The 72,089-nt window shown below is 43.7% G+C and overlaps 2 protein-coding genes across 2 annotated transcripts; both read left to right on the top strand.

Moving 5' to 3' along the window:
* The first annotated feature begins 17,382 nt into the window (after window positions 1–17,382).
* ambra1b (autophagy/beclin-1 regulator 1b) lies at window positions 17,383–63,040 on the top strand. The gene is made up of 18 exons (XM_039017177.1): window positions 17,383–17,632; window positions 20,207–20,459; window positions 20,858–20,916; window positions 21,039–21,222; window positions 21,587–21,759; window positions 31,986–32,052; window positions 32,205–33,877; window positions 35,686–35,772; window positions 37,151–37,336; window positions 41,192–41,373; window positions 41,707–41,817; window positions 42,079–42,267; window positions 42,674–42,828; window positions 43,367–43,506; window positions 51,629–51,736; window positions 51,991–52,184; window positions 55,141–55,272; window positions 61,067–63,040. The coding sequence occupies exons 2-18, from the start codon at window positions 20,325–20,327 to the stop codon at window positions 61,672–61,674; spliced, it is 4,383 nt and encodes a 1,460-aa protein (XP_038873105.1). The 5' UTR covers window positions 17,383–17,632; window positions 20,207–20,324; the 3' UTR covers window positions 61,675–63,040.
* Window positions 63,041–69,586: 6,546 nt separating this feature from the next.
* chrm4b (cholinergic receptor, muscarinic 4b) lies at window positions 69,587–71,777 on the top strand. Its single transcript, XM_039018033.1, has 2 exons — window positions 69,587–69,777; window positions 70,247–71,777. Exon 2 carries the CDS (start codon window positions 70,261–70,263, stop codon window positions 71,644–71,646), a length of 1,386 nt encoding a protein of 461 aa, XP_038873961.1. The 5' UTR covers window positions 69,587–69,777; window positions 70,247–70,260; the 3' UTR covers window positions 71,647–71,777.
* The last annotated feature ends 312 nt before the right edge of the window (window positions 71,778–72,089 follow it).

Raw genomic sequence — 72,089 nt, 5'->3', positions numbered from 1 at the left:
GTAAGAACTCAAGCAATGTTTTCCAACAGCAAGGCTCATAACATGGCAGTGTTGTCACTGTTTGTATGAAAAAAATCTTTATAATATCGACATAAACATGCCTCCAACCCCCATATCACACACTCACAAACTGAAATAAAATGTGTGTACGTTGTACAATCAATTAATGAGTATCAAATATCACATTAATTTGTATATACAACTTACAGTTTATTAGGTACACCACCCAATTCAGGAAAATGGATTGCTCCTACAGACAGTGAGTCACGTGGCCATGGCTTGCTATATAAAGCAGGCAGACAGGCATCAAGGGATTCAGTTACTGTTGAATTGTTGGAAATGTTAGAATGGGCAAACCGATTGACCTAAGCGACTTTGAGGGTGGTATGATCGTCACTGCCAGGTGCGCCAGATCCAGTATCTCAGAAATAGCCGCCCTCCTTGGCTTTTCACGCACATCGCTGTCTAGGGTTTACTGAGAATTGTGCGACAAACAAAAAACATCCAGTCAGCGGCAGTCCTGTGGGCGAAAACAGCTCGTTGATGAGAGTGGTCAAAGGAGAATGGCTAGAATCGTGCAAACTAACAGACGGGCCACAAACAGGCAAATAACGGCACAGTACAACAGTGGTGTGCAGAACGGCATCTCAGAACGCACAACTCGCCGGTCCTTGTCATTGATGGGCTATTGCAGCAAATAACCACACCGGGTTCCACTCCTATTAGCTAAAAACAAGTGGGCAAGTGATCACCAATACTGGAGTGGAAAAAACAAATCCCGGTTCCTGTTGTGGCATGCTGACAGCAGAGTCAGGATTTGGCGTAAGCAGCATGAATCCATGGACCCATCCAGCCTGGTGGCGGTGGTGTACCGTCGTCCAATCTGCAGCAACTGCGTGATGCCATCATGTCAGCATGGACCAACATCCCAGTGGAACGTTTCCGATTTGTATAATCCATGACCCAAATAATTCAGGGTGTTCTGGGGGCAGGGGGGGGGGTACTAGATGGGTGTACCTAATAAACTGGCCGGCTAAATAGCAGTGTTTCCCAAACATTTTGAACTGTGGCAAACGTTGATGGGATATACAATTAATCTGATCCATACAGCAAACCATCTACTGTATTTTCTTTGACAAACGCTTTTTATAGATTAGGGCTTATTTGAAATATGTTCATAGTTTTGATAGCTTCTCACGCACGTGATGGTTAATTTGTGTGTACCACTTTAAGAGAGTCCCGGAATCTGGAAAGAAGATGTATACTGAACAAAAATATAAGCACAACATGTAAAGTGTTGGTCCCATGTTTCATAAACTAAAAAAAAAATCCAAAACCTTTTCCAATCAAACAGAAAGCTTATTTCTCTGAAATCTTGTGCATAAATTTGTTTACATCCCTGTTAGTGAGCGTTTTCTCCTTCGCCAACATAATCCATCCACCTGACAGGTGTGGCACATGCTGATTAAACAGCATGATCATTCCACATTGAGCTGGGGACAATAAAAGGCCACTCTAAAATGTGTAGTTTTGTCACACAACACAATGTAACAGATGTCTCAAGTTTTGAGGGAGTGTGCAATTGGCATGCTAACTGCAGGAATGTCCACCAGAGCTGATGCCAGAGAATTTAATGTTAATTTTTCTACTATGAGTCACCTCCAATGTCGTTTTAGAGAATTTGGCAGTACGTCCAACCGGCCTCACAACCGCAGACCAAGTGTAACCACGCCAGCCCACGACCTCCATATCCGGCTTCATCACCTGCGGGATCGTCTGAGACCAGCCACCCGCACGCACAGCTGATGAAACTTTGGGTTAGCACAACCAAATAATTTCTGCAATGTCATCTGCGTGATCATCAAGCTCATCTGCGTGATCATCATCATCACCAGGGTCTTGACCTGACTGCAGTTCAGCATCGTAACCGACTTCTGAGGGCAAATACTCACCTTCAATGGCCACTGGCAAAGTGTGCTCTTCACGGATGATTCACAGTTTCAACTGTGCCGGGCAGATGGCAGACAGTATGGCGTTGCGTGGGCGAGCGGTTTGCTGATATCAACAATGTGAACAGAGTGCCCCATGGTGGAGGTGGCGTAAATGTATGGGCAGGCATAAGCTACGGACAACGAACACAATTGCATTTTATCGATGGCAATTTGAATGCACAGAGATTCCGTGATGAGATCCTAAGGCCCATTGTCGTGCCATTCATCTGCCACCATCACAAGGATCTGTACACAATTCCTGGAAGCTGAAAATGTCCCCGTTTTTCCATGGCCTGTATACTCACCAGACATGTCACCCATTGAGCATGTTTGGGATGCTCTGGGTCGACATGTACAACAGCGTGTCCAAGTTCCCAACAATATCCAGCAACTTCGCACAGCCATTGAAGAGGAGTGGGACAATATTCCACAGGCCACAATCAACAGCCTGATCAACTCTGATCAATCAACAGCCTGATCAAATGCAAAGGAAATGTTGCACTGCACAAGGCAAATTGTGTTCACACCAGATACTGACTGGTTTTCTGATACACAAATCTACTTTAAGGTATCTGTGACCAACAGATGCATATCTGTATTACCAGTCATGTGAAATCTATAGATTAGGGCCTAATTTATTTATTTAAATTGGCTGATTTCCTTATATTGAACTTTAACTCAGTAAAATCTTTTAAATTGTTGCATGTTGCGTTTATATTTTTGTTCAGTGTAGGTAGCTCTGGTAAAATAGGTCTTTAGTTTTGAATGGTTTTGGCTACAGTCAAGCGGTTTTCTGCAACGTAAAAGGTGCAACCATTGGCACAAAGCCATGCTCCGTTTGTTTCTATGGGAATTTGTACAATATGTTAAGAATTTGCAATAGATATGTTATGTTATGAATTCCAATTTGTTGTGGCTAACGTTAGCTAGGTGGCTAACCTTAGCTGGGCTAGGTGTCAGGGGTTAGATTTAAGGTTAGGAGTTAGGTTAAAGGGTTAAAGCTAGGGGAAAGGTTAGCTAACATGCTAAGTAGTTGCAAAGTAGCTAAAAAGTAGTAAGTAGATGCAAAGTTGCTAATTAGCTAAGATGCTAAAGTTGTCCGTGATGACATTCGACTACGCTAACATTAGCTAGGTGGCTAACGTTAGCTAGGCTAGGGGTTAGGGATTAAAGTTAGGGTTAAGGTTAGGTTAAAGGATTAGGGGAAGGGTTAGCTAATATGCTACTTAGTTGCAAAGTAGCTAAAAAGTAATAAGTAGTTGCAAAGTTGCTAATTAGCTAATACGCTAAAGTTGTCCATGATGAGATTCAAACACGCAACCTTTGGGTTGCTAGGCGTTTACATTATAAGGTCGCGCATCCACCCCGACCAACCACCCTCCTTCATTTTTGCCTCATACCAAACGTAACATAATATGCTACTTTGAGTGTCTCGGATTTTTGTTTACTATGCTGCGTCTAGTCCAGTGGTTCCCAAACTGTGGGGCACGCCAACCACCCCACACCACCAAAAGAAAAACAACCCCCCCAAAATAATATATTTTTTTAGGAACTCAGTACAGCTTTCAACTTACTCCTGAAAGTTGTAATAGTAGATTGTACAAGGTGGAATTTCGAAATTGGGTAGTGCATCATCAGTTTTCCTCTTGTCATGTCAGTCATTGCATACCTTAGAGAGCTATTTATAACTTGTCAGAAATGTCAGATCAACTTGCCCATGTCAGCTAACGTTTTTTAGCTAGGTTCTTTACCCCATTGATTTTGTTGTAATGTTTGAGTCACTCAAATATCACATGAACACAAATAAGACATGGGAAAATGTGTATAATTGTAGGAAATTAGTTTTAAAATTGCAACATTGTCTCTGCACCCCACAACAAAACGTGTAAAATTTCTGAAAATGTGCTTTTAAATTACAAAACAAAATCTCCACCATAATGTATAGAAATACAGTAAGCGCGGGATATTCCACAATGCTGGAAGGGGGGACTGAGTGAAAAGGTTTGTCTATGAGACCAGCCTTACCAACACGGCAGTGTTAACATGTTTCTAAAAGTTTCTTTATTAATGTCTAAATAAACGTTTATATACCTGTGGTGGTTAATTTCTATCAAATGAGGAGAGAAACTTATCACACAAGTCAGAGTTACACTTAAACTAAATCTTTATTCACTTATTAATAAGGGAGCAGGTCAATACAACACACACATATAAAGTGAATCGATTGAGTGCTCTACATTAATGATGGCTGGTCGACGAATCACCCTTAGATGATTCGTTGAGAGACCGAGACAAAAGTACAAAGGTCTTTTATAGCCAAGATACACACCCTTCAGGCTACATGACAAACAGATGTATGGAATGGGTCAGTCACAAGGTTAAGATTAGTATGAAAGATACTTATAAATCACAGCAGACAGTATCTGCTGTAAAAAATGTTCTCATTGTGTAGAGACCAGGGTCTGGCCCTGGAGTCATCTCTCCCTGGTACCTTATAGAACAGAAACATTAACTCATGCTATGGAATGTTGTCTCTTTAGGTTTTATCACCCAAAAGACATCGTAAATCTTCTGTCAGTGTTTAATCTACCAGAGGCCCTTCCTCAGTAGAACACACACAGATGAGTGTTCTAACAACCCCTTATTCTGTTGCATAAAACAACCATTTGATGCAATAACAGAATTATAACATCATCTTGTCATTTCTATTCTGACATACCCCCATATCACACACTGACAAACTGAAAACATAGTAACTTGTGTACAATTAATTGGTTAGAGAGAGAGTTCTCAGATATCACTCTAATTTATCCCCTGTAGCTTTAGACTCAAAATCTGCCCAATTTGTGATGCTCGTCTGATGAAGAAGGAGTGGACCAAAGCGCAGCGTGGTACGTGTTCATGATATTTATTTAAAACTGAACACTAGAACAAAAATAACAAAGCGAGAAACGAACAGTTCTGTAAGGTAACTAAAACTATACAGAAAACAACTACCCACAAACCCAGGTGGGAAAAGGCTACCTAAGTATGATTCTCAATCAGAGACAACGATAGACAGCTGCCTCTGATTGAGAACCACACCCGGCCAAACACAAAGAAATAGAAAACATAGAAATAAAGAAACTAGAATGCCCACCCTAGTCACACCCTGGCCTAACCAAAATAGAGAATAAATCCTCTCTATGGCCAAGGCGTGACAGTACCCCACCCCCCAAAGGTGCGGACATCGGCCGCAAAACCTGACTCTAAAGGGGAGGGTCCGGGTGGGCTTCCTTAACGGCGGCGGCTCTGGTGCGGGACGTAGACCCCCCTCCGCCTCTGGCTCCCCCCACTTTGGTGGCGCCTCGCCGCCGACCCCGGACTGGGGACCCTCGTAGCGGGCCCGGACTGGGGACTCTCGTAGCGGGCCCCAGACTGGGGACTCTCGTAGCGGGCCCCGGACTGGGGAGCCTCGTTGCGTGCCCCGGACTGGGCACCCTCGTTGCAGGCCCCGGACTGGGCACCCTCGTTGCGGGCCCCGGACTGGCAACCCTCGCTGGAGGCCCCGGACAGGAGACCGTTGCTGAAGGCTCCGGACTGGAGACCGTCACTGGAGGCTCCGGACTGGAGACTGTCGCTGGAGGCTCCGGACTGGAGAACGTCGTTGGAGGCTCCGGACTGGAGAACGTCGCTGGAGGCTCCGGACTGGGGACCGTCGCTGGAGACCTGGTCCTTGGAGGAGGCACTGGATGGACCAGGCTGGGGAGACCTACTGGAGGCCTGGTCCTTGGAGGAGGCACTGGATGGACCGGGCTGTGGGGGAGCACTGGAGATCTGGTATAGGACGCACTGAGCAGTCACAGCGCACCGGAGACATAGTGCGCAGAGCCGGCGCAGGATACCCTGGGCCGAAACGGCGCACCGGAGACCAGGGTGCGCTCGGAGCCAGCTCTCCGTAAGTACCACGCTAGAATGGGCATCCAGCCATGGCAGGCTGTTGGAGTCGTGCCTGGCCATGCAGTCGTGGGTGAACAGGGAGTACAGGAGGGGACTGAGCACGCACCCCTGGGGAGCTCCAGTGTTGAGGATCAGCGTGGCAGATGTGTTGCTACCTACCCTCACCTGCGGCCTGTCAGGAAGTCCAGGATCCAGGTGCAGAGGGAGGTGTTTAGTCCCAGGTTCCTTAGCTTGGTGATGAGCTTTGAGGGTACTATGGTGTTGAACGCTGAGCTGTAGTCAATGAACAGCATTCTCACATAGGTGTTCCTTTTGTCCAGGTGGGAAAGGGCAGTGTGGAGTGCAATAGAGATTGCATCATCTGTGGATCTGTTTGGGCGGTATGCAAATTGGAGTGGGTCTAGGGTTTCTGGGATAATGGTGTTGATGTGAGCCATTACCAGCCTTTCAAAGCACTTCATGGCTACAGACGTGAGTGCTACGGGTCTGTAGTCATTTAGGCAGGTTGCCTTTGTGTTCTTGGGCACAGGGACTATGGTGGTCTGCTTGAAGCATGTTGGTATTACAGACTCAATCAGGGACATGTTTAAAATGTCAGTGAAGACACCTGCCAGTTGGTCAGCACATGCCCGGAGCACACGTCCTGGTAATCCGTCTGGCCCCGCAGCCTTGTGTATGTTGACCTGTTTAAAGGTCTTAGTCACGTCAGCTACGGAGAGCGTGATCACACAGTCGTCCGGAACAGCTGATGCTCTCATGCATGCTTCAGTGTTGCTTGCCTCGAAGCGAGCATAGAAGTGATTTAGCTCGTCTGGTAGGCTCGTGTCACTGGGCAGCTCGCGGCTGTGCTTCCCTTTGTAGTCTGTAATAGTTTGCAAGCCCTGACACATCCGACGAGCGTCGGAGCCGGTGTAGTATGACGGTGTAGTATGATTCAATCTTAACCCTGTATTGATGCTTTGCCTGTTTGATGGTTCGTCGCAGGGCATAGCGGGATTTCTTGTAAGCTTCCTGGTTAGAGTCCCGCACCTTGAAAGCGGCAGCTCTACCCTTTAGCTCAGTGCGAATGTTGCCTGTAATCCATGGCTTCTGGTTGGGATATGTACGTACAGTCACTGTGGGGACGACGTCCTCAATGCACTTATTGATAAAGCCAGTGACTGATGTGGTGTATTCCTCAATGTCATCGGAAGAATCCCGGAACATGTTCCAGTCTGTGATAGCAAAGCAGTCCTGTAGTTTAGCATCTGCTTCATCTGACAATTTTTTTAATAGACCGAGTCACTGGTGCTTCCTGCTTTAGTTTTTGCTTGTAAGCAGGAATCAGGAGGATAGAGTTGTGGTCGGATTTACCAAATGGAGGGCGAGGGAGAACTTTGTACGCGTCTCTGTGTGTGAAGTAGAGGTGATCTAGAATTTTTTTCCCTCTGGTTGCACATTTAACATGTTGATAGAGATTTGGTAGAACTGATTTAAGTTTCCCTGCATTAAAGTCTCCGGCCTTTAGGAGCGCCGCCTCTGGGTGAGTGGTTTCCTGTTTGCTTATTTCCTTATACAGCTGACTAAGTGCGGTCTTAGTGCCCGCATCTGATTGTGGTGGTAAATAAACAGCCACAAAAAGTATAGCTGAGAACTCTCTAGGCAAGTAGTGTGGCCTGCAATTTATCACAATATACTCTACTTCAGGCGAGCAAAATCTAGAGGCTTCCTTAGATTTCGTGCACCAGCTGTTGTTTACAAATATGTACTGACCGCCCCCCCTCGTCTTACCGGAGTGTGCTGTTCTATCCTGCCGGTGCAGCGTGTATCCCGCTAGCTGAATATCCATGTCGTCATTCAGCCACGATTCCGTGAAGCATAGGATATTACAGTTTTTGATGTCCCGTTGGTAGGATATTCGCGATCGTACCTCGTCTAGTTTATTGTCCAATGATTACACGTTGGCGAGTAATATTGACGGTAACGGCAGCTTTCCTAGTTGACTTCTGCGGGTCCGGACGAGGCATCCGGCTCTTCGTCCTCTGCGTCGCTTCCTTATGCGAATAATTGGGATGTCTGCCCTGCGGGGTGTTTGGAGAATAATTGGGATGTCTGCCCTGCGGAGTGTTTGGAGAATAATTGGGATGTCTGCCCTGTGGGGTGTTTGGAGAATAATTGGGATGTCTGCCCTGTGGGGTGTTTGGAGAATATTTGGGATGTCTGCCCTGTGGGGTGTTTGGAGAATATTTGGGATGTCTGCCCTGTGGGGTGTTTGGAGAATAATTGGGATGTCTGCCCTGTGGGGTGTTTGGAGAATAATTGGGATGTCTGCCCTGTGGGGTGTTTGGAGAATAATTGGGATGTCTGCCCTGTGGGGTGTTTGGAGAATATTTGGGATGTCTGCCCTGTGGGGTGTTTGGAGAATATTTGGGATGTCTGCCCTGTGGGGTGTTTGGAGAATAATTGGGATGTCTGCCCTGTGGGGTGTTTGGAGAATAATTGGGATGTCTGCCCTGTGGGGTGTTTGGAGAATAATTGGGATGTCTGCCCTGCGGGGTGTTTGGAGAATAATTGGGATGTCTGCCCTGTGGGGTGTTTGGAGAATAATTGGGATGTCTGCCCTGTGGGGTGTTTGGAGAATAATTGGGATGTCTGCCCTGTGGGGTGTTTGGTGAATAATTGGGATGTCTGCCCTGTGGGGTGTTTGGAGAATAATTGGGATGTCTGCCCTGTGGGGTGTTTGGAGAATAATTGGGATGTCTGCCCTGTGGGGTGTTTGGAGAATAATTGGGATGTCTGCCCTGTGGGGTGTTTGGAGAATAATTGGGATGTCTGCCCTGTGGGGTGTTTGGTGAATAATTGGGATGTCTGCCCTGTGGGGTGTTTGGAGAATAATTGGGATGTCTGCCCTGTGGGGTGTTTGGAGAATAATTGGGATGTCTGCCCTGTGGGGTGTTTGGAGAATAATTGGTATGTCTGCCCTGCGGGGTGTTTGGAGAATAATTGGGATGTCTGCCCTGTGGGGTGTTTGGAGAATAATTGGGATGTCTGCCCTGTGGGGTGTTTGGAGAATAATTGGGATGTCTGCCCTGTGGGGTGTTTGGAGAATAATTGGGATGTCTGCCCTGTGGGGTGTTTGGAGAATAATTGGGATGTCTGCCCTGTGGGGTGTTTGGAGAATAATTGGGATGTCTGCCCTGTGGGGTGTTTGGAGAATAATTGGGATGTCTGCCCTGCGGGGTGTTTGGAGAATAATTGGGATGTCTGCCCTGTGGGGTGTTTGGAGAATAATTGGGATGTCTGCCCTGTGGGGTGTTTGGAGAATAATTGGGATGTCTGCCCTGTGGGGTGTTTGGAGAATAATTGGGATGTCTGCCCTGTGGGGTGTTTGGAGAATATTTGGGATGTCTGCCCTGTGGGGTGTTTGGAGAATAATTGGGATGTCTGCCCTGTGGGGTGTTTGGAGAATAATTGGGATGTCTGCCCTGTGGGGTGTTTGGAGAATATTTGGGATGTCTGCCCTGCGGGGTGTTTGGAGAATAATTGGGATGTCTGCCCTGTGGGGTGTTTGGAGAATAATTGGGATGTCTGCCCTGTGGGGTGTTTGGAGAATAATTGGGATGTCTGCCCTGTGGGGTGTTTGGAGAATATTTGGGATGTCTGCCCTGCGGGGTGTTTGGAGAATAATTGGGATGTCTGCCCTGTGGGGTGTTTGGAGAATATTTGGGATGTCTGCCCTGCGGGGTGTTTGGAGAATAACTGGGATGTCTGCCCTGTGGGGTGTTTGGAGAATAACTGGGATGTCTGCCCTGTGGGGTGTTTGGAGAATAACTGGGATGTCTGCCCTGTGGGGTGTTTGGAGAATAACTGGGATGTCTGCCCTGTGGGGTGTTTGGAGAATAACTGGGATGTCTGCCCTGTGGGGTGTTTGGAGAATAACTGGGATGTCTGCCCTGTGGGGTGTTTGGAGAATAATTGGGATGTCTGCCCTGTGGGGTGTTTGGAGAATAATTGGGATGTCTGCCCTGTGGGGTGTTTGGAGAATAATTGGGATGTCTGCCCTGTGGGGTGTTTGGAGAATAATTGGGATGTCTGCCCTGTGGGGTGTTTGGAGAATAATTGGGATGTCTGCCCTGTGGGGTGTTTGGAGAATATCCTGTGAGTCCTGCTTGTTGTTGTTGAAGAAATCTTCTTCTAATCCGAGGTGAGTGATCGCTGTCCTGATATCCAGAAGCTCTCAGTCTAATCCGAGGTGAGTGATCGCTGTCCTGATATCCAGAAGCTCTCAGTCTAATCCGAGGTGAGTGATCGCTGTCCTGATATCCAGAAGCTCTCAGTCTAATCCGAGGTGAGTGATCGCTGTCCTGATATCCAGAAGCTCTTTTCTTCCGTAAGATATGGTTGCAGAAACATTATGTACAAAATCATTTACAAATAACGTGAAAAAAACCACATAATAGCACAATTGGTTGGGAGACCGTAAAACGGCGGCCATCTCCTCCAGCGCCATTGGATTCTCTTTCCATACACCCACTTCTTTTGACACGCCCACTTTCAGATGTATGCAGTTACCCATGACTCTTAAGCCGTGTTCACATTGGCAATTTGAAGTAACTGAAATCCTATCTATTTGCATATATACAGCCAAAAAGCACATGGAATCAGATATTTCAAGCGACATTTGAAGTCAGATTCAAATCTGATTCCTGGCCATGTGACTTGTCTGAATGTTCAAATCTGCCCTCAAGTGGTTTTTAGACTGTTATTTGGCATATCTTGTTGCTTGCTAGCTACTCTGTTGACAGTTTGACAAGAACATGTGGTAGCTAGCTAGCTTGTTAATTGTTTACAAACAAATTAGTGAATATGTTAGAACGCTAAACAGCCATCTAGCTAGCTAGTTGACTGCTGTGGCTAGCCAAAAAAAGGACTCGTTTTGAAAGTTGGATCATCTTATCAATTGAGGCTTTTTAAGTCTTCTTACCCTATGATTTAAAACATTCCAAGCAACTGGGAAACCTCCATGGCAGGCATTGTTGTCACCTTAGCTTGCTACAAAACATCTGAGCATAGGAAGCACAACCGCCAATCAGCCTACACCACTGCACACACCCGTCATTACTATGACACTAGCATAGCCTTGTCAGCAAATGATTGCTGTGTGATCACACACAAATCCAATTTGGTCACTTGCTGTTTGTACAGTTAGTAGTCCAAAACGGATTTGAGCATTAAGGCCTGCATTGTGAACAAGGCTTTAGAATCGTGGCAAAGTTGGTTTCTGTTTCTTCTTCAAGTGGTTTTCCAGCAGACTATGTTGCGTCTTGCTGCCTTTTACACTTCGGAAAGTGCATTGCACATTTGTTTGGTTGCTGTTTCAGACACATATTTGGCCATGTTAGCGTGGGTCAAACAAAAACACCCAAATAATGCCTCCCACAATGCAGGGATGGCTGCATGGTGCAGTTGGTGAAAACAGAGTAAAGCGAGAGGGATAACTGGGCCCAAAATCTGTCTTCTCCAGCAGGTGGCGTTTTATATATTTTTCACTCACCTAGCAAGGAGTTCTTGTATGGAGGTCAATGAGTGTCGCATTTGGTTTATTTGATCAAATAGAAGTTTCGTCATGATCAGGTAGTTACGAGTGTACTGATATGAGTAGGACACGTGACATCACGGCACGTGACATCCCTAGTGCCTGGTCCTGGGTGATACATAAGTATCTGCCCTCTCATTGACTTGAATGGTCCAACCTGATCTTGCCTCTTCCCGACTGCCTTCCATTTTTTAAGAAATGTATTTTCATTGTTAGAGCGGTCACTAGAGTATGTGGTCAATATAATGGATAATCTGTGTTGAAAAGCAACTTCGGCCACTTGAAGGCGACTTCATCAAAAACTGAATGACCTTTGATCACATGATTTTTGTAAATGTCATACAGACGACATGTAGTCAAAGACAGAAGAGAAAGCGAGACATCTCCACTCCCTCATTTTTTGTATGTTTCAATAGAAGTCAATTTCCTAAGTAGACCAGACCCAGCTGCTATTGCATTTTGTGTCTATGGGAGAGACTTTTAAAAGATTAGGACCAACGGTGACCAACGATGGTCAATGTCTTGACAAAAGTGATCTGTTCGAACGCGCCCATAGGATAGAAAGGAGCACACCTCTCCCACACCTCTCAGCAAAAGCTGTTTACCAAGTGTAATTTATATAAATAAGAGTGTAGTAAAGAAATATTCGGTTTCTTTTCATTTAGAAAGTCAGATTATTGACTGCTGTCAAGTCATAATAATGCTGAAATGAATAGTGGCACTGGCGCACCCACATACAAATTATATTCCTGGTGCCAAAAGCCCTGGTCTCCCATAAAAAGCCTATGTAAATTATGATCTCCAGTACTGCCAAACATTTTTTTTAGACAGATGTTTTGGGCTCTTAAATGTGTTTATTATGATCAAGTTTGATCCCCACATGAACTATTTTAAGATTGCTACAAATCAAGATATTTCATTAAATAGTGATCTATTCTGACTACTACATTTGTCATCACACAGGACCACATGCTGACACAGACCAAGCACGGGGCTCTCTCATGTAGGATGAAAATGACTACATCGACCAATATCCTTTGCTAGTTACAGTCACTTTCACCATCACCCTTTGCAATTTTTTTGGTGCCTTTCAGCCCCATTCAGCATGGCGCGCTTCAAATTAAAATACTTACAGCTTCATGCTCCATATTGAGTTTTCCATAGGAATTTGTGGATGACGTTAGCGCTATCACCATCTACTGGTTTTATGCTAGTCGGAATTAATAATAATACTTTTAAGATCAATTGGATAAAACAATTCCTAAGAAGACCCACTTCTATCTGGAATTTTATTCCTCATCATGTCTTCTCTACTTTTGGTGGCCTTAACTTCATGTTGTTTTGCAATTATAATATTGACAAAATTCCAGTGAAACTTTTTGCTTTTCATCGGCAGGTTTTCTTGTCATGGTCCTTAATTTATTACACAATTTTTCTCCACACAGATATTATATATGGAATAATCGGAATATATTGTATAAAAATACTACTTTGTTTTTAGAATATTGGTTCCGAAATAATATCCTATTGGTGAGCCAACTGGTAAATGCAGAGGGTCTTTTACTCATTTATAAGGAATTCTTATCACTTTACAAGGTCCCTGTAACACCTAAAGATTTTGCAATTGTTTTAGACGCCATTCCCTCAGGTGTTGCTCTGTTATTCAGGAACGTGTCAAGACCTGACCCTCAGAGCCTACCTTCTATTGACCCTGTTGACTCATCAGTAGGAAAGATTTGTTTCTCCTTTGGTCCATTCAACAACAGAGCGATACGGACCTTGTTTTAGCAGGATGTTGTATCTATATACCTTATGTCATGCCTTATTGGAATAGATTTATTGATAATATCTGTTGGGAAAAAGTTTGGATGTTGCCACACACATACCTACTTGTTAACAAAATTAAGGAAGTTTTCTTTAAAATTATTCATAAATATTATCCTGCCAACCACTATATGAAGAAGTTTAAGGAAAATATAAACTCAAATTGCTCCTTTTGTAATGACCAACCAGAAACAGTGTTGCATCTTTTTTGGCATTGTATTCATGTAAGAAAACTGTGGCAAGACATCAGTAGTTTTATAATTGAACACATTTATGAAGATTTTACACTATTGTGGAGAGATGTACTGCTTGGATTCTTTACATACGATAGAAATAAGCTGAAACATTTTTATGTAATTAATTTCATTATTCTTTTGGCCAAATTTCATACACACAAATGTAAATTTACAAACAAAAAAACAAATTTTCTTACCCTACAAAAAGAAATTGAACTGTATTTTAAGACAGTTAAATACTCTACCAACAAAAAAGCTGTTAGAATTGTAAGTGTATGTATATCCCTTAAGGTCCTTGTGTAATTGTCCATTGTATATAATTTATATATACTTGTGTTCCCCCATGTACTTTCTGTATTGATTTGTTGTTAATTAAAAAAATAAAAATAAAAATATCCTAGTCGGAATTAGGAAACTGAAATTTCCGACTTGCTAACTGGTTGTAGTTATACACGTGCCATGTTCAACGAATCAGCAAGTCTGAAATTGCAGAGTTTCCTAGTTCCGACTATTATGTAAATTGTGCACACAGGGAGCAGCGCTAGCAGCGACCACGTCATCACGTTATCCAAAAACATGGCAGACATTGGATATATATAAAATGTTAATATCTTCGGCTGACCCTTGCTGGGTCATGGCTGAAAGGGATCCAGCTTTTGTCAAATTAACGTTATTTAAAAAAAGATTTTAGCTAACCCTAGTCATGACTATTTTCCTAACCTTAGCTTAATTACCCTAACCTGCTGCGTAAATCCCCCTAACCTGCTAAGAAAAGTCAAATTTGATGTTACTTTTACAAAAGCTGGATCCCTTCTAGCCATGACCCCCTTTTTTTGCTGCGGAGTCCGCAGACGCGTCGAATCCCCAACAACCGGGTGTAAAGGTTTTCAGGAGAAATGTTAAGAGAGCCTGTGACACTACTTCTGCTTTTGGACTTTAATTAACAAGGCGATTTAACTCCTCCACATTTACTGGGTTGTTTGAACAGTGCAGAAGAGAACCTCCCCCGACAGTTTTTTCCCTTCTCAAGTATGTAGGGGATCTAGTTTCAGGCGTTTCTTTTACGGCACCTACTACGTTAGGTTACTGTTTTGGGGTTAGGGCTTTGCTGTAATTGCCTTTTCCTACATAATGTTCCTTATACATTTTCCTTTTCTGGAACGCACCAGTGTGTCGTGAACAACATTAGAGTGAGCAACAATAGTGAAATCGGTGGTTCAGCTTCAAAATACAAGTCCGTGATGCAAACGGATAAAAATAGTGGAATCGTGCCACAATTGGACTAGAAAATGCCCCCAAAAATTGGAATGTTATATAAATTCAACAGAAGACAATACTTAGTACATTTGACGGGGCTATACATTTGTGTGAGATTTTTTTCTCTCCTGAGTAGCCTTGTTTCACTGCCAAAAATAAAATTTAACCATCTGTGTTGTTATTTCACTGAACACTAATGTCAAATACAGGTAGCCTAGTCAAATAATTAACATCCAATCACATTAACTGTTACTATCTCGCAGGAATTCCACTAACGGTCCGTATGTAGCCAAACGTAGCTGCTGCTCATTTTGGTATCTGTACTGATGGCGCAAATCCATGACAGGGAGACATAGTGGAGTGGTAATGTGCATGCAAGTAGTTTCTCCCGACGCCTCTTGGGTACGTACACTGCAGCATCCACTGAGAGGCTAATGCTGCCAAGGGAATGCCTGACTGCTTGAAATAATTTTTGGACACTACAGTGAAAATTGTAAACTTTTTATAAAGCAAGGGCCCTGAACTTTTATGTACTTTCTGCATTATGCAATGATATGGGCAGCGACCATGTAACGCTTTTACAACATACAGATGTGCGCTGGTTAACAAGGGGCAAAGTATTGACAAGTTTTTTTTAAATTGAGAGGCGAGCTTCAAGTTTTCTTTACTGACCATAATTTTCACTTATCTGACCACTTGCATGACGACGAGTTTCTCACACGACTGCCCTAGCTGGGTGATGTTTTTTCTTGCCTGAATCATCTGAATCTAGGATTACAGGGACTCTCCGCAACTATATTGAGGCTATGATTAAGAAGTTGAAGCTCTTCCCAATACAATACTCTCTCCAATACAACTCAACATTGCAGAGTTATGTGCATCCTTTCAAGCACACCCTTCTCAGTAACCTGTGGTGAGTTATTTACAATTTTCGATGAACAAATAAGGTTTTATATGTAAGATGGTTAAATAAAGAGCAAAATTATTGATTATTATTTGTGCCCTGGTCCTATAAGTGCTCTTTGTCACTTCCCACGAGCCAGGTAGTGACAAAAACTCACACTCATTCTTGTGTTTAATAAATGTATTGTATAGTGTGTGTGGCAGGCTTACAATGATGGCAAAAAACAACATTTGAGAGTGTGCTGACTCTGGTGCTAGAGAGGGTACACAGCTGGAGGTTGAATGTTTGAAGGGGTAAGGGACTATAAAAAGTGTGGGAACCACTGTTCTAGGGCAACATATAAGCCTAATGACAGAAGAGAAGCTGCATGTATCTAATTAAGGACAAGTTGACTAACAAATAGCTTACCAAAATGTTGGAAATTATAAAGCAGAAACATATCTAAATCAGGAAATCTGGCCTACACCGCATTTCTATGTTTGCAGGGTTAGGTTCAGGTGTGGGCCTCAGATTGTCAATCACATATGGGCCTAGTCTGGCAGTTACGGGTGGGTTATTAACAATTGTGGGCAGATGCGGGTGAACAATCAGCTGTTTCATGAGATTAAATAAAAGATCCCAGAAATGTCCCATATGCACAAAAAGCTTATTTCTCTGAAATTGTGTCCACAAATGTGTTTACATCCCTTTTAGTGAGCATTTCTCCTTTACCAAGATCATCCATCCACCTGAAAAGTGTGGCATATTAAGAAGCTGATTAAACAGCATGATCATTACACAGGTACACCTTGTGCTGGGGACAATCAACCACCACTCAAATGTGCAGTTTTGTCACACAACACAATGCCACAGATGTCTCAAGTTTGAGGGAGTGTGCAATTGGCATTCTGACTGCAGGAATGTCCACCAGAGCTGTTGCCAGAGAATTGAATGCTCATTTCTCTACCATAAGCCGCCTCCAACGTCATTTTTGAGAATTTGGCAGTATGCCCAACCAGCCTCACAACTGCCGACCATGTGTAACCACACCAGCCCAGGATCTCCACATCCAGCTTCTTCACCTGCGGGATCGTCTGAAACCAGCCACCCGGACAACTGATGAAACTGAGGAGTATTTCTGTCAGTAATTAAAGCCCTTTTAGAAAAACTAATTCCTATTGGCTGGGCCTGGCTTTCCAGTGGGTGGGCCTGGCTCCCAATTGGATGGGCCTATGCCCAGTCATGTGAAATCCATAGATTAAGGCCTAAAAAATGTATTTCAATTGACTGATTTCCTTATATGAACTGTAACTCAGTAAAATCATTGAAATTGTTGCGTTTATATTTTTGACCAGTATAGTTTATATTCAACAGATCATTATTTAGTCTAGGGCTCTCCTGTTTATGGAGAGCTCCAACCCTAATCTAGAGCACCCGATTGTTATAGTTAGCTGGTTGATGAGCTGAATCAGGTTAGTTAGGGATGGAGGGAAAACCTACTGGATGGTAGCTCCCCATGAACAGGGCTGGAAAGCTCTGATTAATCTAGTACAACTGTGGCATGATTCCTCTGTTATTTTTATCAGTTTCAATGGGGGACTTTTATATTGAAGGCGAACCGCCGATGCCACTATTGTTGCTCACGCTAAAAATGTTGTTCACGACACACATCTCTGGGAAGCTAGCTACGCAGTAGACGGATAGCTAGCACAATGAATTTGCTCTATGCCAGGATAATATGATGAAATAGATTTATCAGAGGATGTGAATAATCGCAATTATCATAGATTGATATTGGTCAATTCATTAATGTGTCAAGGCTAAGACAAGTGGTGCAAGCTAGTACTTGCCGTACATTTTTGCTTGCTACGCTAACGGTTAGCTACGCCTATGATGACACATTTCAACAAGAATACAAGAAAGAAAGGTAGGCAATGGCCTCTTGACTCAGTCGTTAGCTGATTCTGCAGAATATAAGCAGTTTGTTTCTGTTATGTCTCATATCTAACGTTGTATCGCTGGATTTGTTCTTTACAGTAGCTAGTTAACTCGCTAGTTATGCTAATACAGTATCCGGGACTGGCAGCAAGGATTAGCTATTAGCCAACTTAATAGCAAGTTTTTTTTTCTATTGGCTAGTTACCAAGTTTAGCGGGTTAACCTAGCTAGCTATCGGGGTTCGTTGGGTAGCTACACTGACAAATTAGCCAACGTTACTATAGCTATGAAAACATTTGCCGGTACCATTAGCTGGGTTTCTGGTTGGTTGTTTGCCTACCGAATGTTAACGTTAGCTACTTAGCTTTCTAGATAGCTCACATTTGCTAGTAACGTTAGTAGCTAATGTTGGCTACATGTTTATTTGGCTAACGTTAGATGGTTAACTAGCTTGCCAATTTGCTAATGTTAATTAGCTGGTTAGTCGTAGCTGTTTCAGACGCATTTTCTTGGGTTGGCTATCAAGCTAACGTTCTTGTTAAGGCAGTGGTTTTAGCTAACTAGCTATATTAATCAGTTTGCCAAAATTCTATTTCTTATGTTAAGTTATCGTAGCTAGGTAACAGTACATGGTAAACTCAAGCTGTTTGTCAGCCACCTAGTATGACTTATTTTAAAATGTATTTCAGCAGTCTATGAATATGGACACACACTGTGTACAAAACATGAGGAACACCTTTGCCCTCAGAACAGCCGCAATTCGTTGTAGAGTCCATGCCCCAATGTGTCGAAAGCGTTCCACAGGAATGTTGACTCCAATGCTTCCCACAGTTGTCAAGTTGGCTGGATGTCCTTTGGGTGGCGGACCATTCTTGATACACACGGGGAAACTGTTAAGCATGACAAATCCAGCAGCGTTGCAGTTCTTGACACACAAATCGGTGCGCCTGGCAGATACTACCATACCCCGTTCAAAGGCATTTAAATATTTTGTCTTGTCTATTCACCCTCTGAATGGTACACATATACACTCTTTTAACCAGTCTCCTCTCCTTCATCTACACTGATTGAAGTGGATTTAACAGGTGACATCAATAAGGGATCACGGCGTTCACCTGGTCAGTCTGTCATGGAAAGAGCAGGTGTTCCTAATGCTTTGTGCACTCAGTGTTAACCTAATAAACGTTTCCCAAACTTGTTCTTGGGGACCCCAAGAGGTGCACGTTTGTTTTTTGCCCTAGCACTACACAACTATTTCAATAAATAGTTCTCTGCATATGACATGGTTGTTATCACTTAGCATTCTTAGAATAACAGCATTGGAGTTGCAATAACATAGTTGCATAATAATATGCTTGTTGTGTATTTGGTTACTTTTTGACCACATACAGGCTTTTCAGAGTCTCTTTGTGACTGCACCATAGACTCGCACTCAGTTTCTTCTTAGATTGTAATGTAGAGCTAAGTCAAGCCACAGGGATAGCTTATGAAACATCACTCATTGGGGTTCTGGAAAGCGACTTGATGAAAATTGCATACCGCAGTGATGATCCATGTTTGGATCCGGTTTGGACGTCTGTCTTACTTAGAATTGCAATTAGACCCACCCGTCATGGTTTAAAATAATGTGGCACCGCCTGCCAAGGATTGTGTTTTCCTAATATGACTCTTGTTGGTCATCTTTGTTTACTGGAAAATCTCCAGTGTTGGAGAAATTTTCCCCTCGTTTAAAATGCCTTTGGTTATCCAAGCCCAAGTTAAACAAGGCTTGTTAAGAGGGTGCAAAGCAGTGCTGTTTTGCATTGCCTGTGGTGTTTTGCCAATTTGTGACCAAAATATGACACCATTTTAAGAGTGCAACATTTTGGCAGCCTTCCAGATGTGAGATCTTGACTTTGGCTGCACATGTAGGCCAGCCAGAGAGCTGCAAGCTTGGATGTTCTTATTTAAGGACACAGGATATTTTAGTACCGATCCCCTAAATGTACTTAACAAAAATATAAACACAACATGCAACAACTTCAAAGATTTTAATGAGTTTTAGTTCATATAAGGAAGTCGGTCAATTTAAATATATTCATTAGGCACTAATCTATGGATTTCACGACTAGGCAAGGGTGCAGCCATGGGTGGGCCTGGGAGGGCATGCCTGCCCACTTGGCAGCCAGGCCCACCCACTGGGGAGCCAGGCCCAGCCAATCAGATTCAGTTTTTCCCCATAAAAGGGCTTTATTACAAACAAAAATACTCCTCGGTTTCATCAGTTGTCTGAGCGGCTGGTTTCAGACGATCCCGCAGTTGAAGAAGCTGGCTGTGCAGGTCCTGCATTTTATATTTTTGTTCAGTGTAGTTCTATAGCACTCACTGGTAGTGCTGCTTCTAGCTGTCAGATTATATAATGTCTAGGCCAACACAGCACACCCTCATGATCTTCAATGTAGTCTGTCAAACTAATTTTTCAATCATCAACTACTTCCATGTGCAAAACCTATGCCAACCAAAACTAAACTACTATCTTCTGTTCTTGGCCCTCTCTTCCCATTTTCTCTTTTCTCCTCCCCAGCCTAGACTCTGCATGGCGAGCGAGTGGCGGCAGCAGAAGTGACTGTCCCTAGAGCAGCCAGAGAGGCCAGTGGCAGAGTGGTGGTGTGGCCCCGGCCCCATACGGGAGGAGAACCACCATGGCCTCTCGTCATCAGAGGAACTCTGTGCGGATCCTGTCCAGCCGGGAGCGTGGCTCACAGGCCTTTGGCTCCAAGCGCCTCCTGCAGCAGCTGGTGGAGGAGAAGGTCCGCTGGATGAAATGGCAGAGTCAGGTAAAAGCCAAAGAAGCACACTATCCCAGTCAAAGGATTAGTCAAAACTGCTTTGGTTTCAACAGATATGGAGTAGTAGGAGGCTATCAATCTCTCACTACTTTCACTGCCCACCTGCTGCAGTAGTCATTTTGATCTGGAACAACATACTATTGCCTTTAACTCGTCACCATGGAAACAATGCCCTGTGCTTATCTTTACCATCTATAGTCTATTTTGGGAGTTGTTCTTCAAAATCCCTAATAATATGCAGTTGATGGATCACAATTTCACTCAAGTGTTAAGATAAAAAAAACTGTCTGTTTGAATATATGTAATTATACTATGATTTGTGCATTTAATAATGCGTGTGCTACCTCCATGTAAGGCGTTAAGCAATGTTTGTTGCCCTTACACAGAAAGTGGAGCTGCCAGACAGCCCTCGCTCGACGTTCCTGTTGGCTTTCAGCCCAGACCGGTAAGGAACTCAACTGACCCGGCCGCACGAATGGATTCATGAGAGCATTTGAGGCAGGGCTTCCTTAAGCGGCATAGCAGCTGTAACATTTACTCTACCCCCCCTTATCTCCAATTTGATAGGACCCTCATGGCTTCCACTCATGTCAATCACAACATCTACATCACAGAGGTGAAGACTGGAAAGTGCTTGCATTCGCTGGTAGGCCACCGCCGCACGCCCTGGTGCGTGACCTTTCACCCTACCATCACAGGTCTGGTGGCCTCCGGGTGCCTTGACGGAGAGGTCCGCATCTGGGACCTGCATGTAAGTAGTGCCTTCTCTTAAACACAGACAGACCCCTATTAAAATAAAATAGGACACAAGTTTCAGGTCTCCGCTTGCCAAGTTGCATAGGTATATTCTTTTACTATGTTAGATTGTAAGACTTGCATACACAGCACAGTCTTCGCCAGAAGTAAATGTTGAGTTGTCCCCCAGGGCACTGTCCAACTCCAGACATCATAAGGAAACTTGTCTATCTTCATTGTGTTGCTATTGGTAGTCTAGTTGATAAACCCCTTTGACAGGAATCTGCATTCCATAAAGATCATGCAAGCGTTTGTATCCACTGTTGCCGTATCCTACTTGTTTCTTTCTGTATTAAATCCCCTTGTGTTTGTTTCTGCAGGGTGGCAGTGAGAGCTGGTTCACGGAAAGCAACGTGGCCATTGCCTCGCTAGCCTTCCACCCCACTGCCCAGCTCCTCCTCATCGCCACCAATAACGAGCTCCACTTCTGGGACTGGAGCCGGCCCGAGCCCTTTGCCGTGGTCAAAACCGGCAGCGAGACTGAAAGAGTCAGGTGAGAGACCATAGAGATTGATGGAGGGCTGGATATATACTACATACTTTCACGCTCTCTCTCTGGGTTTCCGTTAGCCCGTCGTAGCTGGCTTTTGGGTGATTTTAAAAACGAATAAAAAGGCAATAAATAAAATTGCTGCCGGCCAATTGTCCTGGAGAATAACAAAAGCCCATTGCAATATAATGCTTTTTAGCCTATTAATTGATAGAAATACCAGTTAGTCGATGTAAATGCATTTGATTGGTCATGCTTTTCTGTTCTATAGGTTAATTTGCGTTTCTACTATTGGGGATACTAGATTGACAGGGTAGTGGTTTTGCTGTTTTATTAATCTCTTGTTGGCTGAGAAGGTAAACGTGGAAAGTTAATGTAACATCTTCAAACTGCGCATCAGAATTTCGGTTAGATGTTGCATGTGCTGTTAAGATGAATTACCATCATCTATATGTTTGCTGTCATTCTGAGTACCGTGGGTGGACGCCCTAATCGGGTTACTCACCCAATGCATATGGGTCCAGTAAATTAACATGCTGCAGGTCAAATGTCTGGCGCCACATTTTCCTAACGGAAAGACTGATACAGTTGAAGTCGGAAGTTTACATACACCTTGGCCAAATACATTTAAACTCCAGTATTTCACAATTTCTGACATTTTAATCCTAGTAATAACTCCCTGTTTTAGGAATGTGAAATGTCAGAATAATTTATTTCAGCTTTTATTTCTTTCATCACATTCCCAGTGGGTCAGAAGTTTACATACACTCAATTAGTATTTGGTAGCATTGCCTTTAAATTGTTTAACTTGAGTCAAACGTTTCGGGTAGCCTTCCACAAGCTCCCCACAATAAGTTGGGTGAATTTTGGCCCATTCCTCCTGACAGAGCTGGTGTAACTGAGTCAGGTTTGTAGGCCTCCTTGCTCGCACACGCTTTTTCAGTTCTGCCCACACATTTTCTATAGGATTGAGGCCAGGGCTTTTTGATGGCCACTCCAATACCTTAACTTTGTTGTCCTTAAGCCATAACTTTGGAAGTATGCTTGGGGTCATTGTCCATTTGGAAGACCCATTTGCGACCAAGCTTTAACTTCCTGACTGATGTCTTGAGATGTTGCTTCAATATATCCACATCATTTTCCTACCTCATGATGCCATCTATTTTGTGGTAGTGCACCAGCCCCTCCTGCAGCAAAGCACCCCCACAACATGATGCTGCCACCCCCATGCTTCACGGTTGGGATTGTGTTCTTCGGCTTGCAAGCCTCCCCCTTTTTCCTCCAAACATAACGATGGTCATTATGGCCAAACAGTTCTATTTTTGTTTCATCAGATCAGAGGGCATTTCTCCAAAAAGTACGATCTTTGTCCCCATGTGCAGTTGCAAACCGTAGTCTGTTTTTTTAATGGCGGTTTTGGAGCAGTGGCTTCTTCCTGAGCGGCCTTTCAGGTTATGTCAATATAGGACTCGTTTTACTGTTTATATAGATACTTTTGTACCTGTTTCCTCCAGCATCTTCACAAGGTCCTTTGCTGTTGTTCTGGGATTGATTTGCACTTTTCGCACCAAAGTACGTTCATCTCTAGGAGACAGAACGCGTCTCCTTCCTGAGCGGTATGGCGGCTGCGTGGTCCCATGGTGTTTATACTTGCGTACTACTGTTTGTACAGATGAACGTGGTACCTTCAGGCATTTGGAAATTGCTCCCAAGGATGAACCAGATTTGTGGAGGTCTACAATTTTTTTTCTGAGGGCTTGGCTGATTTCTTTTGATTTTCCCATGATGTCAAGTAAAGAGAAACTGAGTTTGAAGGTAGGCCTTGAAATACATCCACAGGTACACCTCCAATTGACTCAAATGATGTCAGTTAGCCTATCAGAAGCTTCTAAAGCCATGACATAATTTTCTGGAATTTTCCAAGCTGTTTAAAGGCACAGTCAACCTAGTGTATGTACACTTCTGACCCACTGGAATTGTGATACAGTGAAATAATCTGTCTAAACAATTACTGTGAACAATTACGTGTCATGCACAAAGTAGATGTCCTAACCGACTTGCCCAAACTATAGTTTGTTAACAAGAATTTTGTGGAGTGGTTGAAAAACGAGTTTTAATGACTCCAACCTAAGTGTATGTAAACTTCCGACTTCAACTGTATGTACATACAGTCTCAATGTCCTTGAGTGGCCCAGCCAGAGCCTGGACTTGAACCCGATCTAACATCTCTGGAGACCTGAAAATAGCTGTGCAGCGATGCTTCCCATCCAATCTGACTGAGCTTGAGAAGAATGGGAGAAACTACCCAAATACTGGTGTGCCAAGCTTGTAGTGTCATACCTAAAAAAAACTCCAGGCTGTAATCGCTGTCAAAGGTGCTTCAACAATGTACTGAGTGAAAGATCTGAATACTTGCGTAAATATGATGATTTTAAAAAAATTAAAAAAAATGTTAGTGTATAGATTGACAGGAACATTAAAAAAAATACAAAAAAATAAACGTTTTAGAGTAAGGCTGTAACATAATGTCGGAATACTTTCTTTTTTTTTCAATTTAAAGTTTTATTAAGTTTTCAATCAACCAACCAAACACATTCCACATTCACAGATGTGACAGACTTAAAAAAAAAAATAATAATAATAAAAAAATTGTTATATATATACATATATACATATATACATACATACATATACATACATACATACACACACACAAATAATAATTATAACAAAATTTAAAATATAGAACTTGCAGCAGCACTATCAAGGTTCTTATTTGCTATTTCCAGCCTTAGCTGAGATGACGAGCCAATGATTAGTTTTTAGATTTTACAGCACCTTACACAACACGCATCTGCTCACCTCCCCGATCCCCCCATTCACTCTGTCCAATTTGAGATATAGTGGAGTAGTGGAGACCAGAGTCTATCAAACTTGGGCTGTCTCTTGTGGAGGTCATAAGTGAGCTTTTCAAGAGGGAGAAAGTCAACAATCTGGTCAATCCACATTTTAAATGTAGGAGAGGTACTAGAGGCCCACAATAGAAGGATACATTTCTTAGCAAAGTATGTAATGGTCATGAGCAAATTTTCTCTGTCAGGATCAAGAACAAAGTCCTGCTGGGCATTAAGAAGATAGAGACACGGGGTCATATCAAACTGTACATCTAGTATTTTCTGTGCAGCAGTATGTATAGATTGCCAAAATCTGGCAATCTCTCTACAGCTCCAAAATACATGCATATAGGTTCCACTTTCAGAGGTACATCTTTTACAGTTAGGAGAAATGTCTGTTTTCATTTTATGGAGTCTCAAGGGAGTGTAATAAAATTTGTACAAAAATTTGTAATTAGATTCTTTCATTTTTACATTAGTAGAGAAGCAGTATACCCTGTCGCAAACCTCCGCCCATAACTCATCACTGATAGTCAGACCAAGGTCCTTTTCCCAGATTATTTTCAAAGGAGTAAAGGAGGAGCCTCCTTTCTCAGAAAGGAGTCTATAGATATAGGATATTTTGCCTTTAATGGATTGTGCTGTGACAAGAAGGGTTTCAACTTCATTCAACTGAGTTCTAAACCTCCTCTTGGAAGTAAATGAGGAGATGACATGTCTAATTTGAAGATATTTTAAAAAATGGGATCTTGGCACATTGAATTCACTGCAGAGCTCTTGAAAGGATTTCAGTGTAGTGGTCTTCTGATGAAATAGGTCTGAAAAGGTCCTGATTCCTAGAGTATGCCAAAGATTAAAGTTGGCATCCCTCAGGGCTTTTGGCAAGTCTGGGTTGCCTACTATAGGCGAGTGAGAGCATATTTGGGAGGAGATGCCCAGGTATTTCTTACAGTCCCTCCACGCTAGTAGGGTGCTGTAAATCAAATGTTTTGGCTATGTTGCCCACTTCACTAAAGTTATTAATGAATATGGTTGAGCTTAGTGGCAATGAACCACAGGATTGGGCTTCTATCTGGATCCACGTTGACTCTTGTCTGTTTGTGATCCATGTTAGCATGTTGCGGATTTGGGCAGACCAGTAGTACAATTGAAGGGAGGGAAGGGCAAGACCGCCCTTAGATTCAGGTTTCGATAGAGTGGAGAGCTTGATCCTAGGTTTTTTATTGCCCCATATAAATTTGGTGATGCTTTGGTTAATTGTTTTGAAAAAGGAAGCTGGGAGATAGCATGGGAGCATCTGAAATAAATAGTTCAGTCTAGGGAGGATGTTCATACGGATTACATTAATTCTTCCTACTAAGCTAATTGGGAGGGAGATCCAGGTTTGGAGGTTGTTCTTGATTCGATCCAGGAGTGGAAGATAATTCTCCTTGAAAAGCCTATTCAGATCTGGTGTTATGAATATCCCAAGGTATTGAAACCCCTGTGTCTTCCATTGGAATGGGCATAGTGTCTTCATAGAACTGGTGAGTGTAATATTGAGAGGGCAGACAGTGGATTTGTTAAAATTAATCTTATAACCTGAAAACGTGCCATACTGAGCAATTGTGTCTAAAATGGGAGGAAGGGATTTCTCAGGGTTGGATATGTAGAGCAAGACATCATCCGCGTAAAGCGAAATCTTGTGCTGCAGGCCGCCTGCAGGAACACCTGTAATACTTGGATTGCTCCTTATCAACTCTGCCAGAGGCTCCGCCCCCAACAAGTAGAGCAGGGGGGATAGCGAGCACCCTTGTCTTGTGCCCCGTCCCAAAGGGAATCTGTCAGAGTTCAGTCCGTTAGTAGTCACCATGGCATTTGGATGAGAGTATAGTGATTTGATCCATTTAATAAAGTTTGGGCCCATATTGAACTTTTCTAAGACTGAGAACAGAAAGCTCCACTCCATCCTGTCGAACGCCTTCTCAGCATCCAGTGAAGCCAGCAGGACAGGGGTCTTCTGTGCGTTTACTTGATCAATAATATCAAAAAGACGGCGAATGTTATCAGAAGAGTATCTGTCTCTAATAAATCCAGTTTGGTCCGCTTTTATTATTTTGGGAAGAAGAGTGTTTAGTCTTTTGGCCAGCAATTTGGTAATTATTTTGTAGTCGAAATCCAACAAGCTTATGGGCCGGAAGGAGGAGCAGGATAGGGGGTCCTTGTCTTTTTTGAGCAACACTGTAATGCGAGCTGTGTGCATTGAGTCTGGGAGAACTCCGTTTTTGCAAAAATCCTCCAGCATTGGCATGAAAATAGGGCTAAGCTGGGGCCAAAAAGCTTTGTAGAACTCTCTGGGGAATCCATCTGGGCCTGGGGACTTGTTAGGTGGCATGGAGGTAATTGCCTCCAGGATCTCCTCAGGAGTGAAGGGGGAGTTGAGATCTTCTTGGTCGGTCTCTGATAGTTTAGGTAGCGAGATTCCCTCTAGGAAGGAGTGGAGTTCTGCCTCCGTGTGTTTTCTCTCAGAGGTATATAGTTTGCAGTAAAAATCATGAAAAGTTAAATTGATCTTTTTTGGGTCATATGTGACCTCGTCCTCTGCTGTTCGGATAGCCATAATTGTACGCTCTGACTGCTCTTTTTTTAATTGATAAGCAAGCAATCTACTAGGCCTATTGCTATACTCATGGTATTTCTGTTTAGTAAAGAAAACTTTTTTTTTAATCTCCCGAGTATAGTCCAAATTCAGTTTGGCTTTGGCTGCTTTAAGTTGACTCCAGGAGGTGCTGTCTGGGGATTGTTTATGTACTTTTTCACAGCGTTCCAGCTCCCTCTCCAGATCTAGCCTGTGTGCTTCCATTGCTTTTTTCTTAGAGGAAGCATATGCAATTAGATGACCTCTTAGTGTGGCTTTAGCAGCGTCCCACATTGTGGCCGGAGAAACAGGAGAATCTTTGTTGTCTTGTGTGTAGTTGTCTATCCATGTAGTTACCAATGTATGGAATGCTTCGTTTGATAGCATGGAGGTGTTGAATTTCCAGCTCTTTGACCTCGGGATGTTTTTGCAGAGGTCAAAGCGGAGGTGGACAAAGGCGTGATCCGAAAGCGCTATGGGTCCGATTGTACACGTGGCTGAATTTATGAAACTCTTTGGGATAAAAATGTAATCTATACGGGAGTAGGTGTTATGGACATTAGAGTAGTATGTATAGTCCATAGATGAGCTATTAGTCTCTCTCCAGATATCTATCAGTCCCATCTCTTTAGTAAGAGAGTTCAACATCTTTGCAGATCTAGGATTTGTGGTGGGGACTTGAGATGATTTGTCTAGGGTTGGGTTCAGGGTACAATTAAAATCTCCGGCCAACACTCCAAAGGAAACACAATGCTCATTGAACAGGGTTATCATTTTCGACATAAAAGCAGGAGTATCTGTGTTAGGGGCGTATATGTTTAAGATAGTAATTGGTTGCCCATACAGTGACCCAGTTATCAAAATAAATCTCCCCTCCGGATCAGATATGTTTTTGTCAATTATGAATGGAACATTCTTATGGATAAGTATGGCTGTACCTCTACTGTTGGATTTGAAAGATGAGAAATACACCTGTCCCACCCAAGCTCTGCGGAGTTTGGCATGTTCAGCATCACAGAGGTGTGTCTCTTGCAATAGCGCGATGTCTGCTTTTTCCTTTTTTAGACCACATAGTATCTTTTTCCGTTTTATTGCATGACCTAGACCATGGCAGTTCCATGTCAATAGATTTAAGGTACTAGTCATCGTCATCGAACAGTAATCGAACTTTAGTGCAAGTCATCTCTGGGTAAAGGTGGATAGTAGTTACAGCTGCGTTCACATAAAAGGAAAATAAATGGTTTACATAAAATAACAGTCTCTGAACACCCCAGCCGAGTTCCCAAACAACTCGACATATCCCGTTGGATCTATTACCTCCCCGCTCAGTCACAATTCTGTGTTCCAACAACAACAACAAAAAACCGGGAACAGTTAGCAACGCACAACGTCTCCCCCTCCCCACCAAAGAAATGCCTCATCCTCTCCGCCCCGCATTGGGTAAATGACAACGTAGCCCCCGTCCAGACCACATTAAAAATGGGAGAAAATAAAATCAATAGCCCAGCCTACATATAGTAGGCCTAGGTTATAATATGGAGCCTATCCCTCTCAGCTAAAGGAACATAAATATAGATTAGACGGCTATAATGACATTTAGCAGGGCGGGTGGGTCTTTGGATATCGGCTATATGTTGTCTTACCTCCTTTAGTAATAATAGTAATCGCATTTAGACATTGGTCCATTTCTCATTGACCGGGGTTGTCTTTCAAAAAACGTTTTGCCTCTTCGGGAGTTTTGAAGTGTCGCAGGGCTCCTTGGTGAAGAATCCTGAGCTCGTTTGGGTATTTGAATCCCCTAAAGATGCCTCGGTCAATGGAGCATTTCTTCACCTCGTCAAACTCTCGGCGCTTTCGGCGTATTCCAGCTGACAGGTCCTGGAGTAAGGTGAGTTTGGCGTTTCCCACTGTAATGGTGTTGGTTTTCGCCGCCTGTAGGACTCGTTCCTTGTCGGTGAATCTCAAGAAACGTATGGTGATTGGGCGCGGTGGTTGTCTGGCTGCTGGTGGGGGCCTCAGTGCTCGGTGAGCTCTCTCGAGTTCTATGGGTCTGTCGGTGGACAGGTGGAGCCACTCGGGAAGTTTGTCTTGCAGGTAGCGGATCAGTGGCATGTTTCCCTCTTCTTTTTCGCCCAGATTTAATAGAACACAATTATTCCTTCGCCCCCTGTTTTCCAGGTTCTCTGTTTTCTCTTCCAGCTGCTCTATTTTTTTTTTTAGCATATGCTATTGTTTCCATGGCGTCTGTCAATAAGTTTTCCGTGGATAGGATTCGCCCCTCTGCCTCGTCCAGGCGCCCCGCGTTTATGGTTATCTTGTTGTTTATGTCAGGCAAAGCATTTTCCAGGATTGTCACCTTGCCCCCTATCGCACTGAGCTGAGCGTTAATGGCATCTAGTTTAGTGTTGAGTTCTGTACGTTGGGATCTCAGCTCAGAAAAGATGTCTTCGACAGAGTGCGAGGTTGGCCTTCGTTGGGCCTCGGGGGGGAACGGGTCCTCTTGCTCCTGGCTAATGGCGCTAGCTTTTTCTGAAGCTAGCTGCTTCTTGGAGGCTTTTTCTGAAGCTAGCTGCTTCTTGGAGGCTTTTTCCGTCGCTAGTGCTCGAGTCCGGGTAAAAATGTCACCTGTAGTGTCGCCTTTTGTAGCCGCCATGACTTTTTGACTAAAGCTAAATGAGTTTAAACTTGAAGTGGAGGTAAGATTAGGAATTGGAAACTACTTGTGCGGAGCTCCTAGTTCATGCGGCCATCTCGTTCAGGGGTCACGTGATCCCCCTCGGAATACTTTCTGAATGCAATGTATATAAAGTGCCTTCAGATAGTATTCATACCCCTTGACTTATTCCACATTTTGTTACAGCCTGAATTCAAAATGTATCTTTTCTTTTTACCCATATGCACACAATACCCCATAATGACAGTGAAAAAATGGTTTTTAGAAATGTGTGCACATTTATTGAAAAATGAAATACAGATCAAATTTTACATAGGTATTCTCACCCCTTAGTCAATACATTTTTAGAATCACCTTTGGCGGAGATTACAGCGGTGAGGTTTTTCTTGGTAAGTGTATAAGAGCTTTGCACACCTGGATTATACAATATTTGCACATTTGTCTGTTAAGTTGTTGGTCATTGCAAGTCATGCCATAGATTTTCAACCCAATTTAAGTCAAAACTGTAACTAGGCCACTCAGGAACTTTCAATGTCGTCTTGGTAAGCAACTCGTGTATATTTGGTCTTGTGTTTTAGGTTATTGTCCTACTGAAAGTAGGCTGTTGGCAGTCTGACTGAACCAAGTTTTCCTCTAGTATTTTGCCTGTGCTTAGCACTATTCCGTTTCTTTTTGTATAAATAATACAAAATTTATTCCTAGTCCTTGCTGATCACAAGCATTACCATAACAAGCATTACCATAACCTGATGCACCCACAACTGTGCTTGAAAATGTGAACATAACGCTTTGTATACAGGACATAACATTTTTTGTTGTTGTTTTTGGCAGTTTTACTTTAGTAGCTTATTGCAAACAGGATGCATTCTGTACATCAGGGCTGCCCAACCTTCTTCCTGGAGATCTACTGTCCTGTAGGTTTTTAGTATAACCCTAATTTAGCACATCTGATTCAGATAGTCTAGGTCTTGTTGAGCAGCTAATAAGTAGAACAGGTGGGTTAAATTAGGGTTGGGCTGAAAACCCACAGGACGGTAGATCTCCAGGAAGCGGGTTAGGCAGCCCTTCTGTACAAGCTTCCTCCTTTTCATGCTGTCATTTAGGTTATTCTTGTGGAGTAACTACAATATTGTTGATCATCCTCAGATTTCTCCTATCACAGCCATTAAACTCTGTTACTGTTTTAATGTAACCATTGTCCTCATGGTGAAATCCCTGAGAGGTTTCCTTCCTCTCCGGCAACTGAGTTAGGAAGGACGCCTGTATCTTTGTAGTGACTGGGTGTATTGATACACCAGCCAAAGTGTAGTTAATAACTTCACCATGCTTAAAGGGATATTCAATTTATTTTTACCCATTTACCAATAAGTGCCCTTCTTTGAGAGGCATTGGAAAAACTAGTCTACACTTGACTTAAATGCAACTTCTGCTATCAGAATACGAAGATCGCATTGAAAAGACGGGTCTAGATGCACACAAGTTGAATGGAATAATCCAAAACGCTCAACTATAAACTGTCTCAACTCACTAAGCTTCTAAATCGCACATGCCTAGTACTAGGTTAATTCACTGATCCTTTGATTGGATGGACATGTTAGTTCATACTGCTAAACTTTGATTGGTTTGAGGTCCTCCGGAAGTCGTCATAATTACCATGTAGGTCTATGGAAGGGGGTGAGGAGCACGAGCCTCCTAGGTTTTGTATTAAAGTCGATGTAGCCAGAGGAGAATGGAAAAAAATGTCTGTCCTCCGGCTAGACCAAAAAACAGTTAAAAAAATAAAAAATCAGGTATTTGGTGACATGAATATGTTTAGTTTACATAATCGATAACTTTTATTTATTTATATATAGTTTCACTGAGTAGGATGGTCGTCCCTTTCTCCTATAATTTTGATTTCAGGAAAACATATTTTTGAAACAATTTTTCATTTTCACATGGAACAATTCCACAGTAGCGTAAATGTTGTATCATTATAATATGATATTGCTATGATTAGAATATATTTTGAGTTGATGGAAAACCCTGCTGTTTTCTCTTTTAGGTTGGTGAGATTTGATCCTTTGGGGCACAATCTTCTGACTGCTACTGTGAACCCCTCCAACCAGCAGGTGAGTTCTTTTCTCCTATCACAACAAAATTGCACTATACTGTATACAGTTTTCGGTCTAGAAATTAAATCTTCTCAAAGCCTTTTAAACATGACTGCACGCTAAAACATTCAACGTGTTTACCCTCATATCTGACGTATTATTTCCTGTAGAATGATGATGACTCAGAGGTCCCCATGGACAGCGTAGAGATGCCCCACTTCCGCCAGCGCTCCTTCCTGCCCTCCCAGCCTGTACGCCGCACGCCCATCCTCCACAACTTCCTGCACATCCTTTCGTCACGCTCCTCGGGAGCGCAGGCCGGGGGGGATGCGTCCCGCCCTGGCGGGGAGAGCAGCGGCGAGCCCCCCAGCATGCCTTTGGGCCAGTACCCAGCCTCGCAGGACCGTGGACTGCCCTTCCCGGGCTGCACCCAGCACCTGGGCATGGTGTGCCTATGCAGCCGCTGCACAGCCAACCGCAGCCCCTCTCTGGGCGAGGGGCCCTCCTCCAGGCCTGTGGTCCTCCCTGAGCACCCTCAGCCGGCCCCCCACGCCTCCACCTTTTCCTCAGCCCGTACGGAGCCCCGACAGCCTTCAGATCCCGGTGGGGCCCAACAGCGGCCCTCTGCCTTCACTACGGTCTACTACAGCGCCGGCAGCTCCCTGCACCGTGCCGTGCCTACCGCCCACGTGGCCAGTCCGCCCCTGAGCCAGCAGCCTCCGCCACCACCCACCAGCCACCAACCCCCCTCCCGCCCACTGCCCGGACCCGATTGGACACGCAGCCTGCTGAACATGAGAGGCTCAGAGAGCAGGACTGGAGGGAGTGAAGGTGGGGTGAGCGGGGGAGGTGGTATGGGTGGTGTCGGGGGTGGGATGCTGCCCCCCCGAACCAGCTCGTCCTCCGTCAGCCTGCTGTCAGTGCTCCGGCAGCAGGACGGGTCCTCCCAGTCCCCTGTCTACACTTCCGCCACAGAGGGACGGGGTTTCCCCACGCAGTCAAGCTCTGAACCGGGCTCTGGCCCCGTGGCCAATCAGCGAGGTGGTGGAGGGGCGGGCACCAGCAGCGGGCACCACCCTTTCTGGGACGGCACACGCAGCAACCCGACCTCGTTCCGCAACGTGCTCCAGTGCAACCTGAGCCGCTACTTCATGGAGTTTGACCGCATGCAGGACCTGGAGTCGCCGCTGGGGGGCGTCGGGGGAGGGGAGGGTGGCCAGGAGCAGACGCAGGAGCTGCTCAACAATAACATGGACCCGGAGAGACCCAGGCCTTCCTCCTCCCACTATCAGCCCCAGCCGCCCCCACCAACCCCAGCCGAGAACAACCCCCCTCCCTCCAATGCGGCTCACTCCTCTCGGGGCCAACTGAACCGCTGCCGGGCCTGCCACAACTTGCTCACCTTCAACCACGACTCCCAACGCTGGGAGCGCACCAGCCCAGCCTCGTCCACCTCCGCTGTCTCCACCCAGGAGGGCTCCAGCTCTCCCTGGCAGCAGCCGACCAGCCCTGCCTATGAAGAGACCCATGTGTCACCACAGAGGCGGGAGCCCCAACCCCAGCCACCAGAGAGGGAGAGGAGGGTAACCCAGCCCCCGGAGCCCAGCGAGCGGCAGCCCTCCCCAGGCCCTCATGGTGCGGCCATGCCCTTCCCCACCATTGCGTCGTCCACTGCCCAGCCCGGTGAGCAGACAGTGGGCCTGGTGTACAACCAGGAGACGGGCCAGTGGGAGCGCGTCTACCGCCAGGCCGCCTCCAGCCGCTCCACCGTTGCCGACGCACCGCCAGAGGCCTTAAGCCAGGAAATGCCTGTGGATAACCCAGACGAGGACTCTCTGAGGAGGTAGAGTTATGAGAAAGTCCTTGGTAGTCTCTACAGTGGTGTTTTTTGCTCAGTCCAGGGTCGTGCTCAGTAGTGCACACCGTAGCAATATGTTTTCAAATGAACGTTTCTTATTGAACGAGCTTGGATCGTACCTCGCTGTTTCAAACAGTTTTCTTCAGTTTTATCTACTGAACACAACTCGTGATCCTCTCTGTTATAAGAACATTACAGCAAGTAACTAGTGGTCTGCTTTTCTCAGTATTTCCTACTCATTCCTACTCATTCCAAGGTTATTCTTTATTTTTACTGTTTTCTACATTGTTGAATAATAAGTGAAAACGATGAAATAACACATATGGAATCATGTAGTAACCAAAAAAGTGTTAACCAAATCTAAATATATTTTATATTTGAGATTCTTCAAAGTAGCCAACCTTTGCCTTGACAACTTTGAATAGTCTTGGCATTCTCTCAGCCAGCTTCATGAGGTAGTCACCTGGAATGCATTTCAATTAACAGGTGTGCCTTGTTAATTCTTTCATTAATGCATTTGAGCCAATTAGTTGTGTTGTGACATGGTAGGGGGGTATACAGAAGATGGCCCTATTTGATAAAATACCAAGTCCATATTATGGCAAGAATGGCTCAAATACTTTTAAGACATGAAGGTCAGTCAATCCGGAACATTTCAAGAACTTTGAAAGCACCTTCAAGTGCAGTTGCAAAAACCATCAAGCGCTATGATGAAACTGGCTCTCATGAGGACCGCCACAGGAAAGGAAGACCCAGAGTTACCTCTGCTGCAGAGGATAAGTTCACTAGAGTTAACTCAGAAATTGCAGCCCAAATAAATGCTTAAGAGTTCAAGTAACAGACACATCTCAACATCAACTGTTGAGGGGACTGTGTGAATCAGGCCTTCATGGTCAAATTGCTGCAAAGAAACCACTACTAGAGGACACCAATAAGAAGAGACTTGCTTGAGCCAAGAAACACGAGCAATGGACATTAGACCGGTGGAAATCTGTCCTTTGGTCTGTCGAGTCCAAATTTGAGATTTTGGGTTCCAACCGCCTTGCCTTTGTGAGACGCAGAGTAGGTAAACGGATGATCTCTACATGTGTGGATCCCACTGTGAAGCATGGGCGAGGAGGTGTGAGGGTGTGGGGGTGCTTTGCTGGCGACACTGTCTTTGATTTATTTAGAGTTCAAGGCACACTTAACCTGCAAGGCTACCACAGCATTCTGCAGCGATACGCCATCCCATCTGGTTTGCGTTTAGTGGGACTATCATTTGTATTTCAACAGGACAATGACCCAAAACACACCTCCAGGTTGTGTAAGAGCTATTTGACCACGAAGGATAGTGATGTAGTGCTTTATCAGATGACCTGGCCTCCACAATCACCCGACCTCAACCCAATTGAGGTGGTTTGGGATGAGTTGGACCGCACAGTGAAGGAAACGCAGCCAACAAGTGCTCAGCATATGTGGGAACTCCTTCAAGACTGTTAGAAAAGCATTCCTCATGAAGCTGGTTGAGAGAATGCCAAGAGTGTGCAAATCTGTCATCAAGGCAAAGGGTTGCTGCTTTGAAGAATCTCATAAAATATATTTTGAACACTTTTTTGGTTACTTCATTATTCCGTATGTGTTGTTATTATTATTTTGATGTCTTCACTATTCTACAATGTAGAAAATAGTAAAAAAATAAAGAAACCCTTGACTGGTACTGTATATTGTCCAAATAGTTGTATAAAACAAATGGACTCCCTTTTGTAGAGGAGATTAAACGCTGATCCATTGTTTGGCGTGTTTGTTCACAGGAGGCTGTTGGAGTCCTCCCTCCTCTCTCTCTCCCGCTATGACATGGGAGGATCCAGAGACCACCCCATCTACCCAGACCCTGCCAGGTACCAGTCCCCAAACCAATCTCACCTCTAATGAACGTGTACTGTGTTTGACAGGATTAAACCCCTCCAGGTGCACCGTTTTGTTAGAGGTTCTGTCGAAACAAAGTTGACAGTTTTAAAGTACGGTTGAGAAAATCCCAGCAATTTTCCCAAAAGTTCACAGGTTTAACAAAAAATGCAAGTTAGAGGATTTCTTAAACTCAGGAATTTTGAGAAAGTTAATGTAATTTTGCCAACCTACACTGAAAAATATATAATGGAACAAGTAGTGTTGGTTTCTTGAGCTGAAAAAAAAAAGATCCCAGATATCTTCCGTACACACAAACCTTATTTCTCTTAAATCTTGTTTACATCCCTGTTAGTGAGCATTTCTCCTTTGCTAAGATAATACATCCACTTGACAGGTGTGGCATATCAAGAATCTGATTTAAACTGCATGATCATTACACAGGTGCACCTTGTGCTAGGGACAATAAAAGGCCACTCGGAAATGTGCAGTTTTGTCACACAATGCCACAGATGTCGCAAGTTTTGAGTGAGCGTGTAATTGGCATGCTGACTGCAGGAATGTCAACCAGAGCTGTTGCCAGATAATTTAATGTTATTTTCTCTACCATAAGCCGCCTCCAACGTTGTTTTAGAGAATTCGCAGGATGTCCAACCGGCCTCACAACCACATACCCACGTGTATGGCGTCGTATGGGTGAGCGGTTTGCTGATGTCAACGTTGTAAACAGAGTGCTCCGTGGTAGTGTTATATGGTATGGGCAGGCATAAGCTATGGACAACTAACACAATTACTTTTTATCGCTGGCAATTTGAATGCACAGAGATACCTTGACAAGCTCCTGAGGCCCATTGCCGTGCCATTCATTCGCCGCTATCACCACAATTCCTGGAAGCTGAAAATGTCCCAGTTCCTCTATGGCCTGCATACTCTTTGAGCATATTTGAGATGCTCTGGATCGACGTGTACGAAAGCGTGTTCCAGTTTCCACCAATATCCAGCAGCTTCTGAGTGGGACAACATTCCACAGGCCACAATCAACAGCCTGATCAACTCTATGCGAGGGAGATGTCGCGCTGCATGAGGCAAATGGTGGTCACACCAGATACTGACTGGTTTGCATATCCATGTCCCTACTTTTTTTTTTTAAGGTATCTGTGTCCAACAGATGCATATCTGTATTCCCAGTCATGTGAAATCCATAGATTAGGACCTAATTATTTTATTTCAATTGACTGATTTCCATATATGAATTGTAAGTCAGTAAAATCTTTGAAATTGTTTAATGTTGCATTTTGTTCAGTATAGTATGAACCCTAGAGCTGTAAACCCCCCATTGAACTCTTCTCTCTGTCGTTGTTTCTCCTGCAGGTTGTCCCCGGCTGCGTACTACGCACAGAGAATGATCCAGTACCTGTCGAGGCGGGACAGTATCCGCCAGCGCTCGCTGCGCTACCAGCAGAACCGCCTGAGGACCCTCTCCTCCTCGTCGGACAGCCCGGCCGGCAACCCCTCGGCCGCAATGGAGAACAGCGACGTGGACTTTGAAGAGCTAGAGTGAGTTGGTGCAACCCATCCTGGCCCCTTAATGGGATATTAGTTACTGTTAAAAACCTCTTACGGATCGTACCCTTTTTTTAAATTTTCGCCTAAAATGACAAACCCAAATCTAACTGCCTGTAGCTCAGGACCTGAAGCAAGGATATGCATGTTCTTGATACCATTTTGAAAGGAAACACTTTCAAGTTTGTGGAAATGAGAAATTAATATAGGAGAATATAACATATTAGATCTGGTAAAAGATAATACCAAAAAAATGCAAGAGACAGGCCGTACTTTCGGATAGGAGTCTAGGTGTAATTTAGATGTTGGCCACCGGATGGCAGCAGTGTGTGTAGTTTCAGACTGATCCAGTGAAGAATTACATTATTTTGTATCAAGTCTGCCAGGAGTTTGCCGAAATGTGCCAAATTGGTCAATTGATAAATTTTCAAGTACATAACTATAGAGAACATACAAAAATGCTATGGTTATAAAAAATGAAAGTTGACACACTCCCAGGGAATGTCATACATGATGGATCATTAGCTTATACACTAGAAATCATTAGCATGGTAAATCATATGTAATAATTTTTTTGTGGATCTACACAACCAATGGTGTGTGTCGTGGACTTACACTATATATACACTACCGTTCAAAAGTTTGGGGTCACTTAGAAATGTCTTTTCTTTTTTAAAGAAAAGCTTTAAAAAAAATGTTGATTTGAAATAACATAAAATGTATCAGAAATGCAGTGTAGACATTGTTAATGTTGTAAATGACTATTGTAGCTGGAAACGGCTGATTTAAAAAAATATATATATAATAATATTAATACTTTTTTTATGGAATATCTGCATAGGCTTTGAGGCCCATTATCAACAATCATCGCTCCTGTGTTCCAATGGCACGTGTTAGCTAATACAAGTTTGTCATTTTAAAAGGCTAATTGATCATTAGAAAACCCTTTTGCAATTTTGTTAGCACAGCTGAAAACTGTTGTCCCTGCTTAAAGAAGCAATAAAACCTGCCTTCTTTAGACTAGTTGAGTATCTGAAGCATCAGCATTTGTGGGTTCGATTACAGGCTCAAAATGGCCAGAAACAAAGACCTTTCTTCTGAAACTCATCAGTCTATTCTTGTTCTGAGAAATGAAGGCTATTCCATGTGAGAAATTGCCAAGAAACTGAAGATCTCATACAACGCTGTGTACTACTCCCTTCACAGAACAGCGCATACTGGCTCTAACCAGAATAGAAAGAGTGGGAGGCCCTGGTGCACAACTGAGCAAGAGGACAAGTACATTAGTGTCTAGTTTGAGAAGCAGACGCCTCACAAGTCCTCAACTGGCAGCTTCATTAAGTAGTACCCGCAAAACACCTGTCTCAACGTCAACAGTGAAGAGGCGACTCCGGGATGCTGGCCTTCTAGGCAGAGTTGCAAAAAAAAAGCCATATCTCAGACTGGCAAATAAAAATCAAAGATTAAGATGGGAAAAAGAACACACACTGGACAGTGGAATTCTGTATTTGTCATTCAAATGAAAAGCCCAATGAATACTCGCCTTTGTGTAGTGATTTAACTCCCACCGCTTCATTAAAGAATGTTTAATTGACTTTGCAGCCATACTTTGCCCCGACAAGAAAGAGCTCTTTGAAAATGTTTCCATGTCAAGATGAACATCACAGAGAATATGGAACAACAGTTGAAAGACAAGGTAAAGGATTTCACCTATTTCTCCTTGGCCCTGGATGAGAGCAGTGATGCGCGTGACATGGCACAGTTGATATTATTACAAGACATAATCCCAGACTTTGAAATTACAGAGGAGCTTGCTTCAGTGCAGTCAATGAAGAGCACAACCACAGGGAAATATTTATTGTTGGAGATTAATAAGTGTGTGGCAAAGCTGGGACCGAGTTTTGAAAAGTTATCCAGTGTGATCACTGATGGGTGCCCAAACTTGACAGGAAAAAACGCTGGCCTTTTTGAAAAGGATAAAAGATCAAGTAGCTGAGCTGAAACCAGATCAGAAAATGATTTTCCTGCATTGGATTATTCATCAGGAGGTACTATAAATGTGTTCTGAAAATGAGCCTTGTTGTGGATACAGTCACTAAAGTGGTCAACTTCATAAGAGCAAAATCTTTAAACCACAGGCAGTTTGTCTCACTGTCTGAAGAGAGTCGGTCAAGCAGGTTTCCCCTTCCACACAATAGTGAGATGGCTGAGTTTGGGGAAGGTGCTTAAAAGTGTATGGGAGCTGAACTCAGAGATTGCTGAGTTTTTGTAAATGAAAGGAAAATATGTGGATTTCCCTCAACTGCAAGATAAAGAATGGTTGGCTGATTTTTGCCTTCATCATGGACATCATTGACCCCCATGAATAAACTGAATTCCAAACTAGAAGGGAAGGGCCTTTTTGCACATCAGATGTACAGCCTTGTCAAAGCCTTCAAGGGAAAGTTTGTGGATAACGCTTCCACTGACCTGCAACTTGAGCTTATCGATCTTCAGTCTGATGCAGTGATTGGAGAACTGTTTTGAATAGTTCTCTGATGTCACTGACAAGGTTCTATGCATCTCTATGAACAAAACTCTCCAAAGATTAGGAGTCATACTCGGATGTTTGTACTGTTTGGGTCAACCTATGTATGTGAACAGACATTTTCAGTGACGAAATATAACAAGTCAAGTCACAGATCATATCTTACTGACCCTCACCTCAGTAATCTTGCGCATAGCGACGTCAGAAACTATACCTGACTTCACTACTCTAGTCAATGTCCATCAGAAACTTCACTGCTCTAGTCAATGTCCATCAGAGACTTCACTGCTCTAGTCAATGTCCATCAGAGACTTCACTGCTCTAGTCAATGTCCATCAGAAACTTCACTGCTCTAGTCAATGCCCATCAGAGACTTCACTGCTCTAGTTAATGCCCATCAGAGACTTCACTGCTCTAGTCAATGTCCATCAGAGACTTCACTGCTCTAGTCAATGTCCATCAGAGACTTCACTGCTCTAGTCAATGTCCATCAGAGACTTCACTGCTCTAGTCAATGCCCATCAGAGACTTCACTGCTCTAGTTAATGCCCATCACAGACTTCACTGCTCTAGTCAATGTCCATCAGAGACTTCACTGCTCTAGTCAATGCCCATCAGAGACTTCACTGCTCTAGTCAATGCCCATCAGAGACTTCACTGCTCTAGTCAATGCCCATCAGAGACTTCACTGCTCTAGTCAATGCCCATCAGAGACTTCACTGCTCTAGTCAATGCCCATCAGAGACTTCACTGCTCTAGTCAATGCCCATCAGAGACTTCACTGCTCTAGTCAATGCCCATCAGAGACTTCACTGCTCTAGTCAATGCCCATCAGAGACTTCACTGCTCTAGTCAATGCCCATCAGAGACTTCACTGCTCTAGTCAATGCCCATCAGAGACTTCACTGCTCTAGTCAATGCCCATCAGAGACTTCACTGCTCTAGTCAATGCCCATCAGAGACTTCACTGCTCTAGTCAATGCCCATCAGAGACTTCATTCCTCACACTGACTAGTTTAAATGTAATGTTGAGCTCTCTCTCTTGTGTTTTTGTGCATACCCGTTAACAAGAGTTCTTTCCGTGGTGCTGATTGTTTAATAATGATTTACAGTAGATGTATCTGTCAGTCATATACATTAAGTATAATCATGTAATGTGATTCTGGCCCGTGATGGCAAAAATATATTCTGTGGCCCTCCATGGAAAATAATTGCCCAGGCCTGGAGTACAGTCATCCTACTTTGAGCATTCAGCTTCACCACACATTTCACCCAACAGCCTCTTTCTCCCAATAACTGCTGTGTGTGTGTGTTTTTAACAGTGACAACGGAGACAGGACGAGGCACCGAACACCACGCAACGCCAGGATGTCTGCGCCTTCACTGGGGCGATTCGTTCCTCGGCGGTTTCTTTTACCTGAGTACTTGCCCTACGCTGGAATCTTCCATGAGAGGGGACAGCCTGGCCTGGCCACCCACTCCTCTGTCAACAGGGTCCTAGCAGGTACTAACCAAGATTGTCTCACTAGAGTACACTCCGCTTAGTGTGGTTAAATTGTCCTGTATGGATGTGATCACTGTAAAAGGAGTGCGCTGCAATGCCCTTTTCACGCTACTGCTGTATTTCCCTGGCCTGATTACCCATCCATTTTTGTTAGTGGAACGAAGGTGTAAAATAGAATATCCAAGCCAGTACAGTTCAAGTGGGCAACAACTAACTACTTGATTGCTCTCATACATCTCAATGTTATCCATTTTATTGTGTTATCTGCAATAGTGGTAGACACTACTCCTCTTTCACATTCAATAGCCTATCCACTGACCAAATTTCTCTCAGGTGCCTCAATCGGGGACGGCCAGTCGGCGGTGGCCAGCAACATAGCCAACACCACCTACCGGCTGCAGTGGTGGGACTTCACCAAGTTTGATCTACCCGAGATCAGCAACGGTATGTAAAACTTTCAGAACATTGCAAAGCCGACACAATTCCCTATTCTCTATTCTATCTGACAGACAATCTTATCATTTCTACACAATACATTTCTGTCTGAAAGTTCTGTAACGTTAGATCCTCCTAAACCGGTCCCAGCTCGGCTATTGTTTGAACAGCCATGTTTGCCTCTCTGATTGTGTTTACTTTAGAGGTCTACTGTATTATTGACATTGTGTGTGTTTGCCTGTTTGTGTATGTCTATTGCCACCCCTCCAGCCTCTGTAAATGTGCTGGTGCCAAACTGTAAGATCTACAACGATGCCAGCTGTGACATCTCGGCGGACGGGCAGCTCCTGGCCGTGTTTATACCCAGCAGCCAGCGGGGCTTCCCTGACGAGGGCATCCTGGCTGTGTACTCCCTGGCACCTCACAACCTGGGGGAGGTGCTCTACACCAAAAGATTTGGTAAGTCTTGTCACGTAGTAGAGGACGTCTTGCCGTCAGGGACTTGACCTCCAGGATACAGCTATAGCAGTGTTTCCCAAACCTCTCCTCTTAGTGCCCCCGGCCAATCCACTTATTTGAGGTAATCCAGTGATGGCAGACTTGATTCAATTGGTCAACCTAATCATCTCATTCGTTGAATAAGGTGTGCTAGTTCTGGAATACATCAAATGAGTTGAACTGTAGGAGGTAGTCGAGGAGAGGTTTGGGAAACAACTGAACTAGAGAATCTGAAACATTGAATCTATTAAAATTGGTGCACTAAACAGAATATTATAGATGGTGAACCTTAACTACAGGACAATAATATCCTAGGAGAGTCTTGCCTAACCTTGTCAGTCTTAACATGTCTTCCATCCTCCCACAGGTCCCAATGCCATCTCGGTGAGCCTGTCTCCCATGGGCTGTTATGTGATGGTGGGCTTGGCCTCCCGCAGGATCCTGCTGCATCCCTCCACTGACCACATGGTGGCGCAAGTGTTCCGGCTGCAGCAGCCTCACGGTGGAGAGACCTCCATCAGGGTGAGACAGACAGAAAGACCCCCCTAATGCAGGGAAAAGACCAGCTCGCTGGTTACATGTTAACGTATGTTCGTGAAGGTCAACAGTGAGGGAGAAGGGTAGTACCACAAATTGATACTACCGGGGTGGAGGTCATTATGGCAACCTTTGGATAATTATTAAATGAGTCCAGGTAAATCCCTCCCCGTTTGTCTATTTGGTGTCTAATGAACACAACCCAGGTTTGTAGAGGGACTTGGAGCACGACTAGCCAACCTGGCTTTTACCCATACCCAAAGGGTTCACTTTATTGTGCATTTGTTTAGTTTCACGTTTTAATGTCACAAATACAGTGAAATGTCTTTCTTGCCAACTCAAAACCCAACAATGCAATAACAATGTAATTCTGGTATTAAAAAAAACATAAGAAATATGAACACAATTGGTAAGGATACTATATACAGTGTCCGTTCCAATACTATATTTATAATGTGCAGGGACATTGACGTTTATGTTGACGTTTATGATTGTTTGTCTGGGTTCTCCAATTGTTCCCTAGATGGTGTTCAATGTGGTCTACCCCATGGCTCCGGACCAGCGGCGGCATGTCAGCATCAATTCAGCCAGATGGCTTCCAGACCCGGGGATGGGCCTGGCCTACGGGACCAACAAAGGAGACCTGGTCATCTGCAGGCCCGTGTGAGTAGTGCTCCTGTCTGACCATTTTGTAAATCTTATACCTGATATCGGGATGGTACATTGGTGACTTGTTTGTTTTGTAGTCCTCAATATACACTTTGTGTTTAAAGGTGTGTTCCTGGTATCTTGAGTTCAGTGTATTCCATACCACCACCTCCAACACTGGCGGTGAATTGGATTTGATTGGTCTCTGATTCGATTATTCTAATAGCCAGTGTAAACAGGAAGCCTCTGGATTGGAGCGGGTCAATTATTGGTCTGTAATGAGGTCATTGTCTGTGATTGGATGAAGGAATCCCTCAGTGGAGATCAAAATAAAATGTTATTGGTCACATGCGTCGAATACAACAGGTGTAGACTTTACAGTGAAATGCTTACTTAAGAGCCCATTCTCAACAGTGCAGAGTTAAAAAGTAAGACAAATATTTGTTTAAAAACTGGGAAACAATAAAATGAGGCTATACACAAGGAGTTCCAGTACCGAGTCAATGTGTAGGGGTACGAGATAATAGTGTATGTACACTACCACTCAAAAGTTTGGACACCTACTCATTCCAGGGGTTTTCTTTATTAGTATTCTTTATTATTAACCAAAAAGTGTTAAACAAATCAAAATATATTTTATATTTCAGATGCTTCAAAGTAGCCACCCTTTGCCTTGACAGCTTTGCACACTCTTAGCATTCTCTCAACCAGCTTCATGAGGTAGTTACCTGGAATTGATTTCAATTAACAGGTGTGCTTTGTTTAAAAGCGAATTTGTGGAAATTATTTCCTTCTTAATGCGTTTGAGCCAGTCAGTTGTGTTATGACAAGGTAGGGGTGGTATACAGAAGATAGCCCTATTTGATAAAATACCAAGTCCAGATTATGGCAAGAACGGCTCAAATACTTTTAAGACGAAGTTCAGTCAATCCGGAACATTTCAAGAACTTTGAAAGCATCTTCAAGTACAGTCGCAAAAACCATCAAGCGCTATGATGACACTGGCTCTCATGAGGACCGCCACAGGAAAGGAAGACCCAGAGTTACCTCTGCTGCAGAGGATAAGTTCACTAGAGTTAACTCAGAAATTGCAGCCCAAATAAATGCTCCACAGAGTTCATGTAACAGACACATCTCAACAGCAACTGTTCAGAGGAGACTGCATGAATCAGGCCTTCATGGTTGAAAAACGAGCAATGAACATTAGACCGGTGGAAATCTGTCCTTTGGTCTGAGTCCAAATTGGAGATTTTTGGTTCCAACCGCCGTGTCTTCGTGAGACGCAGAGTAGGTGAGCGGATGATCTTCGCATGTGTGGTTCCCACCGTGAAGAATGGAGGTGTGGTGTGGGGGTGCTTTGCTGGTGACACTGTCCGTGATTTTATTGATTTATTTTTTAATTCAAGCCACACTTAACCAGCATGGCTACCTCAACATTCTGCAGCGATATGCCATCCCATCTGGTTTGCGCTTAGCCCCACCTATCATTTGTTTTTCAACAGGACAATGACCAATCCCACCCTTCAGGCTGTGTAAGAGCTATTTGACCAAGAAGGATAGTGATGGAGTGCTGCATCAGATGACCTGGCCTTCACAATCCCCCAACCTTAACCCAATTGAGATGGATTTTGGATGAGTTGGACCGCAGAGTGAAGGGCTTAGCAGCCAACAAGTGCTCAGCATATGTGGGAACTCCTTCAAGACTGCTGGAAAAGCATTCGAGGTGAAGCTGGATGAGCGAATGCCAAGAGTGCGCAAAGCTGTCATCAAGGCAAAGGGTTGCTACTTTGAAGAATGTCAAATATAAAATATATTTTGATTTAACACTTTTTTGGTTACTACATGATTCCATATGTGTTATTTCATAGTTGTGATGTCTTCACTATTATTCTACAATATAGTAAATATTTGGAAAAACCCATGAATGAGTAGGTGTCAACTTTTTTAACTGGTACCGTACATGTGACTAGGCAATCAGGATTTATAATTAACACAGTGACTAGGCAATCAGGATTTATAATTAACACAGTAGCAGCAGTGTACAGTGCCTTTGGAAAGTATTCATACCCCTTGACTTTTTCCACTGTTACGATAGTCTTATTCTAAAGTTGATTTAAATTGCTTTTATTCCTCATCAGTCTACACACTATACCCCATAATGACAAAGCAAAAACAGTTTTTTTTAGACATTATTGCTATTTATTTTTTTATTTTTTTTATGAACATTTAATAAATCACATTTACAGGTTTTCAGACCCTTAGTACTCTGTTGAAGCACCTTTGGCAGCGTTTACAGCCTCATGTCTTTTTGGGTCTGACGCTACAAGCTTGGCACACATGTATTTGGGGAGATTCTTCTCTGCAGATCCTCTCAACCTCTGTCAGGTTGGATGCGGAGCGTTGCTGCACAGCTAGTTTCAGGTCTCTCCAGAGATGCTCAATCGGGTTCAAGTCCGGGCTCTGGCTGGGCACTCAAGGACATTCAGAGACTTGTCCTGAAGCCACTCCTGTGTTGTCTTGACTGTGTGCTTTGGGTCGTTGTCCTGTTGGAAGGTGAACCGTCACCCCAGTCTAAGGTCCTGAGCGCTCTGGAGCAGGTTTTCATCAAGGATCGCTCTGAACTTTGCTCCGTTCATCTTTCCCTCGATCCTGACTAGTCTCCCAGTCCCTGCCGCTGATAAACATCCCCACAGCATGATGCTGCCACCACCATGCTTCACCGTAGGGATGATGCCACGCTCTCTCCAGACATGACGCTTGGCATTCAGGACAGAGTGGTTTCATCAGACCAGAGAATCTTGTTTCTCATGGTCTGAGAGTCTTCAGGTGCCTTTTGGCAAACTCAAAGTGGGCTGTCATGTGCCTTTTACTGAGGAGTGGCTTCCGTCTTGCCACTCTACCATATAGGCCTGATTGGTGGAGTGCTGTAGAGATGGTTGTCCTTCTGGAAGGTTCTCCCATCTCCACAGACGTAATGTAGAGCTCTGTCAGTGACCATCGGGTTCTTGGTCACCTCCCTGACCAAGGCCCTTCTCCCCCAATTGCGCTGTTTGGCCGGGCAGCCAGTTCTAGGAATAGTCTTGGTGGTTCCAAACTTCTTCTATTGAAGAATGATGGAGGCCACTGTGTTCTTTGGGACCTTCAATGCTGCAGACATCTTTTTTGGTACCCTTCCCCAGATCTGTGCCTCGACACAATCCTGTCTCGGAGCTCTGTGGACAATTCCTTCGTTCTCATAGCGAGGGGTCTGAATACTTTCAGAAGGCACTATGTAAAGTGTGTGTGTGGCTAGAGTCTAGTGAGTGTGCGTAGAGCAGCGTTTCCCAAGCTCTGTCATTTGGACCCCAAGGGGTGCACATTTTGGTTTTTGCTGTAGTACTACACAGCTGATTTAAAAATAATCAAAGCCTGATGATTATTTGAATCAGCTGTGTCGTGCTAGGGCAAAAAACAAAACGTGCACCCCTTGGGGTCCCAAGGACCGGGTTTGGGAAACGCTGGCATAGAGCCAGTGCAAGGCAATCAGTGCAAAACCATTAGGATGGATGGATAAACAAATAATAAAGTGTGTCAATGTAAATTGTCCTGGCAGCCATTTAACTGTTCAGCAGTCTTATAGCTTCAGAGTAGAAGCTGTTCAGGTGTTTTTTGGTCACAGACTTGGCGCTCCGGTGCTGCTTGCCATGCGGTACAAGAGAGAACACACTATGCCACTATGTCTTTGACAATTTTTTGTGCCTTCCTCTGACACTGCCTGGTATAGAGGTCCTGGATGGCAGGGAGTTCTGCCCCAGTTATCTACTGGGCCGTACGCACTGCCCTCTAGTGCCTTGCTGTTGCATGCCGAGCAGTTGCCATACCAAGTGGTAATGCATCTAGTCAATCTTTTGAGGATCTAAGGGCCCTTGCCAAATCTTTTCAGCTTACCGAGAAGGAAGAGGTGTTTTTGTGCCCTCTTCATGACTGTGTTGGTGTGTTTGGACCATGATAGATCCTTAGTGATGTGGACGCTGAGGAACTTCAAGCTCTCGACCCGCTCTACTATAGACCCGTCTATGTGAATGGGGTTGTGTTCGGATCTGTTGGGGCGGTATGCGAATTGGAGTGGGTCCAGGATTTCTGGGATGGTGTTGTGAGCCATGACCAGCCTTTCAAAACATTTCATGGCTACAAATGTGAGTGCTATGGGGCAGTAGTCATTTAGATGGGATACCTTGGTGGTTTAGGCACAAGAACTATGGTAGTTTGCTTTAAACATGTAGGTATTACAGACTGGGTCAGAGAGAGGTTGAACATTCCAGTGAAGAGACTTGCCTGCTGGTCAGCGCATTCTCTGAGTACACGTCTTGGTAATCAGTCTGGCCCTGCGGCCTTGTGAATGTTTTAAAGGTCTTACTCACATCGGTTACGGTGAGCGTGGTCATAGTCATCCAGAACAGCTTGTGCTCTCACGTATGGTTCAGTATTGCTTGCCTCAAAGTGAACATAGAAGGCATTTAGCTCGTCTGGTAGGCTCGCGTCACTGGGCAGCTTTCGGCTGGGCTTTCCTTTCGCGATCCGTGATAGTTTGCGAGCCCTGCCACATCCGACGAGCGTCAGAGCAGGTACTGTAGGATTCATCTTAGTACTGTATTGACGCTTTGCCTGTTTGATGGTTAATTGGAGGGCGTAGCGGGATTTTGTATAAGCGCCCTGCTCCTTGAAAGCGGCAGCTCCAGCCTTTAGCTCAATGCAGATGTTTCCTGTAATCCATGGCTTCTGGTTGGGATATGTACGTATGGTCACTGTTGGGACAACGTCGTCTATGCACTTATTAATGAAGCCGGTGACTGATGTGGTAAACTTCAATGCCATTGGATGAATCCCGGGAACATATTCCAGTCTGTGCTAGTGCAACAGTTCTATAGCTTAGCATCCGCTTCATTGGACCAATTCTGTGTTGATTGCGTCACTGGTACTTCATATTTTGAGTTTTTGCTTGTAAGCAGGAACCGGGAGGATCAAGTTATGGTTTGATTTGCCAAATGGAGGGCGGGGGAGAGCTTTGTTTGTGTGTGAAGTAAAGGTGATCTATAGTTTTTGTCCCTCTAGGGTCAACTCCAGTCCTCGGGAGCCAGAGTGATGTCATACTTTTCCCCATCCCTAGCAAACACAGCTGATTTTTAAACTAATTGTATTGTAAACTGAAGATCATGGTTAATTGATTATTGGAGTCAGGTGTGTTAGCAGGTGCTGAGGCAAAAGAGTGATACCAATCAGGCCCCGGAGGACTGGTGTTGCCCATCCCTGCTGTAGTTGCACAGGTGACATGCTGGTAGACAGGTGTTTAAAATTGAGCACACAGCCATGCAATCTCCATAGACAAACATTGGCAGTAGAATGGCTATAACTGAAGAGCTCAGTGACTTTTTAACATGGCATCGTCATAGGATGCCACCTTTTCCAACAAGTCAGTTCGTCCTGCTAGAACTTCCCCGGTCAACCGTAAGTGCTGTTATTGTGAAGTTGAAACGTCAAGGAGCAACAACGGCTCAGCTGTGAAGTGGTGGGCCACACAAGCTCACAGAAAGAGACTGCCGAGTGCTGAAGCGCGTAGCACGTAAAAATCATCTGTCCTTGGTTGCAACACTCAAACCAAGTTCCAAACTTTCTCTGGAAGCAACGTAAGCACAAGAACTGTTCGTCGGGAGCTTCCTGAAATGGGTTTCCATGGACGAGCAGCCACACAAGCCTACAATCGCCATGCCAAGCGTCGGCAGGAGTGGTGTAAAGCTCGCCTCCATTCATTGGACTCAGGAGCAGTGGTTCGGGCTAGTTAGGGTGAAGAGATTGGAAAGCTGTCGCGGTCATCCCACTCTTCAAAGGGGGTGACACTCTAGACCCAAACTGCTACAGACCTATATCTATCCTACCCTGTCTTTCTAAGGTCTTCAAAAGCCAAGTTAACAAACCGATTACCGACCATTTCGAATCCCACCGTACCTTCTCCGCTATGCAATCTGGTTTCAGATCTGGTCATGGGTGCACCTCAGCCACGCTCAAGGTCCTAAACGACATCATAACCGCCATCGATAAGAGACATTACTGCGCAGCCGTATTCATCGACCTGGCCAAGGCTTTCGACTCTGTCAATCACCACATTCTTATTGGTAGACTCGACAGCCTTCGTTTCTCAAATTATTGCCTCGCCTGGTTTACCAACTACTTCTCTGATAGACGTCAGTGTGTCAAATCGGAGGGCCTGTTGTCCGGACCTCTGGCAGTCTACTACTATTGCACAGGGTTCAATCCTCGGGCCGACTCTTCTCTGTATACATCAATGATGTTGCTCTTGCTGCTGGTGATTCTCTGATACACCTCTATGCAGATGACACCATTCTGTATACTTCTGGCCACTCTTTGGACACTGTGTTAACTAACCTCCAGACGAGCTTCAATGCCATACAACTCTCCTTCCGTGGCCTCTAAATGCAGGCTCTTCAACCAATTGCTGCCCGCACCTGCTCGCCCGTCCAGCAGTTGGACGGCTCTGACTTAGAATACGTGGACAACTACAAATACCTAGGTGTCTGGTTAGACTGTAAACAATCCTTCCAGACTCACATTAAGCATCTACAATCCAAAATTAAATCTATAATCGGCTTCCTATATCGCAACAAAGCATCCTTCACTCATGCTGCCAAACATACCCTCGTAAAACTGACCATCCTACCGATCCTCGACTTCGGTGATGTCATCTATAAAATAGCCTCCAACACTCTACTCAACAAACTGGATGCAGTCTATCACAGTGCCATCTGTTTTGTCACCAAAGCCCCATACACTACCCACCATTGCGACCTGTACGCTCTCGTTGGTTGGCCCTCGCTTCATACTCGTCGCCAAACCCACTGGCTACAGGTTATCTACAAGTCTCTGCTAGGTAAAACCCCGCCTTATCTCAGCTCACTGGTCACCATAGCAGCACCCACTCGTAGCACACGCTCCAGCAGGTATATCTCACTGGTCACCCCAAAGCCAATTCCTCCTTTGGTCGTTTTTCCTTCCAGTTCTCTGCTGCCAATGACTGGAACGAACTGCAAAAATCTCTGAAGCTGGAAACACTTATCTCCCTCACTAGCTTTAAGCACCAGCTGTCAGAGCAGCTCACAGATTACTGCACCTGTACATAGCCCATCTCTATAATTTAGCCCAAACAACAACCTCTTCCCCTACTGTATTTATTTTGCTCCTTTGCACCCCATTATTTCTATTTCTACTTTGCACATTCTTCCACTGCAAATCTACCATTCCAGTGTTTTACTTGCTATATTGTATTTACCTCGCCACCATGGCCTTTTTTTGCCTTTACCTCCCTTATTTCACCTCATTTACTCACATTGTATATAGACTTATTTTTCTACTGTATTATGGACTATGTTTTGTTTATTCCATGTGTAACTCTGTGTTGTTGTATGTGTCGAATTGCTATGCTTTATCTTGGCCAGGTCGCAGTTGCAAATGAGACCTTGTTCTCAACTAGCCTACCTGGTTAAATAAAGGTGAAATAAATAAAATAAAGATAAATCTTAACGCTACAGCATACGGTGGCATTCTAGATGATTCTGTGCCTCCAACTTTGTGGAAATAGGTTGACTTTCGGTTGACTAAGATTTTTTTGGGGGGGTCAGGGACAGCCCTAGTAAATAGTATGGTCTACAGCTTATCATTAGGGATTCTAACTTGGGCGAGCAGAACTTCGAGACTTCCTTAAACTTTAACCTAATATTAGAGATTGCGCACCAGCTGTTAGAGACACCCCACCACCCCTGATCTTAGCGGACTCTGACATTCTGTCTTGGCGATGCATTGAAAAAAACAGCTAGATTTGTGTTATCCATGTCCTTGTTCAGTCATGACTCGGAGAAGCAGAGTATATTACAGTTCTTAATGTCCCATTGATAGGATAGTCTCGAACGGAGCTCGTCCAGTTTATTTTCCAGCAATTGTGCATTCACCAATATAACAGATGGTAGAGGCGATTCATTATTCATGTCCATAAGCTCTTTTAGGTCATAGGAAACGATGGCGGAAGCATTATGGAGAGATCCAATTATGACGACATCGTCGCCGATGATCAATGTTGTCTGTTCTCTAGGTTCTACCGTAGTGATGGAGAGAGCCCGGCCGAAGCAAGCGCAGAGCCCATATTCACAGTCAACAGCGGTGGTGGAACCAGCAGGACCCGCAGTACAGATCGACCAGGGTGAGGAATCTAGGACCCAGAAGGCGTTGTTGACACCTCTTTCTCTTACCCCTCTCCCTGGCCTGCTCGCCGTGTGCACTGAACTGTGGCAAAATTCGGAAACTTATCCCAAATCCCCAGGTTTTCCAGAAATCCACAAACTTTAAAACCGGGGAATTTGGGAGAAGGTTCCAGAATTTACAACCCAAAACTGTTATGAGTGTCCATCCAATCATGTCTTACCAATCTTCTCTGTGGTGTATGTCTTCTCCAAGGGCCCCCAGTCGTTCCAGCTGGAGACTTGACAGAGACATGGGTCTCATGAACGCCATTGGCCTCCAGCCCCGACACCCCGCCCCCTCTGTGACCTCACAGGGCACTCAGACGCCCATCGTTCAGCTGCAGAACGCCGAGACGCAGACAGAGAGGGACCTCACCAGGCCCAGCACCTCCCACGCTGCTGCTTATGGTAGGAAACATAATAATAATAATTAGAGCCCGACCGATAAATCTGTTGACCGATATTATAGGCCGATATTAGCCTTTCCCAGAAATACACTACCGCTCAAAAGTTTGGGGTCACTTAGAAATGTTCTTGTTTGTGAAAGAAAAGCTAATTCTTTTATCCATTAAAATAACAAATTAATCTGAAATACAGCGTAGACTGGAAAGTGTAGCTGTTTCCAGCTACAATAGTCATTTACAACATTAACAATTTCTACACTGTACTCCCGATCAATTTGATGTTATTTTAATGGACAACAAATTTGCTTTTCTAAGTGACCCCAAACTTTTGAACGGCAGTGTATATGTATGTCTTCATTCCACAGATAAAGCGTCAATATTATATACCTAGAATGAACAAATACAGTGCATTCGGAAAGTATTCAGACCAAATTTTTCCTAATTTTGTTACGTTACAGCCTTAATCCAAAATTTCATTCCTCATCAATCTACACACAATACTACATAATGACATTGAAAACAGGTTTTTAGAAATCTTTGCAAATGTATTAAAAATAAAATACAAATGCCTTGTTTACATAAGTATTCAGCCCCTTTTGCTATGAGACTTGAAATTGAGCTCAGGCACATCCTTGATGTTTCTACAACTTGATTGGAGTCCACCTGTGGTAAATTCAATTGTTTTGACATTATTTGGAAAGGTACACACACCTGTCTATATAAGGTCCCACAGTTGACAGTGCATGTCAGACAAAAAACCAAGCCATGAGATCAAAGGAATTGTCTGTAGAGCTCCAAGGCAGGATTGTGTCAAGGCACAGATCTGGGGAAAGGGTACCAAAATGTGTCTGCAGCATTGAAGGTCCCCAAGAACACAGTGGCCTCCATCATTCTTAAATGGAAGAAGTTTGGAACCACCGAGACTCTTCCTAGAGCTGGCTGCCCAGCCAAACTGAGCAATCGGGGGAGAAGGGCCTTGGTCAGGGTGGTGACAAAAACAGATGGTCACTCTGACAGAGCTCCAGAGTTGTGGAGATGGTAGAACCTTCCAGAAGGACAACCATCTCTGCAGCACTCCACCAATCAGGCCTTTATGGTAGAGTGGCCAGATGGAAGCAACTCCTCAGTAGAAGGCACATGACAGCCCGCTTAGTTTGCCAAAAGGCACCTAAAGATTATCAGAACATGAGACATGAGTCTCTGGTCTGATAAAACCATGATTGAACCCTTTGGCCTGAATGCCAAGCGTCATGTCTGGAGGAAACCTGCCATCTTCCCTACAGTGAAGCATGGTAGTGGCAGCATCATCCTGTGAGGATGTTTTTCAGCGGCAGGGACTGGGAGACCAGTCAGGATCGAGGGAAAGATGAATGGAGCAAAGTACAGAGAGATCCTTGATGAAAACCTGCTCCAGAGCACTCAGGAGCTCAGACTGCGGCGAAGGTTCACCTTCCAACAGGACAGCGACCTTAAGCACACAGCCAAGACAACGCAGGAGTGGCTTCAGAGCAAATCTCTGTCGCTGGAGAGAGCTGAAAATAGCTGTTCCGCAACACGCCCCATCCAACCTGACAGAACTTGAGGATCTGCAGAGACGAATGGGAGAAAATCCCCAAATACAGGTGTGCCAAGCTTGTCGCGTCATACCCATGAAGACTCGAGACTGTAATTGCTGTCAAAGGTGCTTCAACAAAGTACTGAGTAAAGGGTCTGAATACTTACAGTAGCAGTCAAAAGTTTGGACACACCTACTAATTCAAGGGTTTTTCTTTATTTTTACTATTTTCTACATTGTAGAATAATAGTGAAGACCTCAATAATATGAAATAACCCACGTGGAATCCTGTAGTAACCAAAGAAGTGTTAAACAAATCAAAATGCATTTTATATTTGAGATTCTTCAAATAGCCACACTTTGCTTTGATGACAGCTTTGCATACTGTTGGCATTCTCTCAACCAGCTTCACGAGGTAGTCACCTGGAATGCATTTCAATTAACAGGTATGCCTTGTTAATTTCTGGAATTTCTTTCCTCAATGCATTTGAACCAATCCGTTGTGACAAGGCAGGGGTGGTATACAGAAGATGGCCCTATTTGATAAAAGACCAAGTCCATATTATGGCAAGAACAGCTCAAATAAGCAAAGGGAAATTACAATCCATCATTACTTTAAGACATGAAGGTCTGTCAATCCGGAAAATTTCAAGAACTTTGAAAGCGCAGTCACAAAAACCATTGAATGCTATAATGAAACTGTCTCTCATGAGGACCGCCACAGGAATGGAAGACCCAGAGTTACCTTTGCTGCAGCGGATAAGTTCATTAGAGTTACCAGCCTCAGAAATTGCAACCCAAACAAATGCTTCACAGAGTTCAAGTAACAGACACATCTCAACTCATTCCCCCCTCTAAACATATCGGCAGTTATATCGATAATCTGACTTTCTCCCTAGTCTGTATCGGACCCAAAAATATCATATCGGTCAGGCTCTAATAATAATAATTTGGTGGGTGCCTATATTTGTTCTGTTTCAAGTGTGTATTATACTCATGTATGGAATGTTTGTTTTGCATATCCCATCTCCCTCGGATACACCCAACGGCAACCCTGGAGCAATAAGGGTAAAGTGCCTTGCTCCAGGGCACATCGGCAGATTTTTTTCACCTTGTCGGCTTACGGATTCGAACTAGTAACCTTTCGGTTACTGGCCCAATGCTCTAACTGCTAGGCTACCTGCCACCGACTTCTCATTGGCTCCCTGTGTGAAAAAGAAACACTGAGATCCAATCAGAACGTTCTCAAAGACACATTGACATTCAATTAAGAGTCAGCAGTAAAAGTATTATTTTGTATTTAACACAGATATTAACCTAATGTCTCATCTTATTGTGCAGTTTAGTGTTGCAGTTTCTTTGAGGAAATGTAAATGTATCAATGTTTTCTCTCTCACTATCTCAGAAGTCCGTCAAGAGCTCCCGTCCACGAGCCGCGAGGCCAAAGGGAGCCTAGAGCAGCCACAAACCAGCCAGATCGAGGACAGTGCCCTGGGGGACGCCTCGACAGAAGCCGGCACCTCTACCGCTAACACCGGTAATCCTCTCAGTCCCACCTACTACCCTCCCGTTTTATAATGCCATTAAGCAGGGTTGGGGTCAATTCCAGTCAATTCCGAAAGTTAACCCAATTTGAAATGTTACTCATTGAAAAGCATAGAGAATTGGAATTCCAGTGTACTTCCTGAATTGAAATGGAATTGACTCCAACCCTGTCACAGTGCCTCTTATTGTACCTTCTATATGGTTTTACAGCATGTTTTCCCCTACTATGATCTCCAGGCGGGGTGCAAAGGCCCCCAAAGCGACATCCAGGCCCTCTAGTCTCATTCAATTCAAACCAATAGAAGCATAGGGGTAGGGGAAACAGTTTTTTATATGGCTTTAATGACGGCACATGGTCAGGAAGGGCTGTTTCAACTGTCTGTTTTGCAGAGGAGAGAATCCGTGAAAGATGGAGGTGTTAGGTTCTAATTTCCAGAGTAAAAACTCAACGGACACTTTGAAAGCTCAACCAAGTTTATTCTTCCCAGAGGATCAATACAACCTTTTCACACAAGCACTGATATTTAACCCTTCCTCCTAGGCTGAGTCTCCTCCTACACATCTGAACAAACATTGTGTCTTTACTGCTAGGCAGGACACTAAGTGATACGGGCCGTAAACTTTTATTTCTCCCTTAACGTGACCTGACCTGACCTCGTATCAATGCCTTCCACGTGTGATCGCTTTCCCTACACTCAGTACATTCCAAGCTTAATTGCACACACTATATACCTTCCTCCTACAGATAACCATTAACTTCTGGTGTAGACCCTCTAAACCTAAGCACCCAATATTTCAATAGGATACCTGATAATTAACCCTATCCCAAGTTTAGGAGTTAGTACCCAGAATCCATCACAGGTAACTGCCAAAATAAATGACACGCCAATATAGTGTCTTTATAGGGCGTTGGGCCACCACGAGCCCCCAGAACAGCTTCAGTGCACCTTAGTATAGAGTTTGCCAGTGTCTGGAACTCTATTGGAGGGATGCAACACTGTTATTCCACAAATTCCATAATTTGGTGTTTTGTTGATGGTGGTGGAAAACACTCTCAGGTGCCACTCCAGAATCTCCCATTAGTGTTCAATAGGGTTGAGATCTGGTGACTGAGACATACACCCTTTAACTTCTTATTGCTGCAATCCCATTAACGGGATGATATGACAACAGCCAGTGAAAGTGCAGGGTGCCAAATTCAAACAGAAATCTCATAATAAAAATTCCTCAAACATACATGTATTTTATATCATTTTAAAGGTAATCTTGTTGTTAATCCCACCAAAGTGTCCGATTTCAAATAGGCTTTACAGCGAAAGCACCACAAACGATTGTTAGGTCACCACAAAATCACAGACAGTCATTTTTCCAGCCAAAGACATGAGTCACAAAAAGCAGAAATAGAGATAAAATTAATCACTAACCTTTGATGATCTTCATCAGATGACACTCATAGGACTTCATGTTACACAATACATATATGTTTTGTTCGATAAAGTTCATATTTATATCCAAAGACCTCAGTTTACATTGGCGCCATGTTCAGAAATGCCTCCAAAATAGGAGAGGAAGAAATTGCAGAGAGCCACGTCAAATAACATAAATACTCATCATAAACTTTGAAAGATACATGTTTTACATAGAATTAAAGATACACTTGTTCTTAATGCAACCGCTGTGTCAGATTTCAAAAGCTTTACAGCAAAAGCACAATATTCAATAATCTGAGAACAGCATTCAGCCACAAAAGGAAGCCATACAGTTACCCGCCAAATTGTGCAGTCAACAAAACTCATAAAAAGCATTATAAATCTTCACTTACCTTTGCTGATCTTCATCGGAATGCACTCCCAGGACTCCCACTTCCACAAGAAATTTCCGTTTTGTTCGGTAATGTCCATAATTTATGTCCAAATAGCTATTTTTGTTAGAGTGTTTGGTAAACAAATCCAAAGTCAGGAAGCGCGTTCACTAAAGCAGTTCCATAACAGTCAGTAGAAACATGTCAAACGATGTATTGAATCAATCTTTAGAATGTTTTTAACATAAATCTTCAGTAACGTTCCAACCGGAGAATTACATTGACTTCAGATGTGCGATGGAACAGAGCTCTCGTGTGAACGCGCATGGATAGAGCATGGTCAGGTAATGGTAGACCTGACTAATTCCTTTTGTCTCAGGTTTTTGCCTGCCATATGAGTTCTGTTATACTCACAGACATCATTCAAACAGTTTTAGAAACTTCAGAGTGTTTTCTATCCAATATGAATAATAATATGCATATATTAGCAACTGGGACTGAGGAGCAGGCAGTTTACTATGGGCACCTCGGTGCACCTTTCATCCAAGCTACTCAATACGGCCCCTGCAGCCATAAGAAGTTAAACCCCCTATGCTTCTTCAAGACCCCTCTTTCACTGAGATCTGTTCTAGCCAAGGTAGCCAAAATAATGTGCAACTGGGATTTTTATACATGGCCCTAAGCATGATGGGGTGTTAATTTGATGTAAATGGGGAATAATGTCAAATTTTGAGTGTGTCAAAGTTCCTAAACCCCTCCGACTCACTGTTGGGTGGTCTGTCAGTGAGCACCTCTCTCACTCGGTGTGTGCGGTACAGCGAGAGCTACGTCACCAGGTTATGCAGCCCCCCCCAACTCACTGAGCGCTAGTCAGAACTTTGTGGAATAGTGCAACTCTGAAAATAATAGACTAAATCGGGGAGCCCAATCGATTGTGAGATATGGCATATACAGTGGGGCAAAAAAGTATTTAGTCAGCCACCAATTGTGCAAGTTCTCCCACTTAAAAAGATGAGAGAGGCCTGTAATTTTCATCATAGGTACACTTCAACTATGACAGACAAAATGAGAAAAAAATCCAGAAAATCACATTGTAGGATTTTTTATTAAATTATTTGCAAATTATGAGTGCAAATTTGAGATTGTTTTTGTCTTTCTGAGATGCGAGTGGGTGAACGGATGATCTCTGCATGTGTATTTCTCACCGTAAAGCATGGAGGAGGAGGTGTTATGTTGTGGGGGTGCTTTGCTGGTGACACTGATTTATTTAGAATTCAAGGCACACTTAACCAGCATGGTTACCACAGCATTCTGCAGCGTTACACCATCCCATCTGGTTTGGGCTTAGTGGGACTATAATTGACCCAATGACCCAAGACCTACAGGCTATATAAGGGCTATTTGACCAATAAAGAGAATGATGGAGTGCTGCATCAGATGGCTTGGCCTCCACAATCCCTCAACCAAATTGAGATGGTTTGGGATGAGTCGGACCGCAGAGTGAAGGAAAAGCAGCCAACAAGTGCTCAGCATATGTGGGAACTCCTTCAATACTGTTGGAAAAGCATTCCATGTGAAGCTAGTTGAGAGAATGCCAAGACTTTCATCAAGTCAAAGGGTGGCTACTTTGAAGAATCGCAAATATTAAATATATTTTGATTTAACACTTTTTTTTGGGGTTACTACATGATTCCATATGTGTTGTTTCATAGTTGTAACGTCTTCAATATTATTCTAAAATGTATAAAATAGTAAAAATAAAGAAAAACCCTTGAATGAGTAGGCGTTCTAACATTTTTGACCGGTAGTGTATATAGATTAAGAACTTTTGTGAAAGAGCACAGTTTGAAATATATGGCAAACAGAAATCAAATCAGATGGACATCAGAAATAGATGGGAGAGGTTGAGGGTAGGGGAAGGACAGGAGTAAAAACAAACAAAATATAACTATTTTAAAATAGACTGTGTCCATAAAATGTATATAGTATGTATAAACTGGAATTACAAGCCTAACGTGTTGTTGTTCACTAGTTTTCTCCAATTGGTGGTGGGTTGGAGGGTAATAAAGGAAACGTATTTTTTTTTTTAAATGTGTGTGTGAAGAGGCGACTCTGGGATGCTGGCCTTTTAGGCAGAGTTCGTCTGTGTTCTTTTGCCCATCTTAATCTTTTTTTTCTTATTGGCTAGTCTGAGATATGGCATTTACTTTGCAACTCTGCCTAGTAGGCAGCATCCCGGAGACGGCTCTTCACTGTTGACGTTGAGACTGGTGTTTTGCGGGTACTATTTAGTGAAGCTGCCAGTTGAGGACTTGTGAGGCCGTCTGTTTCTCAAACTAGACACTCTAATGTACTTGTCCTCTTGCTAGGTTGTGCACCGGGGCCTCCCACTCCTCTTTCTAGTGTGGTTAGAGCCAGTTTGCGCTGTTCTGTGAAGGGAGTAGTACACAGCGTTGTACGAGGTCTTCAGGTTCTTGGCAATTTCTCGCATGGAATAGCCTTCATTTCTCAGAACAATAATAGACTGACGAGTTTCAGAAGAAAGTGCTTGTTTCTGGCCATTTTGAGCTTTTAATCGAACCCACAAATGCTGATGCTCCAAATACTCAACTAGTCTAAAGGCCAGATTTATTGCTTCTTTAATCAGGACAACAGTTTTCAGCTATGCTAACATAATTGCAAAAGGGTTTTCTAATGATCAATTAGCCTTTTAAAATTATAAACTTGGATTATCTAACACTGTGCCATTGGAACACCGGAGTGATGGTTGCTGATAATGGGCCTCTGTACGCCTATGTAGATATTCCATAAACAATCTGCCCTTTCCAGCTACAATAGTCATTTACAACATTAATAATGTCTACACTGTATTTCTGATCAATTTGATGTTATTTTAATGGACAAAAAATGTGCTTTTCTTTTAAAAACAAGGAAATGTCTAAGTGACCCCAAACTTTTGAACAGTAGTGTGTGTGTGTGTATGATCGATCAATACACAACTTTCACAGAGTAGGGTATTTGATGCAAGAATATTGGATGCAAACATATAAAATACATTTTTCATTTCATAAAATTAGACATTGTCTTGCTCACTCGAGAGAAGGCAATTTGGTCCTGGCTTCCAAACGAAATCCCCTGCATCATTTTGTGAAATTGTCATTAGTCTACCGATTTTGCAAATAATAAATGTAATAATATCATATTTGATCTACCCCAATAAAAAATTGGAAAGTGCACATAAATCGATAGCCTTGGTACAGGTGTCTATTATATGTGCAACAGAAATTTAGGATATGTTCGCTGGCTACTGTAAGAAAGTTACATTCTAATGAAACATTTGTGAAATAAATTAGCCTTTTAGCCCATATGTGTCATCCTATGAAGTGGACTCACTCTTTCCCTCATTTTAGTAGATCTATTTTTCCATAATGATCTGATCACACCATGTAGAATGATGTCAAATTGCGTTGAAAGTGGGAGGCAGGATTTGGTTGGCTCTTTTCCTCTTTGCTTGGCAGAGATCTCAGAAAAGGTCAAATTGTGAACCGGTGACCCAAATTTATCACATAAAATGTATATGCCATATCTCACAATCGTAGCTCTAGCTCTAGCTCGCTCTCCCTGAGTGAGAGAGGTACGCACTTTGACAGACAGTCCAACAGTGAGTCAAAGGGGTTTAGGAACTTGGACGAAATTACATTTCGGCAGGCATAATTGAATTTCTCCCCTCTTGGAGTCATTTCCTATGGCCCTCGATGGTTTCCATCGTCTCCTCATAACCGCCCTCTTCTACCAACCAGCTGAACTGAACACTGAGGTTTCAAGGAATAACAGCAGACTGACATATTAACTTCCTCCCTGGGGCTAATTAAGTTTTCATTACATTACATCGTTTTTTTTGGTGACATGCCACACAATCTGCAGCTTGAAAGCATGAATTATCATCGCTCAATCATCTCTCGTTCCCTCCCTCCCTCTGTCCCAGGTGAGGCCCCAGAGTACGCCCCGGGAGAAGACGCCCTGGCGCGGATCCGCCGGCTCATCGCAGAGGGCGGCATGACGGCGGTGGTCCAGCGGGAGCAGAGCACCACCATGGCCTCCATGGGTGGGTTTGGCAACAACATTATCGTCAGCCACCGCATCCACCGCGGCTCCCAGACTGGGGCGGGTGCTGCAGCCAAGCGTCCTAGCAGCAGTGACCCTATTCTGGCCGACCCTGGCCCCTCTACAGCCTCCCCTTCCACCTGCCCCCTCAACTCCCTGTGTCTCAGCCTGGAGCACCCCCCTGCTCCCTCAGAGCCTCACCCAGGCCAGGTGTGGGGTCTGCCCTCCCTCTCTCAACCACAACCCCCTGGCCTAGCCTCAGAGGGTGAGGGGGCCAGTCTCTCAGTGGCCATGGACATCGACGACGTGTTTGAAGGAGCCGGCCGAATGGACGATTCTGAGCCAGGCCCCTCTTCCTCCCTGCTCTTCTCCTCTTCTTCCTCTCGCGGCTCTTACCCCTCCGGCACCGGCGGAAATGGCAACAATAACAACAACAACAACGGCAGTAACAACAGAGATAGTTACCCAGGTGACCCTTACAGCAGGTAGAGTTCTGTGTGACTTGGCCCTTATTGCCCAGGAGAGGGAGAGAATCCCTCAGAGGAGATAGTGGGTGAGTGCTTTGGGTCGACAGACGGTGTATCACGAACCCTAAAGCCGAGTGTACACTACACGATTTTTGGCCCCCGATTTAGCTGTCGCAGACATGTTTCTGAGATCGGAGACAAAATCACCATGTTGTTGCCTACTCGAACCGTCCAAGACGTCCCAATATTTTCAAACATGTTTGATTTTATTGGCACAATGTGTAATGCTCTTGTAGTGTGAGATGTGATGACACGTTTTGAGAACAGTGATAGGCATTGTGAGCTCGCCAGAGTAGAAGCCAGTGAGATGATGTATCACATCAACCATAATGTGTAGACTCTCGAACAGGAGCGACTACTACTACTAGCTAGCTAGTATGCGTTTGTACTTGCCTTAAAAGCCTAAGTGTCAAATGGTTACCGCTCTGAAGTTCACAAGCAAAATGTATTGGCTAGATATTTCAACTCTATGGCAAGCGTGAATGTCTGACTATAAACTTTGAGGATGCTTTGAGCCACAGCTCGTTCTAGCAACGTTAACAATCTAATCACATCACATTGTTTTCGCCAGACAGCGTGGTATGGAGTATCCTCACGACTAAGTGAAGAATCTTGTCTTGTACCACATCGTTTAGTGTGCGCACCACTACGTTGGCAAGACGGTTGTTTAATGTGAGCGGCTCAGCCATGTTTGGATTTTGAAAGTCGTGTAGTGTACGCCCGGCATAAAGGAACAGTATGGCCCTGTCTTGCTGGTGCGCTTCTCCTCAAAGCCTTATCTCACAAAGAATGGGTGCTCAGACTCTGCAGGGTATCCAGCCCTGAACATAAGGGACATAAGCTCCCCCCCTCCCCATGCTGCACCCATCAGTGGCATTGTGATCCCCCTGCATTGGTGTGCACTTACACTGCACTTAAAATGGACCTTAGTTGTATGATCATTCCATGTCAGAAAGGCTTTTACTTGAATTGTGCCAGCACCGGGGTACCGATGCTGAGATTTTTTTTCAGTCCTTTCTCTTTGCATAGGTGTGACCGATAGACAAGGTTACTCCATTCAAAGTGCCATGTAAGGGTAATTGTATACAACAACAACAAGAAGAAACAGACGGTTTCTCCAGTGTGTGCAGCGTTCTGGTGCCATGTGATTTGATGTGAAATAGCGTGCGTTTGCTAAATTTGGAAGCTTTTTTCCCCCTTTGTTTTGCTGCCAAGTTGTAGGACGTGTATTTGTAATTTGATGATAATGCATAGCGGGAAAATAATCCTATTGTTGTATGAATCATGAGATGCGTGTGGCATAACTAAAGCCATGCCTTTCAAGAGAATCTTCAGCTGCCTGTTGTTTTTTTTTATTATATACTGAACAAAAATATAAACGCAACATACAAAAATGGCAAATATTTTACTGAGTTACAGTTCATATAAGGAAATCAGTCAATTGAAATAAATTAGGCCCAAATCTATGGATTTCACATGACTGTGCAGGGGTGCAGCCATGGGTGAGCCTGGGAGGGCATAGGCCCACCCACTTGGCAGCTAGGCCCAGCCAATCAGAATGAGTTTTTCCCCACAAAAAGGCTTTATTACAGAGAGAGATACTCCTCAGTACCCCACCCCCTGAGACGATCCCACAGGGGAAAAAGCTGAATGTGGAGGTCCTGAGCTGGCGTGGTTGCGAGGCCGGTTGGACGTACTGCGAAATTCTCTAAAACAACATTGGCGACAGCTTATGGTAGAGAAATTAACATTAAATTCTCTGGCAACAGGTTTGGTTGACATTCCTGTAGTCAGCGTGCCAATTTGCACACTCCCTCAACTTGAGACATCTGTGGCATTGTGTTGTGTGACAACTGCACATTTTAGTGGACTTTCATTGTCCCCAGCTCAAGGTGCACCTGTGTAATGATCATGCTGTTTAATCAGCTTCTTGATATGCCACATCTGTCAGGTGGATAGATTATCTTGACAAAGGAGAAATGGTCACTTACAGGGATATAAACACATTTGTGTACAACATTTGAGAGCAATATGATATTTGTGCATATGGAACATTTCTGGGATTTAGTTCACCTCATGAAACATGGGACCAACACTTTACATGTTGCGTTTATATTTTTGTTCAGTGTAGATTGACTATGTCAGAGAGGTCCCCTCAAAAGGATTGTTGTCCATATTACCCATCAGGCCCCAAGTGTATAGAGCATCTGATTCAAAGTTAAGAGTCCCCTATGGCTTCAAGTTCAAGCAGGATATGGTGGACGTATACAAAATGGTGGATGTAATGTTAATGTCTAATCGATCATTTCTGACTATTGATCCTGTACTATTCTACTGCATGTTTTCAATAATGCTGCATTGTTTCCGACAAAAAAAGGGAACGCCATCAGTACAAAAGTCTAGCAAAATACAGACAAATCGGCATTGAAGGACAAACAAACTCCCACACCTGTTTGGGGAAGCATCAGCCAGCCATCTTGCCTGGCTTGTCATGCTGAAAGGCAGCACCGTCATTCCTCTCCTGTTGCACTAGAGTGACTGTGTTTGGTGTCGAGGTGTGTATGGTGAGCGGTGAGGTTCGGGTCAGGACTTGTTTACTATCTGGTCCCTGGTCACACACTCCACAAACCCCCACCCCTCCGGCCTAAAAGTGTGATGGAGACCTTCCCCGGGAAACCAGACCAGACCTAGAGCCCCCTGTCGCCTGCACTTGCCACTGTTGTTCCAGGGACCCTGTGAGAGACGAGTAGTTACCATTTAGGATTCAGTAAAACAAACCTGACTGTTGACTTGAATTACGCACAGTGACCCTCCCCTTCCCACAAAGACTCTGAGGAGGAGAGAGCAGGGGGCTAGCTGGATTGGCTTATCCATAGCTGTCTGTCAATGAGGAGTGTCTTCACTGAGCGTCTTCTCAGTCAAACCCCAGCACCAACACACCCAGCGCTTAAGAAGCATTGAAGAAGAGCTGTTCTGTGTGTCTGGTATGTATGTATGTGTGGGCCAGAAGGCTGGTATATGTAAAATCTCTCTTAGTTACTCTGCCCTAATGGTGTGGTTTGGTACGTCAGGGTCGAGAGCTTTCGATTGTAATCTCAACCTGTCCCCCTGCTTAACCAGTCATTTTTTATTTTGAACTTGAATTCTTGATCACCATTCATTTTTAATGGTTTTGTACTGTAATGTCGTCAGAGGTACATCTGGCCTATTGTGACAGGCAGTGTCCTTAGCATATCATTTCACTAAAGCCCCTTGACCACGTTGGGTGCTTAAAGGCGAGAGAAAGAATTGCCCTTGCACCATTTAACTTTTATTTTTTAAATTACCCATAATGCTTAGCTATTCACATTTTGTATCGCTTTTGAGGGTTCTTATATTGATAGTTTAAGTTGGTGGGATTTGAGTTTCTTGGGGGGGGGGGGGGGGGGTTAATGAAAATTAGCTGAAAATGCCATATTGAGAGTACAGGACGTAATGAAAGGAGCGAATGGAGAGTGCCCTGTTTTTTCTTTAGCTTTTTTTTTGTTGCTGCGCAGCGAGTCCTGTGTGCGGCTCTAAGCAAGCTGTTTGTTGCATGTATGAAAACTGTCTTACTGATTAGAAGAAAGTCAAATTGCCTGGCAGGTGAAAAATAACTGTAGACCTATCTGAATGCTCCTCCTGGCTTTACTTGATTAGGGAAGATTTAAAAAAGAAAGAAAAAATACGCTGGCTGTTCATGTGTCTGTTTTGTGTGAAAGAGCGCCGTACCACATCACTTCTCCCATATGTCCCTCACCCTGAATGATACACATACTGTAGGTCCACAACTACACATTTAACAGTGCAAATCAATGGTATACAAAGGTAAACTGTCTCTAATATTACAAAACAACTATATCAAACGATCAAGTTTGTTCACTTCATTGGCTTTGACTTTTCTGTGATGTAATTAAAGAGATTTGTTGACAAAACATGTAACAGTTCTGTGAAGAGATGGAAATCGTATTATTTCTTGAATGGAAAAACTACAGGTAAGTTCTATAGCTATGACCTGCGGTATTGAATACCTAAAGTAACCAGTGTCATCTATAGGATCATTGTACGCTTTACCCACAGTGAACAAATCCTATTCTTAAAGTGAATCGATAATTCTACATCTCTTATATGGCAATGAGGTTTGATTTATGTGGAATTAAAGTGTATCTAACATGGCATTAGTATAAACTCGTTTGATACATGGCAATGCATTTAGCTGCGACTGTTTCTTCGAACAAATCAAGTTTTCATACTCCAGACTGCAGAGATGCATGTTTAGAAGTGGGGAAATACTGCTTAAGCTTAACAAGTGCAATGGTCCCTCTGTACCACTTGTGTTTGGCAGAGCATTCATTTCAACTAGAAGTGGCGGTCAAAGAATCGATCCCTGTGGAACACCACATTGGATCTTGAGGGAGTTTATGCCTTTTTAAAGTGACAGATTGCATTCTTCCTTTTAGTTGGGAGGAATGCAGTCTTCAATGGTTCCTCTACTTGTTTGTGTTTATACTGAACAAAAATATAAATGCAACATGCAAAGATTTTACTGAGTTAGTTCATTTAAGGAAATGAGTCAATAGAAAAAGTCATTAGGCCCATTTCACATGAATGGGAATACAGATATGAGTCTGTTGGTCACCGATACTGTATCTTAAAGGTAGGGGTGTGGATCAGAAAAACCTGTCAGTACCTGGTGTGACCACCATTTGCCTCAAGCAGCGCGACATCTCCTTCGCATAGAGTTGATCAGGCTGTTGATTGTGGCCTGTGGAATGTTGTCCCACTCCCATTCAATGGCTGTGTGAAGTTGCTGGATATTGGCAGGAACTGGAACACGCTGTTGTACATGTCGATCCAGAGCATCCAAAACATGCTCAATGGGTGACGTCTGGTGAGTATGCAGGGCATGGAAAAACTGACATTTTCAGCTTCCAGGAATTGTGTACAGGTCGTTGCAACATGGGACCGTGCATTATCATGCTGAAGCCTGAGGCAATGGTGGAGGATGAATGGTACGACAATGGGCCTCAGGATCTTGTAACGGTATCTCTGTGCTTTTAAATTGGCATAAATAAAATGCAACTGTGTTTGTTGTCTGTAGCTTGTGGCTGCCTTTACCATAACCCCACCGCCACCATGGGGCACTCTGTTCACAACATTGACATCAGCAAACCGCTCACCCACCATACACCATACAAATTCTCTAAAATGACATTGGAGGCAACTTATGGTAGAGAAATTAACATTCAATTATCTTGCAACAGCTCTGGTGGCCATTCCTGCAGTCAGCATGCCAATTGCACTCCCTCAAAACTTGACATCTGTGGCGTTGTGTGACAAAACTGCACATTTTAGTGTCCCCAGCACAAGGTGCACCTGTGTAATGATCATGCTGTTTAATCAGCTTCTTGATATGGCACACCTGTCAGGTGGATGGATTATCTTGGCAAAGGAGAAATTCTCACTAACAGGGATGTTAACAAATTTGTGCACAAAATTTGAGAAATTAACCTTTGATGCATATGGAACATTTCTGGGATCGTTTATTTCAGCTCATGAAACATGGGACCAACACTTTACACATTGTGTTTATATTTTTGTTCAGTGTATATTATGAATACTATCATTTTTTACTCTCTATAGTCTTTGTGTTAAGGCACGTGTGGAGTCGTCTCTGATATGCAGTTTGTGTGAAACATACATATACAAACCCAGTTTTTCCCCACAGATACAATATATTTTGCTTGACAGTGATAACAGCATTGTCCCAAGCATGTTGGCCTTGGTTTTCGATCAATTTGTATCTTTCACTACCTTGGGGCCACTGTATTTCACAGTCTCTAGGCTGTTTGTGAGCCTCGTTTTGATTGTTTTTAAACTATGTGAGTCAGAGCTCAGTGCAGATATAGTTTACAATAGTTCCTGCTACTACTTATTCTAAATCTACTAAAACTGTTGTTGCTAGTATGTAGTCAAACTGTGACTTGCTGTCATACTACCCATGACGAATTATCAGTCTTATTCCTTACCCAGAGTGGGAGAAAACACGCTTTGGTGAAGAAATTTCAATTACGTTATAAAATACATTTTGCCAAGACAAATACTATTATTCATGTTCTGAATCGTTCAGTAGGGTCTTTTTCAAATATATTGACATTATATCAAAAAAGTCAGATTTTGTAAATTAATACATCCTTTAATAAACACCAAGCACTAACAGCGGTGCCGCTTCTGGCAGCGACTTTTGAAGTGTTGTGGTGGTCTTCTGCAGTTGTTTCCGCGGGTCGCAAAATTTACATGACACAAATTGAAAATCAAGTTTGCGGTACAGTGCTTTGTTGACATTTCACAGAGATACGGTTGTTTTTCTGATAAATCTTTGAGAAAAAAACTTGAATTTCGTGTTAATATGAAAAGCGTATATTAAAATACTACATATCTTAAAATCGGTTAATCTTACCTCTATATTACCTCTATATTGTTTTATGTCCTCCGGATTCGAGAAGAAAGATGATAAGATCAACCATGAGCCTGTCGGTTTGCGGTAATTGTCGCACGGCATTCAGCCGAGCTGACGCAATGTTGTTCTCCAGATTTTTTTAACTACTTTTTTTTCTCTGGCATCCATTGATTTTGTCACCCTAATCTTGGCCATCCTACAAGGATAAAAACCCTATAATTTTTGAACAGATTATGATAGCGACATTGATTGGACACCCTGCTTACGCTTATCTTCCTATGTTTGGATGGTTGATTTAATATAGATTTGATGTACATTTCTGATAGATGTCAAAAATGTCCACCTGTGCTTCTTCAATCAGCTACTTGTTCAACTTCTTTCACAGAAGACCTATGCTGCATATTAAAACTAGAAACGAACTAACCTTGGTCGAAACATCACACATGACTACACTATGTTGACTACAGTATTCAATTGTCCAGGAGGTTAATGTGGAGGGTTGATGGCATACAGTTGCTGTCACAATACTTAATAAACATACATTCCTTATCTTCTTTCGTTCATGACCACTGACCAGTGAAAGGACTGTAGGTTTTCTCTATACTGTTTCTCTAACAGTCCTCAGGTCAGTAATGGTGAAGAAAAGGATACCAGGTAAGGTGCAGTATCTACTGACTTGGGATATAGTCCTGACTGCTGTCTCTCCCCCTAACCTCTTATCATTGTCTCACATGTTTTAGAGTTCTGATGTGATGAAGATTTTCTGTTCTTTTAAGATATATTGAGATTACAGTACAAATCTAATAAACACTATATAGCACATATGGGAACACCAAAGATCCTATGTAATGTTGACAATGAAAATGGGAAACTTCACTAAGGCGTGGGTCATTCAGGGATCTGGTACTTGGTTTGGACCATTGTGTTGATTAGCAAATACATCCATGATGTCACACCCATTGAGGTCATTTTCAGTGACTATATTGTGTAGCTATCCATTGAAGGTTGTGCTGAAATTCATAAAACAGGCTGCACTTGAAGAAACAGAAAACATTTCTACAGTCTCTATACTGTAGTGTTATTCAATCAATTAAATGTAAAGCCCTTTAAATCAGCAGTTGTCACAAAAAGTGCTTGTACAGTGACCTGGCCTAGAGCAAAGAGCAAACAGAAGCAGAGATGAACAGTGACCAGGAAACACTCCCTGAAAGGAAGACACATAGGGATGAATCCGGCTTCGAGGGGAGGCCCATCATTATTGCATGAAAACATATCAAGAGATCTGTGACGTTACTAGGTGTTGCCAGTCTTTTACTGCAAGGAGACTTGAGTGGACCTAATTGAGAACATCAGCCATAGGGCTGTTAGACCATAAATATGTTTGTGAAGATGCTATTGCTGTGTGTAAATCACTTGTGGATTGGTTATGAAGATGCTTGCAGACTGGGACGGTGGGACTACAGGCAGCCCAATTTGTAATTTAAGTTTGTGTGATTTTTGTTAGGACTAGACATTTGCTTTAATCATGGAATGTGGATGGCAGAAATTACACTGAAGATTTCGAGAGGCTTTCTTCAAATTTGAGGGGTAAGTTTATCAGTTCATTCCTGTAAAATATGTAACCCTCATGAATACAAACAGTATGACAACTTCTAGTGTACAGGTTTATTTTTCATTCGGCAAGCATACTTCACCTGATCCAGCTTGGAAAGTTACATTAGAATTCCCCTTTAGCAATGCATAAAACATTTCTCCACATTAGCTTTTGATCGGCATAGGTTATATATTTATATCTCACCATAGACCATAGAATAAAAATACAGAGCAGTGTATATTACAATGCAATTCCCTTCCTTTCAAGGATAATCTATTCATTATTATTAATCTAGGAATAACAAGCACAAAAGGTGTTGCTTTGTGAAAATTCTGGATTGGCTATTACAATTGAATAGAGGACATTGTAACCATTTATTTTTCAGATAATATATTTGATCCAAAAACTTCAAATGCAACCTTAGGTATTCAATTTTTTGTTTATTTGTTTGTTTTCATCAAGTGCCTTCATCTGACATGGAATACAACATCAGCTGGGTCCATCCCTACGGCAACCACTCCTATGGAGATTATGGGAGACCGGGCTGCCTTTACACCACTGCTGAACTGATCCTCATCGTCATAGTGACCGGCTCGCTCAGCTTCATCACCGTCCTGGGCAACGTCCTGGTGATGCTGTCAATCAAAGTCAACCGCCACCTCCAGACAGTCAACAACTACTTCTTGTTCAGCCTGGCGTGTGCTGACCTCATCATCGGTCTGCTCTCCATGAACCTCTACACCCTCTATATCGTCAAGGGCTACTGGCCCCTGGGTGCGGTCGTCTGTGACCTGTGGTTGGCCTTGGACTACGTGGTCAGCAACGCTTCGGTTATGAACCTCCTGATCATCTGCCTCGACCGCTACTTCTGCGTGACCCGACCATTGACCTACCCGTCCAGGCGGACCACCAGACTGGCTGGGCTGATGATCGCAGCAGCCTGGCTCCTGTCTCTGTTCCTTTGGGCCCCGGCCATCCTCTTCTGGCAGTCCTTCGTCGGCAAACGGATCGTCCCTGATGGGGAGTGCTACATCCAGCTCCTGTCCAAACCCTCGGTTACACTGGGGATGACGCTATCCGCGTTCTACCTGCCGGCGGTCATCATGATTGTCCTGTACACCCGGATCTCCTTTGCCAGCCGCAGTCGCCTCACTGCAGAGCTGCATAGTAGCAGAGCGAGGACCTCTAGTGGACGACCGAAACAAAGCTGCCATCTGAAGAGGAGCTGCGTCTCGACCCAGACAGACACTGAGCCAAAGAGCGATTTGGCCATTTCCATCGAAGCAGAGACGAGTATCTGCGCTAAGCAGGGGATTATCAAGGCCCTGAAAGGCTCTACAGAGCAGGCCAACAATAATGTCATCCCCACTTCAGATGTTACCCCCTCTCCAGACCACTTACCTAGTGAGATTAATCAAGACTGCAGATGGTCCAACAGTAGGGTCACGTTCAACCGCACAGGGGATAAGAACAGCTCTGCTACCAAGGTCTCCCAGCCAAGCTCTATCCTTAATGGCTCCAATACAACTAGTCAGCTCAGAAAAATGTTTTCCCCATTCCCCAGCTTCAGTAAGACCCAGGTGAAGAGGAGACGGATTGTAGCGAGGGAGAGGAAAGTGACCAAGACTATTTTTGCTATTCTCCTGGCCTTCATTCTCACCTGGACTCCTTACAACGTCATGGCCATCATTGGCACTTACTGTCACTTCTGCGTTCCAGACACAGTGTGGACCATGGGCTACTGGCTGTGTTATATCAACAGCACAGTCAACCCAGCGTGCTATGCACTGTGTAACGTCACCTTCAGAAAGACCTTCAAGAACCTACTGAGGTGTCAGTACAGAAACACAGGTGTGAAGTGAGGATGATGTGAGCTACTCTATTATAATATGTAATAGAACATTTGATTATTTAAGGAAGATGCATTTGATTGATGGACTACGAAGATAATTGTCTATGTAAAATAGTATAAAAAAATCTAACAATGTTTCAAAGCAGCACATTAAAAGGTATGACATCCAAAGCCTAAGCTGTACTAAGCTGATCTTTTGTAACAACCGTATATTGTTGTTAAAATAATGCTGTTCCTCTTTCTGCTAACAATTCTGTATGCCTCCTGCTTTTGTTTGTGATGATGTAATATTGTGATGACGATATACTGCCATTTCTTACAAAATACAAAATCATGAATTACTGATACTAGATTGTGGAATGTTCACTCAAATCGCTGCAAACGGTGCTGTAGGCCAACATCAGATTGAGCGACCTCAACTGCAATCAGAAAGCATTCATAACCTTTGACTTA

The sequence above is a fragment of the Salvelinus namaycush genome, chromosome 21 (genome assembly GCF_016432855.1).
Source record: "Salvelinus namaycush isolate Seneca chromosome 21, SaNama_1.0, whole genome shotgun sequence".
Classification (NCBI taxonomy): domain Eukaryota; kingdom Metazoa; phylum Chordata; class Actinopteri; order Salmoniformes; family Salmonidae; genus Salvelinus; species Salvelinus namaycush.
Note: the sequence above shows the minus strand (reverse complement) of the source record. Positions and strands in the feature narration are given on the sequence as shown.

Excerpts from the sequence above, each read along its gene's own strand:
- chrm4b (XM_039018033.1), top strand. The coding sequence starts at position 70,261 with ATGGAATACAACATCAGCTGGGTCCATCCCTACGGCAACCACTCCTAT.
- ambra1b (XM_039017177.1), top strand. The coding sequence starts at position 20,325 with ATGGCCTCTCGTCATCAGAGGAACTCTGTGCGGATCCTGTCCAGCCGG. Across the intron at positions 20,917-21,038 it reads TTGGCTTTCAGCCCAGACCG|GACCCTCATGGCTTCCACTC; the intron begins GTAAGGAACTCA and ends CCAATTTGATAG. Across the intron at positions 21,223-21,586 it reads TCCGCATCTGGGACCTGCAT|GGTGGCAGTGAGAGCTGGTT; the intron begins GTAAGTAGTGCC and ends TTGTTTCTGCAG.